The following is a 62,695-nucleotide window of genomic DNA, read 5'->3' on the forward strand; positions in this document are numbered from 1 at the left end:
TCCCACTTATGCGTACGGGTGTGTTGTTGTTCTGGCCTAGAACGTTGGCACAAATGGCAATTGGCAACACATTCCTCAATGTCGTTGTCCAGACCTGGCCACCACAAGTGACTCCTAGCCAACGCTTTCATCCGTACTATTCCTGGGTGTCCTTCATGTAATTCTAATAAAATAGCTGATCTGTGGATCCCAGGAATAACCACACGATTTCCCCACAGTAAGCAACCCAGATGAACTGATAGTTCATCTTTCCTTCTAAAATAGGGAATGTATTTTTCATCCGGGTTGGCATTTGGCCACCCGCTCAGGACCCAGGCCATTACTCTCTTTAAAGTGTGGTCATTATTTGTTGCCGCAGCTATGTCTTTAGCAGTTAGAGGCAAGTCAGGGATGTCCTGTAGGGACATTATTTGTCCCACTGGGGCAGGGTCACCCTCGGTGATGTTTAAGGGCAGTCTGCTAAGGGCATCTGCGTGCCCCATGTCCTTGCCCGGTCTGTATTGAAGAGAGAATGAGTATGCTGAGAGGAAAATGGACCATCTCAGCATCCGGGGTGACATGATTTGGGGAGTCTGTTTATCTGTGGTAAACAGTCCCAACAGGGGTTTGTGGTCTGTCAGTATGGTAAAGTTCCTACCATAAAGGTAGTCGTGGAACTTTTTAACTCCAGCCACGATTGCTAATGCTTCCCTGTCTATCTGAGCGTAGTTCCGCTCTGCCTTGGTTAGTGTCCTGGAATAATATGCTATTGGTCTTTGTATTCCTTGGTTGTCTAAATGGCTGATCACGGCCCCTACACCATAAGGTGAAGCATCGCACGCTAGGTAAATTGGTTTATTTTCTATGAAGTGGGTTACAGTTGATTGGCTGGAAAGAATGTCTTTTAACGTTTGGAAACTAATTCTATGTTTCTTCTGCCACTGCCAAGGAGTCTTTTTATCTAAGAGCCTATGGAGAGGTTCTGCAATGGCAGCCTTGTGGGGTACAAATGTATGGTAGAAGTTTACTAAGCCAAGGAAGGCTTGTAGTTCAGCCTTGTTCCTAGGCTCAGGAGCTAATTTAATTGCTTTTATTTTTTCAGGGGTTGGATGGACCCCATTTTTGTCTATCCTGAACCCCAAGAAATCAGTGGACTTAACCCCAATGCAACATTTTTCCCTTTTTAGTTTTAAACCAGCCCTTCTAAATCTTCCCAATACCTGTTCCAGCCGCTCCACTAGCATTTCTTCATTTTTTCCAGCTATCAAGACATCATCAAAGTAAGGGCATACACCTGGTATGCCCTTTAAGGTCCTCTCCATCACTTCTTGAAAGATGCCTGGAGCTGCTGCAATGCCAAATTGCAGTCTGTGGACTCGGAACGCCCCCTTGTGGGTAACTATTGTCTGTGCTTCTGCAGCCTCTTCAGAAACAGTCAACTGTAAGTACGCATGCGCCAAGTCTAGCTTGGCAAACATTCGCCTTCCTGGATCGTGGCGAGGACCTGCTTCACCGTCGGGACCGGGTAAGCGTGTTTTTTCATTCCAATGTTCAGGGTGGCCTTGTAGTCAGCGCAGATTCTCACATCCCCATTGGGTTTGAGGGGTGTGACAATCGGCGTTTCCCACAAACCACCCTCAACAGGTTCTAACACGCCTTGGCCTACAAGCCTCTCGAGCTCGGCCTCGATTTTTTCCTTCAGGGCGAAAGGCACCCTGCGGGCCTTAAGCCTGATAGGTTTTACTGAGGGGTCTAGATTGAATTTAATTGGGGGTCCTTTGTATTTACCGAGGGATCCGTCGAATACGTCTGCAAATTCATTGCAGACTGATTCGAGGGTCTTATTTTTAATTATTGAATTTATTCCCCCGATCCAAATGCCCAGGGCAGGGAACCAGTTAATGCCAATTAGGCTAGTCCTATGACCCTCAGTTACTATTAAATCTAAATTCCCCTTAAATCCCTTAAATTCTACGCGAAGACTAATTTTCCCTTTTATTTTAATTGGGCTTTTTTGGAAATCGGTTAATTGAATTTTTGTTGAACTAAGTGGAATTTTTCTTCCACTTATTTGTTCAATCCTATCAAGGGTTTCACTGGAAATTATTGATACTGAAGCCCCTGAGTCAATTTCCATTTTGCAAGGAACCCCTTGCAGATGGACTATGATTTTTAATTTTCCTTCTGGAAAATTGCCATTTTTCCCAATTCTCCTGCGGTTGACTCGAGCCACCTCCCCTAATTTTGGAATTTTTACCCAGGGTTTAAGGGACTCCTTGCCACTAACGTTAGGGGTTACCTTACCTTCGGGCCACACATCGACTTCGTGAAGGCGGTTGTCGCGAGCACGGCTCCTGCAGATGGCCTGGATGTGGCCGGTCTTCCCACACGCCCTGCACTTTGCGGTGCGGAATCGGCAAGATGCGCGGGGATGGTTGCCGCCGCAGCTGCCACACCGGTTCTGTGGTTCATTGTCGCGCGGTCTGGTTGCGGTGTCCCTCCATGGTCGTTGTGGCCCTGTCGCTTGTCTTTGCGGAGTTGCGGGTTGTTGACGTCGGTTAGGTTCGGGCCCTTCGCTTCTGGGTGGTCTTGGCGCCAATTTTCCGAATCGCCTGGAGACTTCGGCGATATCTTCTTCCCACTGCTGGTCCGCCTCCCCGCAGTCCACATAGCCCTCTTGGTTGATCTCGGACGATGCTGCCATGCTACTGCGGGGGGGGTCGCGATACCCGGTTGATTCGTACGTTAGAAGTTCGTCGATCACCTCCTGCAGATCGCCAGTGGGTTTGGATATAATTCTGTTTTGTAGCTGCTCGTCCCTCAAGCCCAGTACTACACGGTCACGAATTCTTATTTCAAGATTATCGTATTTACATCGTACTGCGGCTTCCCTGACGGCAGCGACAAATTTTTGTATGGACTCTCCCGGCCTCTGGTTTCTTTTCTCGAAGATGCGCCGCCAGAATAGTTCGGATCTCCTAGGTGTAAAGTGGACCTTTAGTTTGGCTAGGAGATCGGCATACGGCACGCTTGAGACCGGTTGCGGTTGACACAGACCGACAGCGACTCGATAGACCGGTGTGCCGCAAATCGTCAGTAATGCTGCCACTTTTTTCCGGTCGTCTGTGATTCCGTTCACTAGCAGGAACCCTTCGACCTGTCCGACGTATTCTTCCCAATCTTCGGGGAAGTTTGGGTCGAATTCCTTCAATGACCCAATCTGCGCCATTCGGAGAATTTTTCTTATTCTGCCGCGGCCGCTCGGTTGACTTTGACACGTATTCGAATTTGCCGCCTTTGCGCGACAATTCCGCCAATTCTCTGGTCTTCTGTCTATCCCACCTTCGTCGCCAATTGTTTGGTTCTGATAGACGAGGACTCAGAGTGGTTTAACAAGGAATGAGTTTATTGAATACACAAAGTCAACTGGCAACTGTCAAATGTTGCAACCTTTTTATAGTGGAACTGTTTGAACTGTAACCAATCGTTGGAGACTATTTTCCCGCTTCTTGTTTATGGCAACCAATGATTGCAACAGAATCTCCCGCTCAAACCCCACTACTTTTGCAATCTGCAATCTTCCCTGTTTGCAACTATTTACATACACAACAACACCTCTCTGAGATTATGAGACATGATGCAAAGTATAGTTGATCCAACTGTTCTAAAGGGCAAAAGAGAGAGAGAAAAATTCTACATGAAGTCCTATTGTTAAATATGGGTCATTCGATGAGAGCATAAACTTATCCTTTTATTCACAAAAAAAGCCATGGAACACCACACCCCTGAGATCGGACTGGTTTCCACCTTCAAGCTCTCCTCTCTTCTCCCACGCATTGGAATGAGATGAGGCTGAAGCCCACAGCTGCTGCTGTTATTGTTAGGAACTGCTGCTTAGAGCAGGGCTCTTCAAACTTGGCCCTTTTATGACTTGTGGACTTCATCCCCCAGAATTCCTCAGCCAACGTGCCTGGCTGAGGAATTCTGGGCGTTGAAGTCCACAAGTCATAAAAGGGCCAAGTTTGAAAAACCCTGCTTTAGGGCCTTTATTTTTTGAGATGCTGGGGCATGGGGCAATTGTTCCTTATTATTAACAAACTTAGTGTTATTGCTATCAGGTGCTCAGAGCTATGTCACACGGTGTAACTTACAGGGTATCTAAGATGGGCCACCATATACGTTTCTTACATAAATTTACAAAGTTAGAATTATTCATATCTATTCTCTGTACTCCAATTATGATTTCTGCAGATTTTTGCAGCTCAGATCTGGTAGCTCAATTTTAATGTCACAGGTTTTCTCCATGGAAACTTAAAATCTTCCCTTAGGTCACTGAAACCAAAGGGAAATTTTATTTTTACTGTATTTCTTTTTTTTTTTCTTTCCTAGTGCGAATTCCCCTTCATGGATTACTGCCTTGTCGTGGTGAAGGGGCTTGCGTAATTCAATGAAGCTATGAGCTATGCCGTGCAGGGCCACCCAAGACGGACAGGTCATAGCCGAGAGTTCTGACAAAACGTGATCCACTGGAGTAGGAAATGGCAACCCACTCCAGTATCTTTGCCATGAAAACCCTATGGACAGTACCAAAAGGCAAAACGATATGACGCTGGAAGATGAGCCCCTCAGGTCGGAAGGCTTCTAATATGCTACTGGGGAAGAGCAGAGGGCTAGTACTAGTAGTGCCAGAAAGAATGAAGCGACTGGGCCAAAGCCGAAAGGACGCTCAGCTGTGGATGTGTCTGGTGGTGAAAGGAAAGTCCGATGCTGTAAAGATTTTTTCTCCATAGGAACCTGGAATGTAAGATCCATGAATCAAGGAAAGCTGGACTTGGTCAAAAAAGAAATGACAAGACTGAACATCGACATCTTAGGTATCAGCGAACTAAAATGGACAGGAATGGGTGAATTTAATTCAGATGACCATCAGGTATACTATTGCGGGCAAGAATCCCTCAGAAGAAATGGAGTAGCCTTCATAGTCAATAAAAGAGTAGGAAAAGCAATACTGGGATACAATCCTCAAAATGACAGAATGATCTCAGTTCGAATCCAAGGCAAACCATTCAATATCACAGTAGTCCAAGTCTATGCCCCAACCACCAGTGCTGAAGAGGATGAAATTGACCGGTTCTATGAAGCCCTACAGCACCTTATAGAACTAACACCAAAAAATGATGTCCTTATCATCATGGGGGATTGGAATGCTAAAGTAGGAAGCCAAAAGATAACTGGAATAACAGGCAAGTTTGGCCTTGGAGTACAAAATGAAGCAGGGCACAGGCTGATAGAATTTTGTCAAGAGAATACGATGGTCATAGCAAACACTCTTTTCCAACAACCCAAGAGACGGCTCTACACATGGACATCACCAGACGGTCAACACAGAAATCAGATTGACTATATGCTCTGCAGCCAAAGATGGAGAAGCTCTATACAGTCAGTAAAAACAAGACCAGGAGCTGACTGTGGCTCAGACCATGAGCTTCTCCTTGCAAAGTTTAAGCTTAAACTGAAGAAAGTAGGGAAAAGCACTAGGCCACTCAGGTATGAATTAAATCATATCCCTGTTGAATATACAGTAGAGGTGACAAATAGATTTAAGGAATTAGATCTGATAGACAGAGTGCCTGAAGAACTATGGACAGAGGTTCGCGACATTGTACAACAGGTAGCAACCAAAACCATCCCAAAGAAAAAGAAATGCAAGAAAGCAAAATGGCTGTCTGAGGAAGCTTTGCAAATAGCTGAGGAAAGGAGGGAAGCGAAAGGCAAGGGAGAAAAACATACATATGCCCAATTGAATGCAGAATTCCAGAGAATAGCTAGAAGAGATAAGAATGCCTTCTTAAATGAACAGTGCAAAGAAATAAAAGAAAACAATAGAATAGGGAGGACCAGAGATCTTTTCAAGAAAATTGGACAGATGAAGGGAACATTTAATGCAAAAATGGGCATGATAAAGGACCAAAATGGCAGGGACCTAACAGAGGCAGAAGAGATTAAGAAGAGGTGACAAAATTACACAGAAGAACTATAAAAGAATGAGCTTAATGTCCCTGATAACCAAGATGAGGTGGTCACTGACCTCGAGCCAGACATCCTAGAATGTGAAGTGAAGTGGGCCTTAGAAAAGCTGAGCAACAACAAAGCTAGTGGAGGTGACAGTATTCCAGCTGAGCTATTCAAAATCTTAAAAGACAGTGCAGTAAAAGTGCTACACTCAATTTGCCAGCAAATTTGGAAAACTCAACAGTGGCCACAGGATTGGAAAAGATCAGTTTACATTCCAATCCCAAAGAAAGGCAGTGCCAAAGAATGTTCAAACTATCGCACCATTGCACTCATTTCTCATGCTAGTAAAGTCATGCTTAAAATCCTACAAGCTAGACTCCAGCAGTATGTGGATCGAGAACTACCAGAAGTACAGGCAGGATTTCGAAGAGGCAGAGGAACTAGAGATCAAATTGCCAACATACGCTGGATCATGGAGAAAGCTAGGGAGTTCCAGAAAAACATCTATTTCTGCTTCATTGACTATGCTAAAGCCTTTGATTGTGTGGATCATAACAAACTGTGGCAAGTTCTTAAAGAGATGGGAGTACCAGACCATCTTATTTGTCTCTTGAGAAACCTATATGCGGGTCAAGAAGCAACAGTGAGAACTGGACATGGAACCACTGATTGGTTCAAAATTGGGAAAGGAGTCCGGCAAGGCTGTATACTGTCGCCCTGCCTATTTAACTTATATGCAGAGCACATCATGAGAAAGGCAGGGCTAGATGAATCAAAAGTTGGAATTAAGATTGCCGGAAGAAATATCAACAACCTAAGATACGCAGATGATACCACTCTAATGGCAGAAGGTGAAGAAGAACTAAAGAGCCTCTTGTTGCGGGTGAAGAAGGAGAGTGCAAAAGTTGGGTTGAAACTTAACATTAAGAAAACCAAGATCATGGCATCTGGCCCTCTCAATTCCTGGCAAATAGATGGGGAAGAAATGGAGGTAGTGACAGATTTTATTTTCCTGGGCTCCAAGATCACTGCAGATGGGGACTGTAGCCAAGAAATTAAAAGACGCTTGCTCCTGGGGAGGAAAGCCATGGCAAATCTAGACAGCACACTAAAAAGCAGAGACATCACTCTGTCAACAAAAGTGTGTATAGTCAAGGCTATGGTCTTCCCAGTTGCAGTGTATGGCAGTGAAAGTTGGACCATAAGAAAGGCTGAGCGCCAAAGAATTGAGGCCTTTGAACTATGGTGCTGGAGAAGACTCCTGCAAGTCCCTTGGACTGCAAGGCGATCAAACCGGTCAGTCCTAGAGGAGATCAATCCTGACTGCTCTTTAGAAGGCCAGATCCTGAAGCTAAAACTCAAATACTCTGGCCACCTAATGAGAAGGAAGGACTCACTGGAGAAGAGCCTAATGCTGGGAAAGATCGAGGGCAATAGAAGAAGGGGACAACAGAGAATGAGGTGGCTGGATGGAGTCACTGAAGCAGTAGGTGTGAGCTTAAATGGACTCCAGAAGATGGTAGAGGACAGGAAGGCCTGGAGGAATGTTGTCCATAGGGTCGCGATGGGTCGGACACGACTTCGCAGCTAACAACAACAACAACAAGTGTGAATTGCCATAAGCATCTCGTCTAGATGGGCTGTGGTTTCATGACTACGATACATATCCTGCATCTAGTACTATTTTTGAACAAAATGCTACCTGCTTGCTAACTACACAAAGTGATAGAAAATTGACCTATAGACATTTTTGATTACATTTGTTTGTTTGTTTTTTGTTTCCCAACTTGGTTATTTTTATAAATGAGTCAAGCCTACAACAACAGCCCTGTGAAGTGAGTTGGCTGAGAGAAAGTGACCAGCCCAAAGTCATCCAGCTGGCTTTCAGGTGTAAAGTGGGAGCAGAATTTCCTGATTTCTAGGACTTCCATATCTCCCAGAGTCATTGGGTGGAATATAAATTTTAAAAAATGATCATAATCATCTGTGTTGTAAAAACTCAGACCGCTAGACTGCAGGAAAGAGATATACAGAAAAGTTTAATTCTTTGTTGCCATCCTGTAATGAAACATTACCAGTCTGTTTAAAATGGCTTTCTTCTTTTTTTTCTCTTAAAAGCCTTTCTCGGAAATAATTTTTAGTGATATTTAATGCTTATCCAAGTTCCAGTCTCCTTTGGCCTTGTTGCCATCTAAGATTGCCTAGAATCCTATCACATGATCCTGTAGGAATTATATAATATTTAGCATACAAGTCACTGAATGCCTGGATCTTCCATTCACAACCAGCTCTTAATTGTTAAGTAAGTAAGGATAATGAAAATGTTTTTTTTCTCAAAAAGAGTTTTGAAATTGTGGAGTCCCTGGTGCTCTCTGAGCTCGGTTGTTTGCAGATGTTTCATTACTCAACTAGGCAACGTCATCAGTGTGGGTAAGTGTGGAGTTTGTTCCCTATTTGTATACTGTACCTTGCTCTGCCAGTATTGGTGGGGGGTATATTTTATTTTCTGGTAGTTCCTTGATTAAAATACTGGGGGGGAGTTGTTTCTTTGTTTGCTTGATTATCTGTTTGTTTTGTCTCTTTTGGTACTTTATTGATTAGGATATTGTTTTCTGCTTTGTTTTCTGCTTTGTTAATCCCTGCTTATTTGACTGCAGGCTCCTGCAGAGGATGTGTTCTGGTCTTTTTATTTGCTTCTTAGCTTTTTGTTATTGCCTTGGGTTTTTATTGTATGTTAATTGTGTTTACATGTGGTTCATTTTGCTTTGTGTCTATTGATGGCTACTGCTTCCAAGTGCCAAACTTCTAGGAATGCTCTAAACGTTTGGATTTAGCTCAGTCCAGGATGCTCACAGTTTCCCAGCTGAAACTATGGCTATGTCTGTTCACGTGTTGTGAGATTAAGGAGTTTTGAAATTCCTAACAGTGAGGATAATTAACCAGTGGAACAGCTTGTCATCAGAAGTTGTGAGTGCTTCCACTGGAGTTTTTAAGAAGAAATTGGACAACCATTTGTCTGAAATGGTATAGGGTCTCCTGCTTGAGCAGAGGGTTGGAATAGAAGACCTCCAAGATCGCTTCCAGATCTATTCTGATTGAGATTGAGATTGCCCTTAGTCCTTTAGAATATGTCTCCACCAAATCTTTTAGTCTTGTTTCCCCAACTCTTTTTTCCCCCCCGAAGGATTTTCCAAAATAGGGCAGCAACAGGTGATGCATATATCTTCCATCTCACATTCTTATTCAGAGTATGTCAGTATGGTGACATGTGTTCAAGGGAATACCAATGTTTTCATTATACTTTTCTCCTTTAACTGTCATATTCTGGATTTTGGATTTAACATTTGCGAATTGGTCTGAAAGTGCGCTCCTACTGTGAGAAGAAACTGCCATCACATTGAATTGGCTCCATTGTCACTTTCAGGCAATTGTAGATGCTTTGGATAATTTAAACCATTATTTCCAGAAGTATATCTTCCTTTTGAAGTTATCTAAATCTTTTTTCTCTGATAACTTTTCTCCATCTGGTAGCAGTGTTTACATGGCTGAGGAGGAACTTGAATCTGCATTTCATTGGTCCTTAGCCATTACATTATTCTTTGGAAGTCATAGAATTCAACAGAAACCATAATAGTCATACAAGTGAGAATGCCATCATTCACATAAATCTATTCAAATCAGATCCCTAAGCAGTTCATGAAAGATCTCTGTGATCACAATACCAACAGGAAACCCCCAAGTTCTACTAGGACCAATATCTGAGAGTACAAGTCTATCCTCTTTAAACCAATCTCCTTTCTCAAAGGAGATAGAGCTTAAAACGTCATGTACACCCATAAAAATTTCTGTTTAATATCTCTTAGGTTCATTGCTGAAGTAGTGTTGCAAATTCCCTGTATCCAGTTGATTCTCTCTGTCCTGGTTTGGTAGTAGATTGACAGTACATAGCCTTTGGTTTAGGATTTGCCATCGTGAAGTGAGATATTTGTAAGACACGATGTCATGTGATTGCATCACTTAACAATACTGTAACCATCCCAGCAATCCCTGTTGTTGTCATAACCCCAAGATATGACAGTCACTAACTGGAAAGTGGAAGGTATCCCAATTAAGATGCACAGGGATGCTGCAAGTATGCCATTGATGTATGGGAAACAAGAGAGGCTGGTGATTGGCCTGGGCGGGCCTGTGCATATTGCATGTGAGTTGGGAAAGGCTGGAAGAGGCTTGGGAGGCCCAGTACAGGATACGCAGAAGTGCAAGAAGGCACAGGGGATTTAATGGAATGACTTGCAATCTTCCTTACCAAGTTTGCCTGTGGGAAACAGGCAGGGAAGGTAACGAGTAGCAGTAATATTACTGTGGGATACCGCAACCACCATAAGTGTGAAACAGCTGCCAAGCATCTGAATTGTGATCATATGACTGTGGGATCTGAGACAGCCAAAACATAAGTATCATTTGTTCAGTGTTGTCACTACTTCAAATTGGTATAGAACAAGTGCTCAGTAAGCAAGGACTATCCGTAGTCCTGACTATCTTCAAATCAGAGAGTATTTCCTCTAAGCTTTGCCAGAATCTCTAGATTGGTACAAGGTAAAACATTCATAGCTAATTCTTCTCTATAGATACTACTCCACTTACAGCCATAATTGGACCCAGAATCTTAGTCATTGAGTGAAGTAGACATTAAGCAAGATGCCACATGACCACTGTGCTCGGTGCCCCTGTTCCAAGGCCGTAACGACTGCAAATGGTAGTTAAACAATCAGTCATACATCAAGGACAACTTGTACTAAGTGTCTACATAAAACAGGGTTTACAGTTGTTCTTTGTGAATAAGGTTATTTAGATACAAAAGTCTACAGTAGTATGGCTTTGTAGATTGGATTGATAGATCCATACTTTGCCCATGTAGCTTTTTACCACCTATTAAACTTCTTTATTTAGACTGTTAAAACATGGATTTTTAAAATATGGACAACCTCAAAGATGTAGTCAAGCCGACATTGGTGAAAAGATCTCATAAACCAAAAATCCATCTGTTTCAAAAATTGTGCATGGTAACTAAATGTTTATTCTTGTTTTATTTTAATGTCCATTACCAATAATAATGACATGGAAGGATGAAGGGAAAGGTTAAAAGACAGCAGCAATAGTTTGAGCATTTTCTTTTAAGACCAGAAAGGAAAGCATGCAATATCCTTTAAATAATACATTTATAAAATACTTTGAGAATGTACAAGGGTGAAGAAGGGAGTCATATCTTTCTTTTTTTAATTTCTTTTTCTTTCTTTTTCTCTCTCTCTCATCTCTTTTCCATGGTCTTCCTTCTTGGGAAAGATTTAAATCTCAAGTTGATAAAAGGCATTAGAAAAGGGGCATCTGGAACAAAACGTAGCTCTGTTGAGTAATTCTGGGCAGAATCTGAATTAGGCAGTCATACACTCCTCTGGATACTCCATTTGCCCAGGAAATGAATGTGATAATATTCTGCTGAAAATACTCAATGGCTTCAAAAAGGGTGGGAGAAAAAAATCCCTGGTAAGAATTATTTGTCTTCCAATCTTCGACAATAATGTTATGCAATTGTCTAGGAAACATGTTCACCCACTTCCTATTGCCTACCAAATTCTTAAATTGTCTTATTCCAATTCCTCCTAGATTTCTGTCTCTTCTTTCCCCTGAAAATGGAGGGAAAAAATGAGGTTTTTCTCTCTCTTTGTCTCTTTACACTGCCTTCAGAGACACCTCAGAAACCGGCCACTCTAACTATTTTTCACTTACAATTTTCCCCTGACATTTATTAAAAAGCTATTTCTCCATTTACCAATTATTTGATTAGACATTTTCTTCCCTTTTTTTCTCTTTCTTGCTTCAACCTCTTCTCTGTAGTTTAAAATAAATTGCTTTCACATTTTGCCATGAGTGCTTCCCTTTCTTTTCTGCAAAAAGAATACATTATCTAAACATAGAATCTCAAAAACTTCATTCTACTTTTTCTTCTCTCTCTCTTCTTTTTTTAATTTCCTATACATCTTGTCTAAGTCAAGCTCTATGCAAATGATGGAAGACAAGATTGGGCAACCTTAATAACATCCACAAAACCTGTTCACGAATGTGCTCCTATTTTAGTTAAATCAAATATTCTTATTTAGCCTTCAAAAAATAATAAGCTCCAGTTTTCTTGTACTTCAAGTGCTATTCTGGAAGTTGCAAGCAGATAGTAAATACAATTAAAATTAAGAGAGTGGAAAATATTAATATTGCATCACGGGAGTATGGTAAAATGCCTTGCATGGAACAATTCTACAAACACAACCAGAAGAAATAAAGAATATACAGTATGTACTGGTGGTTTTGCATAGTTTCCTAGCAGAGAATGAAGACATTAAAAAAAAATCTTGTATCTGCATGTCCCTGAGTCGATATCTGGAAGTATTATCATTGACTTTCAGAAAGAAAAAGAGAAGACAATTTGTGATGTTGCATCAGCCTTCAAAGTAAGCAGACTAGGACACCCAATTCATGAAAGTTAACTTCTTCTTTTTATTGTAAGATCATAGTACCAGTATCTTGCAAGTCTGAATGTGCTCCCCTGCCTTTTTATTTTCATGAGATGCTCACTTGTCTGAGATGCTCACTCAGATTATAGTTTCCTTCTGGATTCAGATTTTCCTCAATCCTGGTAGCTGTTCAAGTATGTGTGTTGTGAAGCATCTGCGCGTGGTATGTGTTCTCTGGGAAAATCAGGGCAGGGGGACAAACGCTTTCTTCCAGGTCACATGACTAGAAGTTTGAAGGGAGGGAGACTTAGAAGGGAGCAGTTGACAGCATTCAGCTGCCCAATTGCCTTTCTCATAGGGATCCATTGAATGATTTTTATTATTTAGCTGGTGTTTTTCATTGCACCTCCAATCAAATCTAAGCTGCTGTTGAAGTACTTTATATTTGATTTGCCAGCTTCTTCCACTGTACCAAATTTGGTTCCATTCCCTTCTGGTTTTAGAGGGTTATCCTGCTAATGGATAGATGGAAAGTTTTAGAGCCACAGGCCTGTTTACATATTTTTGTTCCAGAATTCCATCAAGCTGGAAAGAATCGGAAAGGAGGGGAGGTCAGATAGTAAGTAAGTGACAGGATGTAGCACTTTTTATTAGACTAGAGGTTCAAGGTGTGCATACCATTTTGTTGACCACTGAGACAATCTTGGGAGACTCTCATGAATCCTTAGACCATACTTGATAAACAGTGGCCTATCTCATATATCTGTTTGTTGTATATTAAGAGCTGTGATGGCGCAGTGGTTATAATGCAGTATTGCAGGCTAACACTGCTCACAACTACCAGGAGATCGATCCTGATCAGCTCAAGGTTGACTCAGCCTTCCATCCTTCCAAGGTCAATAAAATGAGGACCCAGATTGTTGGGGGCAATAATACAAACTTTGTAAACTGCTTAGAGAGTGCTGTAAAGCACTATGGAGAGGTATATAAGTGCTATTGCTGTCTGTCTGTTATATATAATATAGCTGACATAATAATGAAGTCTAAGCAAAAGGGATGAGTAACAGGAAGGATATAACATGAGCAACACACACACACACATAAACATTTTGTTCTACATATTGTTTACAATATTTATAAATATGAAGCCCAAAAAAAAGAGAAAAAAGAAGGCAGGTTACAGAATAATCTTTGCCTCCTACATTAGAGGGAGCAAAAAGTATTTGAGCAGTACAGTGCTTTGGAGATGATCTTCAAAAAGTACTTTTTGAAGTACTTTTTGCAGGAGCACGAACGGAACATTTGACTGCAACACCCCAAAACAGCTGCACCTTTTCCCAGAAAATTGCTATGTAAAGCTGGGGAAAGCTGCTTTATAATGTTGCCCCTGAACGCTAAATTCACATTATGAGGCACCATTTGGTGATAAATCCAAACCATCACACAGCCTTAATAAGCAGTACTTGAAAATAAAGTCTCTCTTCTGAATAAAACAATCCTTTCTCTGCAATAATAGGCAGTAGTTCAAAATAAAATTTCCATCTAAATCAGAAAAACCCTGCCCTGTGTAATAAGTGATACTTCAAAATAAATTTTCTATTACCAGTCAGAGAAACCCCCACACTTCCTGGTCCAGAAGTGGACTAATAAGCAGTTTAAGGTCTTTGACTTCAGAAGTAAACCTGCCAAGCATCTCCTAAAAGCCAGACCAAACGTTGCCTTCACCTACACATAATAGAATCACTGTTGTTTTTGCAACTGAGGGACCCTTGTGAAAAAAAGGATATTGGACATATAGAGACATTTGGTCATAGAGAGAGAATTTTTGTTTCTTCCTAGTGAAAGTGAGAAAGGAACACATTTAATAGAAAGGTTAAACATTTCACAGGATCTAACCTTCTTAACATATAAAAATAAATGCATTTCGCTTCTCATCCAAGAAGCTTCTTCAGCTCTGACCAGATGGTGGGGAATGGAAGGATTTATATTCCTTGCAGACAGGATATATAAATACAATACAATACAATACAATACAATACAATACAATACAATACAATACAATACAATACAATACAATACAATACAATACAGTACAGTACAGTACAGTACAGTACAGTACAATACAATAGAATACAATACCATACCATACCATACCATACCATACCATACCATACCATACCATACCATACCATACATACCATACCATACCGTACCATCTGGTCAGAGCTGAAGAAGCTTCTTGGATGACAAGGAAAACATCTTCAAAGTCCCGTTACCTTCTGAAAAAGCACCTTCTGGACAACCATGACCTGGATGACCGAGAATCTCCATGGACATTCCTCTAGTGGTGGATAAATTGAAAGAAGATCCTTGTGTAACTTGCCTTGAGTTCTTGGAGAAAAGGTGAACTGTAACTCTAACAATAAATATGATACCATCTTTCTTGGTATGGCATTTTGCTGATTAAGAAATATGTCATGGTAGCTGTATTTCTGGTAACAGCTCTGCACACAGAGAGGGCACAGTTTGTTCTGGGACATCTATGGTATTTGTGATAAAGATTCTAATTGTTTCCTGTTTCCTAGTTGTACAGCTCATTACAGTTCAGGTTCGGATATTACAAAATCAGCCACTAGTTAAATTAATGCTACGTATTGATGCACACAACTCATTGAAAGCAATATTTTGGATATTGACATGTGAACAAGTGATACACCTGAAGAATTTAACAATTTTATCAAATGAAGGAATGATCAGCGCAATGAGGTGATGCAAGCCTTGTTGGTTTGATACCAGAGCGGTTTACATTGCAACAATGCAGTGCTGAGGTTGACACTCCCCTTTCTGGCATAGCATTCCAGGAAAAAGGCCAGACAGGAAAAGTGACAAACATAACCTCATGGAAGGATCAGCATAGGATTGGTAGATTTCATCTAGTGCAACCCTGAACTAGGGCATAATATACAATATTTAATAAGGAGGTCACGTACAAAAATGTCAGCAGTGTCCTAGCATTTATGGTACATTGTGTCACTTTCAGCAGGCCACAACATAGAACAGGGGCAATGAAATGACACAGTGGATCAGGATTGCTCAAGAAACAGCTTTGGGAACATCACATAAAGCACATCTCTTCAAGGCATTTCAAAGCAAATGATGTATGAAAATTAATGAATATTCTTTCTTGAGGTCTGTTCTCTACATTGTAGCCAACATGCGCAGTGCATTGTTAATCTAAGAAAGTAGCCCAGAGCACCTTTTTCTAGCTGAATCCATTATGTTCAGTTTCCTCTGCCTGTAGGAAAACAGTTGCACATACTACAGGGTTACCTGACTTTTATACCATTGACATTACACTCATACATTTCACCTCTGTGACTCACACAAGTTTCACCCATGAGGTCATAAACTGCAAGATTCAACCTCCATGTGACCAGAATCAATGCAGCACAATCATGGCTGGAGAGAGGAATTTGCACTAGCTTACCTTTTCTTTCTACAAAGCAGCAGGGGTACAACATGAGAAAAATAGGTCTAACAATTATTTGAAGCTAACTTGAAATAAAGCCCTTGTTCTTGAAGGCAATATACCTTGAGAAGTATAGAAACAATACTCTTTCTGCATAAGCCGCTTGGAAGCTTCTGAAAACAAACTGTCTAGTGACAACAATTACGGACAGAATATTAGGCTAATTTAATATAGAAGGCATGTTTTTAAACACCACTAAGCCAGTGGTTCTTAAATTGTTTGAGTTTAATTACCCCATTTCTCAGTCTTCAGTAAAGTCATTACACATGTATATATAGAAAAATCAGACTGTTGTTTTGCACAAGCCTCTTGGTAACAGCAGGCTGAAATTGTCAACTCATAAACAAGCAATTAAAAATTGCTGTTACCCCAGGATATGGCCAAATTATCCTCTTGGGGGGAATTATCCCAGTTTAAAAACTACTGCTTTAGACTGTGTGTCAATACCCCTGCACAGTAACACCACGAATCCTGGGATGTGATGACCAGCACTAGTAAGGGGAATCTGGTAAAAGACAGGATGAGCTAAACCAGAGGTCCCCAACCCTTTTGGCACCAGGGACCAGATCCGTGGAAAAAGGTTTTTCCACGAACCAGAGAGTGTGTGGTTTTGTGTGCTGCCTGCATCCTGCAGATTGGGCTTTGCTTGTTTGTGCGGACCAGTTGCTGGCATGCTGCGGCCCACTACTGGTCCATGGATTGGGGGTTAGGGACCCCTGAGCTAAACTAAAGCATGGATAATGTTGATGGTTTGGGTGCCATAATTCCACTTCCTGACCTTCCTGAGGGCCCAATAATCCTTTCTTTTGTTGTCTGACACACAACAGGAAACTAAATGAAAGAAACAAATCTAGTTGGTACTAGTAGATTCCATGAAAATTGACTTTCCTCAGAAGAGACGAAAAAGGATGATACAGGAAGACAGGGCAAGAAAGAAAGAATTCAGAAAAAAAATAGTTTAGGAAACAGCACAGAAGCATTTGAAAGAGAACAGGAACATTTTTAGATGAAAAGGATGAATATCAGAGCTAGGAATGGTAAAAGATGTCTATTCAGGGACAATAATAGATGTTTAGTTCAATTTCTGCTGAGGGAAACCTTGGCTAGAATTTTAGGAGTTGTCCATCACATCCAGTGCAGTCACTGGATTGGGAGAAGCCTACTTAAATTTCTCTGTCGGAAACGTTCTAAAGGACTTCGTAAGACTTTCACAAAACTTTGTTGACAGAGGACAACGGTGGTATTGGGCAGGAAAAATAACTAAGTACGTTAAATTACCTTCCTGGTAGAAAAGGGGGGAAAGGGAAAAAGAAACCTGAGATTGGTTAATTGACCATGATGCTTAAAGAGTTGACCACTTTGTCCAAGGCTGTGACTTCAGTATTAAGCAGACCCAAATTGTTTTTTTAGTACTATTTGATATGCATTGAAAAGTAAAGGTATCAACATCCGTAATAGAAATTCTGTGTCATTAGACAAAAGCAGAATAAACTCAGTAGGTGATGCCTAATGACATCTTACTAAATGTAAATTCAGAGATGGAAATACACCCAGTAAAAGGGGAGGGGGAATCATTGGAGCTGAAAAAGGTCAGGTTAAAGGCATGTATGCCAAAGTGAAGGATTCTGTTTTCATCTTGTTTCTATTTTTCTGCTGAGGAACAGGTTGGACATGAAGAATATAAAAGATATACTTTAAGTTGGGCAGATAGAGAGCAAGATTGTGAAAGGTGTCAGTGTGATCATTGTGTGTTGATATATGTTTCACAACTGAAGCTCTTTTTTGATATTCAGTGACCTGTCATCTGGTTTGTGATGTCAAAGAAATGAAAGCCATGGGGCCTGACAATGAGGAAGGAAAATATTGCTTCTGTGTAGCTTACATTTTTCCTAGCTGTTTGCTTTCTTTTTAAGGAGCAAGTCCTGACCTTGAACAGGTGTAGCCCTGATTACTCTGTACAACTTTCACTTTAGCCAGTGAACAGGACTAGAGATGGTGCTGCTAGCCTTCGTTTGTCATGTGAGAAGTAAAACCCACCAAAGCACACAGAAAAGGTATAAAGCCTGCTATAGAACTGAAAAATTGCATCCCCTTTCTGCGTCAGTCCTTCTAACATTAAAAGTTCAATGGGAAAGAGGCCAACTGATTACAATATACAAATAAATATACTGGAGCCTGTTTGCTTAATTCAAGTCTTTGACTACCCTCCAGTGGTCCCTATCAGAATAGCATAGGACAGTTTCCCTGTAAGAAAAACAAAATTAAAAAGAATGTATATATTTATTTATGTTTTTAAAAAAACAACCAGCCAGAAAGCAATTTATATAATAAAGCATGTTATTCACGCAATGGTCTGAATTAATAACCAAAATATAAAGGACATTTTCAGGCTAATAGCCAATGTCACCGAATTGCAATCTGTGGAAAACATGGCAAAAGATACGAATGAGAATGAAAGCAAAAGAAACTCAGTAGGAGCATTAAAAAGGGCCAGTAGTAGCAGGCTGCTGGCCTTCAGGAGGTTTCAAGCTTTGCAGCAGGGACTTTTGCAGGCCTCTGAGGATGAGCACAGGAATGTGAGCACAGCGAGGCCAGGTAGAGAGGGAGGTTGGATAGTCAATGTCATTGAATTTCCTTAACACCCACTAAATGGTGTGGTGTGACACAAGCATAAGAAGGCTGGAGGGGTGGATAGAATGGTTTGGTGTGAATGCGGGAAGTTTGGGGCATGGATGGTGCCGCAGAGCGCAAGTATAGAAGGTTAGGGGAAATGACCAGAGAAACGTGTGGCTTTCCTTGCCAGCTTCCTCACTGATTTTCCTTGTGGGAAGCGAGTAGTGAAGGTTGCAAATGGTGGTCAAAGGAGTCTGGGGCTCTGTTATGTACATAAGCTGAGGTAATTCACAGACAGCTCCATAACAGCTGAGTTTGACAGCTGGGCTGGCAGCAACAGCAGGGGAGCGCGTGATTGGTCGGCTGCGTACGGCGGGAAAATTCCTCTGTTAGGATTGGGTGTTGGGCCGGCAGCCATAGTATATAAGGAGCTCTGGCACTCACTTTCTTTGTCCTGTCCCAGCTAAATAAAGCCTGTTCTTGGATATCTGTGTCAGCTGTTCCTTCAGTCCGAGCGCCCGACATTACAGGCTCCTCAGTCTTCATTCGTGCAAACTGGTTGCCAAGCACTTGAATCGTGATGACGTGACAGCAGGGGTGCTTCCAACGGCCAGAACTTTGAGGACTGGTCACATGTACCATTCATGCAGCAGCATCCAACTTCAAATGATTGCTGAAGGAGTGGTCAGTAGGCAAGGACTTACCTGTAGCCTTAAATATAGCATTTAAAAATTCACCCACCCTTAAAAATGGTCCTATCCGATCACCATGACACTTCTGCATTACAGATTGGCCAAAAATGTCCCTTGTCCAGCAATGTTTAGAATAAGTCACTTGCCCTTCTTTAAGAGATGCAAAGTCACATGCCGTGAGTAGAAATAGATGCTTGAGGCTTCCCAAGAAACATCTCAGCCCTGGATGCTGGCAAAGTGAAGAAGCTGTGTACACAGTCAAGGGCACAGAAAATCAGGATGTCTTGAAATCAACCATGTCAAGGCTTGCAGAAGATGTGACTGCTGTAGCAGCTCATGAGAAGGAGTTTCACCTGAGTCAGCATGCTTTGCAAAAGACCACCTCGGATGCTTTGTGAGTCCTATTACTCTGTTTTATCTTTTATCCTAAGCTAGAAATGGAAAATCCACGATAGAAGAAGGCCTCCAGTTAACAATGCTTCTCTGAAGGAAAGGGCATCTCCGTCCAGGCCTTCACCCACACAAAACTTCCATACTAGATGCCAATTTGAACCTGCCCAACACCCTGGTATTTTCTCTTCTGTTTATGCCTCCTTCCATTGTCCTTTTTAGTTGAGACAGTTATGAACCATAGTCACGAAAAGGAGGAAGAAGGAGCAAAAATAAGGAAGCTAACCCTTTTAACTGTTTACTAACTCAAGGAATTTTATTAAATTAAAAGGCAAGTTAGGGAAGGTAGGCAAAGCAGGTCTTCTGGAATTCTTTCCAACTGCTTCTCGGCAAAGGTCATTGGATATGAATTGTGTTCTGTGTAATCAAGTAGTTATCATGTATGAACACATGGGTACTTGCTCTCCAGGATGCGTGCATGTGTTGCCTCTGTGTACCTGAGAGAGTTTGGATGCATGTGTTGTATCTGTTTGTTTGTTTCTAGCTGTGGGTGTCCACTGGGAAGCATAGGGCAGACAGCATCTGCTCTATTCTGGGTCATATCACCAGGAAGGAAGAAGGGTGACTCAGAATGGAAGAGCTGTAGCATTCCAAGCTTCTCCCCAATTATGCCACCCACATGGGGAAGCATTGGTGAAACGTTTGCTCTTTAGGCCTCGACCAGATCTGGCCTATTTGTCTAACCTGAACTTTCTTTTTTTATTTTTTAATCCCATTTATATCCCGCCCTTCTCCAAAGACTCAGGGCGGCTTACAATTTAAGCACAAACCAATGTGCTTAGCAATAGCCTTCATTCTATGTATATTTTTAACTGGGGTTTTAATTTTAGGGATGATTTAATCTTTTTTTAATTTGTTTTTAACTTTTGTACTGGTTGTTTTAAATACCCTGTAAACCGCCCTGAGTCCTTCGGGAAAGGGCGGTATATAAATTTAATAAAATAAATAAAATAAATAAAATGTATATGCCTGCTTATTAGGGCTTTCGCCCCCCCCAAGCGGCATTATTACAAAGTCAGCTTATTGCCCCCAACAATCTGGGTCCTCATTTTACCTACCTCGGAAGGATGGAAGGCTGAGTCAACCTTGAGCCTGGTGGGACTCGAACCTGCACTAATTGCAGGCAGCTGGTGTTACTTAAGGAGGCATTAGCCCACTGCTCCACCAAGGCTCCTCTTCTGGCATAACAAATTTGGTACCATTCTGCTCTGGCTTGGGACAATTATCCTGCTAGCAAATGGGTAGGCAAAGAGTCCCTAAAATAATTCCTTCCAAATTCTGTTGGATTGGGGGGAAAATAACAAGTTAGGGAAATCATGCAGAGTATGGCTTCTGGAATTCCTTCCAACACCGTGACCAGCAGTGTTTATAAGCGATGGTAATGTTTTCTTCTGTGTAACAAAGTGACTTGTTATGCCTGCGTGTTTCCGCTCTCACCTTGTACAGTGTCTATGAATGCTTCTATCTATGTACACACTGGAAAGCATGGGGCAGTTTACATACCCTCTGCTCTAAATCACATGACCAAGATGGAGCGGGAACGGAGGGCATTGAATAGAGAAGATGACAAGGTGCCCAGAGTTATCCTGTGGTAAGATGGGTGGCCAATACATTTTACAAGCAAACAAACAAACAAATAGAATTTCTGGCCTACGGCCTCTTCCATAGAAGTGTATTGTGTGTGGGGGGGGGGTTTCCTAGGATATTTTTCTGCACAGCCCCAGATTAGATCCAAATCACTTTTTGATCACTTTTTTTATCTTTCTTTTACCAGATTCTCCTCCTTTTTACCAAAGTTGGTGCTTTTCAGTTCACTTTTCACAAAGGTATCCTAGTGAGTGATAGACAGGCAGACAAACTGATAGAGTCCCAAGTCACTTCATGCAATTTCTTTCCAATATTTTACTGAGTTGACAAAGAATTAAAAAGAGCCAGATTAGTTTCTTTCTGCATATTTGGATCAAATTTACCATGAAGAAGGAAGGAACTGTAGAACTCTTCAGATTATATACTTGGACAACCTTTTTTATAATCATCCAGTCTTGAGGTGATTGCAGTAATTATAACTATATTGTTGTTTTTATACAGACAGATTTTTCTAAACTTAAAATGGTGTGCTCTGAAATTCTGGTCAGTTGGAAGGTCAGTGTATAGTGTGTGCATTGGGGGGGAGGAAAGGAAAGGAAAGGAAAGGAAAGGAAAGGAAAGGAAAGGAAAGGAAAGGAAAGGAAAGGAAAGGAAAGGAAAGGAAAGGAAAGGAAAGGAAAGGAGGGAGGGAGGGAGGGAGGGAGGAAGGAAGGAAGGAAGGAAGGAAGGAAGGAAGGAAGGAAGGAAGGAAGGAAGGAAGGAAGGAAGGAAGGAAGGAAGGAAGGAAAGAGATACAGATATGCACATAAATTCACCCAGAGAGAAATATTTGAATGATACATATTTGAATATGTATCCAGTATCCACAATCCAGATTTATATGAATCTTTGCTGGTCTGGGTGGAAGATGGGACACAAATTGATAACAAATGACAGTGCCACCACAGACGTCATGCTATTTGGTATCAATTTCCTTTTATTTTTTTTACTACCATAGAGATAATTTAGATTTCCTGTGCTTTAAATGTATCTTAAATATATATTTATTTTTCCTTTTAATTCCTCAAAATGTTTTCTGGCAAAAACAACTGACACTTCAAGTTTATCCGCATGGACATGTTGAGAAATGACATTACAATTATCTTTGGCTGAAATAAGGGCACACTGAGAGTTGGCAGTAGGGTTCAGCAATACTTGTACCTGTAAGCAAACAGAAATTTGAAGTCCATGGAGTAGGGATGAGAATATGTTACAGTTCCTTAAACCAAACACATTTCCCCTAAGATCTTGCAGCAACTGTTGGAGGCAGCCATGAAATCCTAGGAGGGCGGTGGGAATTGCTTTAAGGAAACAAGCGATATGGCCACACCTCGAATGCTCTAAGGAGCATTCTCTCCTTGCATCCAATATGGCATCACAGTCAAATATTATCTTTATGAGAATACTACAGATCTCAAACCAAGAGAGATCATACCCTTCCAATATTTCTACGATTCTCAGTATGGCACCTACAGGCATTTACATTCTACGGGCACCTCAGTTAGCCCCTGCCAGACTCTGTCCCAAATGATTAAAAAAATTAAGATGAATTTACAATTAGAAGCTGAGATGCACCAGATCTCAGCATTATTTTTATTATCAATTATATAATACCAGTGCTTCCTTTGAAGGCATGGCCGTCATCAAAGAGTTCTGAGGAAGCTGCTAAATATTTTCACCACTTTGTCTTCTAATAAATATGTGTATTATGACTAACCATATTCAGCATCACTACCATTTTGTGAAAACACCCACAACCTAGTCTTTGACTTTTTCCATTGCAAACATTAATGTACAGTACTGGGTAAGGGAGGGAGAGAGAGAGGGGAGGGATGGGCAGAACAATTTGTTCTGCCTGAGGCTCTAATACATCTAAGTTAATCAGAAGAGTATTTAAATGTATATACTTTCACCTTAAACAAGGAATAGGAGACATGGATATGTCAGAGCTATCAAAGAGACAGACGTCACTGTCTCAGAGGAGGGATGTGTTAATGTAAGACCAATAAACCAATCACTTTGGCTTTTTTGTTCAATAAAACATAATGAGCTCTAACAAAAGCTCTTCAGATTTTACTCATGTAAATTACATTAAAACCCTGAAACTGAAAATACTGTACACTGAGCCTATAAGTACACTTTTGATTTTCTGATTTGATAGTTTTTACTTTCACTGCATAACATCACAGGATTAGAAAATGTCATTTTACACCATCAGATATAAATCCCTGGTCAGTGCAGGTACTCTATCCAGATTAAGCATTCTGGCAGATGGCTAAGTAGCCTCTCTTGGACATGTCTGATGGAGAAGAGAGATAAATTAACATATGACATATGATGTGATGAAAGAAAGAAAGAAAGAAAGAAAGAAAGAAAGAAAGAAAGAAAGAAAGAAAGAAAGAAAGAAAGAAAGAAAAAGAAAGAAGACGTAAGATTTTGTAAGTTGTGCAACCTTCTATTTCTCAATAGTTGAGACAAGAAGAAAAACATGACAAACAACATTTTGGATAGCTATTCATTATAATTTACACTTCAACTACATATGCATTGAAGCCAAATATACAGAATTCCACATATATGTATATGTATGTACACACACACATTAATCAACAGAGTGCACAATTTAAAAGTATGTCATACTCAAGTGCACAAGTTTAAACATGGCTTTAAAAACTAGTAGTTATAACAGTGCTAGAATAATGAATGCCTCATGTAACAATCCACAGCACTGGTTTGTCGCATACCAATGTGTGATTGGTAGTTTTACACATAATGCTGATAGTTTTAGTAAAACAATGTTGGCTTCTCTTTTCATACCAGCTATGTGCATTGCATTCTTTCCACCATCACAATGACCCTGTCATTTTTTTAAAGTTCCTAAAATTGAAATCATGAACAAGTTATTGGGACAATAAATTCAGAAAAGTCATGAGAGAGAACACTCAGGAAAAAAAGAACAGTGCAACAGCATAAATTCCTGCATTCTTTAGTGAGGTTTAAGCAATAGCACCAAAATCATAGCAGTCAAAATCCCGGTTATTTTGTAATACAGGCATCCCATTCAATGGTTTGACCAATGAACATAATACACTTTTGAAATGAAGGATGTTTTATCACTAATTCATCAAAGCATTGTTGAAGTGGATGTAAGATCCATTTTATATGGGAGCCAATGTGGTGTAGCAGTTGTTTGACTAAGAATGAGAACATCCAGCTTCTAGTCTATCCCCTGGCACAGACGCTCACCAGATAACTTTAATTAGTCTCTTTTTTAACCCAACAATCACTATGTTACAGGGAAAAAGGGAACAGAGAATTGCATTTACATTGCTTTAAGGTCCTGAAGGAAAGGCAAGATATAAATTTAGCAAACAAACAACAGCAATTATGGTATTTGGATAGGATACACGTAACTGAATTTACACATAATTACTAATTTAATTTTTTGATCTTGAAATGAACCCTTACGTAACTTGTAGGGAACTTTTCTTTAACTATACATATTGTGCAGCACAAATGGTGACATCAGCTTCTCAGGCAGTTGATGTGATCATTTATACCATGGAAAGATATTTCATGTTAGCATATCTTAATCAATATGTGTAACTAAATTTTCATCTGTACATATTTCCATTTGCTAAATTTATATTTAATTCTATATTTAAGGGCATTATGAACATAATTTCATGAGAACAAATATAAATATATCAAGCAAATGAGAAAGATTTTTAAGGAGGCTTCCATTAACACACACACAGTATAAAGAAAATTCCAATTTACGGTGATGCTTTCCTGTTGAAATTCATTCCAACAGGAAATTTCATTCATTCATTCCTATTGGGTGAAAGGGCCAACAGCTAGTGTGATGTATATTGAGCAGCTATGTTATCAACCTACTGTATACCATAGCTCCTGCTCCATACAAAATTCCATTATATTCTACATGTCAAATGAAAAATCCAAAGAGATTTAATCTTGGACAGCAAGAAGAACAAAAGAACAAACAGAAAGCCTGGACCTATTTTGCCAAGCTACTGCTAAATTTAGGTTAACACTTATTAGTAAAGATACAGCATGCATTCTCTTAGGTTTGCGGACCCAAAACTGCTTCTTTAGTATTAGTTTGGTAAAAGAAAAGTACTATTGAAATGGTCATATATTTACCAGAAATTGGATTTACAGTGCAAAATTAAATTATGATGTTGAGTGCTTTGTAGGGAACCTGATAAGGAACTAGTCAACTTCCCCATCATTGATTATGGATGACAAGGAGAAAGTTGAAAGAGAGAAAAGAATGGTTATAATAGGATTTATTGACAAATTATCTTAATCAAACTTCCTTATCCGTTTGATTTTCTTTGAAAAAAATATTATTATTTACTTGGACAGATGTTATATTGGATTTTTCCCCCCCTCAGATTTGACTTCCATCCTTAAGAATCACTTTTGACAGAAAGGTGGTGTATAAATTCAATAAACAACTAGTGGAATGTCAAATGAGAGGACTGTTTCCAGTTCCTCAGTGGATTAACTTGCAGTATTTTATTAGGCTATATTTAAAATATTTTCAGATTTAAAAAAACTAAATTATTTTGCTTTATTATTTACGGGGGGGAGGAGTTACAGGGTTTTTTGTCTGGCTGAACCAATCTAATTTATCCAAATGATAACATTGGAAGTTTTTAAGAAGAGACTGGACAGCCATTTGTCTGAAATGGGATAGTGTTTCCTGCCTGAGCAGGGGGTTGGACGAGATGAACTCCAAAGTTCCTTCCAACTTCATTATTATTATTAACCAGATTAAATCATGTCTACCAAAACGTATAGGAAGTTCTGATTCTTAAAGACTTTATAATCAAATCTGAAGCATTCTTTAAGAACTACATTTCTTAAATAATTCTCCAACTATATTTTAGAATAAATGTAGGTGATATATTGTCATGTACCTTCAACTTCCATGTTGTACTATTTAAATTTGAGTTATTAACTTGGGATAATGGGAGGAAAATAACTTTTTCTAATTCCTTCATAATAACAAGTTTTCCAAAGTTTTCCAAAGAAATGGAAAAAAACCAGGCAGCTAAAAATGTTAACGACTAGAAAGATCTGTGGCAAAAAAAAAATCATGTTATTTTTTCAGAGAAGGGGGAAGAGGAGAAAAAGGAAGAAGACCACTAGGCTTTAAGGCACCAAGATCCCAATTAAATACTTAATTTTTCAGATTCTGGGGCTAGAAAAAATTACTGTTGAAGTCAGGATGAGCCAAACACCAAAGGGTTTAGGTAGGATCACCTGCTCTAGACTGGATCATACTTCTTTAAAGGAATATTAATCTAGCTGTATAGCAGGTGCGATAGAACTCAATAAAATATATGCACCAGTATTGTTCTAATTTAACTAGCACAATAGGGCATTATTTATACAGAGATATGAAGAAACTTGAAGGAAAATGATGGTATTTGTTTATTAATAAAGAAGTATGCAAAGAAGGCAATGCATCGAATAATCTGCAGTGAGTGTGTGGTGCTATACAGTCTTTCTGCAGTTCCTGTATAAAAACATGTATATGTGTGTGTGTGTGTGTATTCATGTAGGTTTCTGCATTAATTCTCCTCCCCAAATTTAACTTCTCCTATAACTATATATTTTAAAACACATTTTGATACAGCTATCCTGGATTTTCATTTCCTCTGGAGCCGTCCTTCAGTATAGAAAAGAACCCAATAAAGGAAATGACGCTCACTTAGCCTACATAAAATCTAAAGAGCCATTAGCCCAACTAATGGTCTACATTAGCAATTACGTAAATGGGAATCAGTGAGGAAATTATCTCAGAAATTCTAAGATTCTCCGCATTTCTGTCTGTTTGGAATGCATTGGAAGCTTCCTTGAAAGACATTCGCTTTAAGGGAGTGCTCCTTGATCCTCAGCTCTGGCGAGACTTGCAAGTAGGACTGCTGTGACAAGGAACACTTTTGCAAAATGTTGTCTACTACAGCAGCTGTTTCCTTTCCTGAGCTGGTGAGATTTCCACCATGTCTTAGATATATATCCCTTTTGACTATCGCAATATCCTCTATATGAGGCTACCCGTGATAAGCATCTGAAAGACGCAGCTAGTTGATATACGATACAGGGACCATATGACAGATTGCTGCCCAATATCTGTGGGCCGTAGGGGTGAAAAGGTGAGCTGGCATCTACAAAAATGAAATATGAAAATAAATGAGTTGTCCTGTACTGAAAGAATTGAAGTGGTTGCCAACTGCTTACAAGGCACAACTTTAAAGGTTGGAAATAACGTTTAAAGTCCTAAGTAGCTTAGGGTCTGATTATAAGCGATCCCCAGGCAGGACAAGAAGCAACGGAGGGAAACTAATCAAGGAGAGAAACAACCTAGAACTAAGAAGAAATTTCCTGACAGTTAGAACAACTAACCAGTGGAACAACCTGCCTCCAAAAATTGTGAATGCTCCAACACTGGAAGTTTTTAAGAAGAGACTGGACAACCATTAGTCTGAAATGGTATAGGGTTTCCTGCCTGAGCAGGGGGTTGGACTAGACGATCTCCAAGGTCCCTTCCAACTCTGTTATTCTATTCTACTCAAAGCAATAAATTGCTTAGCAGTTGACTAATTCAAGCTCTTTCATCTCTGAGCTAAACCTCTCTTGGATATTCAGATCTGCTCCAGAGGCCCTTTGCCGGATCTGACAAGAGTGGAGTAATTCCCAGACCAGGTTCTCTAAAAACTAGCTTCATAACTGTGCTATGTCTTGTCTTGATTACAGGTAGTCCTTGGCTTATGACCATTCATTTAAAGAACATTCAAAGTTACAACAGCACTGAAAAAGTCACTCGTGACCAGTTCTTGCACTTACATTCATTGCAGCCTCCCCATAGTCATGTGACCAAAACGTGGGCAACCAGCATGTATTTACAATGATTGCAGCAACCTGGGATCTTGTGGGCACCATTCGTGGTCTTCCCAGCAAGCTTCCAAATGAGCAAAGTCAACAAGGGAAGCCAGAGTCACTTAACCATTAACAATCATGGCAAAAATGGTTGTAAAATCAAGTGTGACTCACTTAATGACTGTTTCGCTTAGCAACATAAGTTCTGGTCCCAATTGTGGTAGTATATTGAGGACTATATGCTTTTTAAAACCTGAGACTTACAGTACCTAGAATCACATGTCTAAGTTATACCATATACCAAGTTTTACAACCCATTGAATTCATGCACTATGCTAAGCCAAAACCAAACAAACTACCTTGTGTCTCAATGTGTTGTGTCAGACATGTCAAACACAAGGCCCGGGGGCCGGATCCGGCCCGTGAAGTGGTTTCATGTGGCCCACGACGCCATCTTGGAAACAGTGAGGGAACGGCCCCCACTGCCTTGGCCCTGGCCCAGAGACCCTGCTTCTGCCAGAGACCCTCAGATCTGTCCCACTCCTGCCCAGGCCCCCATAGGCACCCTTGATGCCAACGGTGTAGAGCTGGCCACGCCCACCCAGTAGGCCATACGCACTCTAGCCATGCCCACCCAGTAGGCCACGCCCACCCTGGCCATACCCACCCGGCCCCCTGAGGGCAACCGCAATGCTGATGCGGCCCTCAATGAAATTGAGTTTGACACCCCTGTGTTATGTGATTTAATTTCTGCTATCTTTTCAGTAAGTTGGAACTTTCTTTCTCTCAGATTTCATTTGGTATAAAAATTTCTTTGGATTAGGTCGATGCTATGCGTCACATTTATTCATCTGCGTATTCATTCACATGATATTTATATGAATTGGAAGGCTGACTGGAAATAGGGTCATTTTATTTAAAGAGTAGGACATTGGTAAAATAAAGATATTCTGCGTATCAATGGCCTTTGCAACGAAGCAGTATTTCAGAGGAAGGAAACAAAATTCCTCCCCTCACAAGGCTTAAGGCTTCAGTTGGAGCCATCTCCAAATAATAAGACCATAGACAAGGCACGAGGGATTGAATGCAACAACCTTTCAGTTCTTTCAGGTGTATCTGAAACCAACAAAAGGAGAACATGAGAGGGAAGGAAGGTGAAGGAGTTAACTTCACTGAAAATTCCAGAATGTTGTTATCTTATTAGAGTTGCTCACCCAGTCAGCCAGAAGTTTAGACTGGATTTGGCATTTTTATCCACCCGAGTCCTTCTTGAGGACATGGGATAGGCAACTGTTGTTATTATTATTATTCCAAATTTCAAAATTGAACAAAAGCAACAAAATATCTATGGAACTCTAAGATCAGCTATTATCCACATTCTATACTTTTAAATGACATATGGATTATTCAGGGCTTAAAAAAATCAACTGACAGTATAATGAAGCAGAAAAGGCATTGCTCGCTATGTCAATGGCTTTTGCTTCAAACTAAATGGGGGGGGGAATGTGTCCCTCTTGTGCCTATTAAGATTCTTCATTGGTGTTCAGTATCACCATCAACCATACTATTCTTCTGGACCATTTGCAGGAATTGGGGTCACTATTTTACAGTGGTTCTGCTCCTACATCAGTGGACAGTTTCAGCAGTCAGGGCCTGCCCTTGAGCTTCAGGAACTCCAACAAAGGTTCTTCAGGACTCCATGTCCTTACCCATTTTCTTTAACATCTCCTGATGGGGTGGAAATGAAAGAGGAAGTCAATCAGCATTTGGGGGGGTGAGGTGTCATCAGTATACATTGCCACCTTAGCCCAAGCCCTAAAAGTCCCGAACTAGATGCTGAAGACTGTGAGGATCTGGATGGAGGTTTCACCCAATACGTCCTTGGGTTGGGTTTCACCTAGACCAGGGGTCTTCAAACTTGGCCCTTTTATGACTTGTGGACTTCAACTCCCAGAATTCCTCAGCCAGGCACGAATTCTGGGAGTTGAAGTCCACAAGTCATAAAAGGGCCAAGTTTGAAGACTCCTGACCTAAACTCTTCCCTTCTGCTAACACAGCAAATAGTAAACTTCGCCCAGGTTCGTCTGGTGCGCCAGTTGCGACCCTATCTGGATCTGGATGCCTTGTGTACAGTCACTCATGCCCTTGTGACCTCGTCTAGACTACTGCAATGCTCTTTACATGGGGCTGCCCTTGAGATCCACTCAGAAGCTTCAGCTGGTACAGAATGCAGCTGCGCGAGTTCTTTTGGGGGTCTCCCGATACTCCCATGTTACACCTCTGCTCCGTGAGCTGCATTGGCTTCTAATTTCCTTCCGGGTGAAATTCAAGGTGCTGGTGATGACATACAAAGCCCTACATGGCATGGGTCCGGATTACCTACGGGAGCACCTACTGCCGGCGTCAACCTCCCTCCATCCTATAGGTTCCCACAGAGAGGGCCTCCTCAGGGTACCACCGGTCAGAGAATGTCGGCTGGTGACCCCCAGGGGGAGAGCATTCTTGGTGGGTGCACCAATCCTTTGGAACCGCTTACCGGCTGAACTCCGGATGGCCCCCAACCTTCGCTCCTTCTGGCGTGATCTAAAAACTTACCTATTCGAACAAGCCGGCCTGGCCTGATGGGTTTGGGTTTTAACATTATTTTAACTAACCTACTACATTGGGCACAATCATTTAACTTTAAATCTTGTATCCTGTATTCTTATTTTTGTTGCCCTGTACACCGCCCTGAGTCCTTCGGGAGAAGGGCGGTATATAAATCAAATAAATAAATAAATAAATAAATAAATAAATAAACAAACAAACAAACAAACAAACTGTGATCAGAGTGGTCTTTGCTCATCTCCATCTGGAGAACCTACTGTGACTCTACTTGGGCAAACATGCCTGGTAATGATAACCCATGCCTTGATCACCACATGATGGTAGAAGGATTATAACCGTCCTTCAACCATAGAGACATGCTCTACGTTCTCTACATTACAGAAGTTACAACTGGTATAAAATGCAGCAGCTGGACTCCTGATGGGAAGTCACTACACAGGTTGCCAGAAGGGTTTCAAGCTCACTTCAAAATGCTGTTACCCGAAAAGGTTTTTTTCCCTTTTGAACTCTGAATTTTTGAAGACCATGCTTTATTAGAATTAAACCTGCCTCTACAGTCCAATCATCATGAGTGGGTCTGATGTAGATTTCCCCCCCCCCCCACCTCAAGAGGTACGTGGAGCTTCCTTCCACCCAAAGAGTGGATGGTCTCAAACCTGCTGGCATTTAGTAAACAGACTAAAATACTTTAATTGCAGCATGCACTCAGCCCATTGATTAGATTAGTCAAGGGCATGCTTACTATTGTTTTTTTAATGATATTATTTTAACAGCTTACACTGAGCTTTTATTTTTGCGTTTCTCTTTTGTTCTTGGTTTTGTTGCACCCCATCCAGAATCTATTGGGATTAGGATGGGTTATACATATTGATAAAAATAAATAAATAAGCACTGATCTCAGGACCGCATGCAACATGTACACAGGGGCCATGACAAACAAAATCCACTAAGTGGAAGCGACAGCATCTATGTCTGATGAAAGGCAGTAGCTCGTTTTAGGAAAAATGAGGGGGGGGGATCTTACAGTAAAGCTTAACAGATAACAAAGCCTCTTGAAAACTGTTTTGGGTTCAAAAAATAGAGTATGGATGTCAATATCAGTATAATCAAATAAACTCCAAAATCAGTCTCCACAAAACAAAGCCATGTGCTTTGCAATGAGAGATATAATAAATAGGATCCTACAGTTAAACAAGTATCTATTGTTTCCCTTAAATAACTGTAAACACACCTACCAGATAAAGACCCAAGGAGCAGAAGTTACACCTCCTTGCAGCATTTCTTCTTCCCCAAATTAAGCCCTCCACAGTTACCGTATATAGTAACATTGATAGATTTTGCAAATGTTTTAGAAACTTCTTTACACAGTGGACCAAAGAACTAAAAACAAAATGCAGGTAGCCCTCGACTTAACGACCGCAACTGAGCTCAAAATTTCTGTTACTAAGTGAGATACTTATTAAGTGAATTTTGCCCCGTTTTATGACCTTTCTTGCCACATTTGTTAAGTGAATCACTTGCAACTGTTAAGTTAGTAGCAGGGTTGCTAATTGAATCCGGCTTCCCCATTAACTTTGCTTGTCAGAAGGTTGCAAAAAGTGGACACGTGACCCCAGGATACTTCCAACTGTCATAAATTTGAGTCAATTGTGTCAAGCATCTGAATTTTGATCAGATGATCCTGGAGATGCTGCAACAGACGTAAGTGTGAAAAAAATTGGTCACAAGCCCCTTTTTCCAATGTCCTAACTCTGAAGGGTCACTAAATGAACTGTTGTAAGTCGAGAACTACCTGTATTTGACATATACAATTGTTATACTACATCCCAAAATATATAGCAGATGTTTACAATATGCATCTAGCCAAACCTGATTGTCCAGGTGATTGGCCCTGAGCAAAAATCTTGCTATGATTATAATCAACAGGTGTTGCATGAAAAGGCATTCATGGACTGGAATGCTATCAGTGGAAAGATCCAAGTCTGTCGCAAGATTTTACTAAGTAAGAGGCTCCTTGTGTAAGTGGAAAGGCAGGGCATTAATCCAAGGCAGAAATAAATGTATGCAATACATACATCTCAATGAGAGAAAGTAAAAGTTGATAACTGCTCTTGGGTAAAGACTGCTTCTGCTTCTGCTTTCTGGTGGCTAACGAGAATCAAGTCTGCTTCAATATGCCCAACCAATTCTTCACCCTCATTGCTTGATCTTACAATCTTTTGGTATAATTATTATATTCTAGTCTGAATAATTATGGCAGCAGAATTGGTACAAAGGAACAAACCAAGGAGGATGCATTTTCTCCTTCGAAAATGTGGAGGCTATCAAAATAAATTAAAAATAAAAGGACATTTCATCAGAGAGGAGCAATAAATGATTGGGTTTCAATGTAAAAACAAAACGGTCACTTTTTACTTTTGTGAACATTTCCTCGAGACCACTTCTTTGGAGAACCTGTTTTACCATCTGTGCAAGGGGTTCAGCTGGCACACCCAAAGTGGAAAGATGTTACCGTTCCTCATTGTACTGATTTCACTCCATCGTATCCTGAGGACAGGAAGTCCACCGAGGAGAAGGTTAGAACACCAGAATGAGCTTTTTTCCCCACTTCTTGGCTTCTCTACATCATCCCGGGAAGATCTGCATACTTATATGTTTTAACACGAATCCTCCTTCCCCACCTCCATTACCTTCCTTGTCATCTTTTCAATTTCATAGTGACGGTGATTAAAACCGGCTGGCCTAGGATCCGCTGGAAGTCTTTTCTAAGATGAGAAAAAGGTGAAAGGGTCCAAAGGACATATGAAGATAGCGTTACGCATAATGGTCTCTTCCCAACCGACAGTGGGCTCTTTGAAACCTGAGCCAGGTTGCCTGAGTCCCGAGAAGTACGGAGGCTTCTGACACAAAATGGGATGTCATATTTCAGACCCATCACTTGCATGGCTCATGATCTGTGCAGTCATCCATATCCACGTCAGAATCAAAGAGGGAGTGCCCTGTGTAATCGGTGTCAGGTGTTCGGGAAAAGCTGTTTTCAGGTCCTTCATCGTCAAACGTTTCTGTCCTTGAATAAAAACTGAAGTCCTGCAGTGGGTGACTTTTACTCGCTTCGCTGCTTTCTTCCGATTCATACAACGTGTTGTCTTCATCGTAATGCCACTCGGGCCAGAATTTCCTCCTTATTCTCTCACAGTACATAGCGAGGTTAATCAGTTCTCCTGGGAAAACACCAAGAGGGGGAGGAGAATAGGGTTACCACAGTGCGAATCTTCAAACTACCATACAGGTAATCCTTGACTTACAACGGTTCGTTTAGTGACCGTTGGAAGTTACCAAGGCACTGAAAAAAAGTGACTTATGACCATTTTTCACACTTAACGGCCATTTCAGCATCCCCATGGTCATGTGATTCACCTTCGGATGCTTGACAACGGGTTCAAATTTATGACGATTACAGTGTCCCAGGATCAGGTGGTCCCCCCTTTGGCAACCTTCTGACAAGCAAAGTAAAGGGGAAGCCAGATTCGCTTAACAACTGCAGTGGTTCACTTAACAAACATGGTGAAAAAAAGTTGTAAAATGGGGCAAAACTCACGTAACAAATTTCTCACTTAGCCACATAAATTTGGGGCTCTGTTGTGATCGTAAGTTGAGGACTACCTGTATTTATATTCTCAAAAAGAGTAGAGAATACATTGGTAATATGTTTGAACCACCAGATGGCAGCATTATTTGAAAAATTCCATCACACACACACACACACAGAGAGAGAGAGAGAGAGAGAGAGAGAGAGAGAGAGAGAGAGAGAGAGAGAGAGAGATCCTCCATTGTCCATTCTTCTCCAGAATTTCTAAGAACATGAGAGAAGGGCATAGAAATAGAGGAGAGGAGTAGAAAGGAATAACTACAGAAATTTCTCTCAGAACAGCGGGATACTTTGCATATGAACATCATTTATGCATTGCTTGTCACAGTATGAACTGTCTTATTGCTATGAGCCTAAAATTACAGCTTTAGTTTTATGCATAATGTTTTTTTTTGGGGGGGGGGAATGTAGCATGAGCATCTATGGTGGAGGGCCATGGGCAATGGGTACTTCCCTCCTACTCCTCATAAGCCATAAATCCAAAGTGTCCCTCTTTTCATTTTTAAAAAGAGCTAGCCTGTGGGAATATAAAAGAAAACATATAATCAATCTTCTGATGATTTTGGAAGCTTTTCAACATCTTTAGCTCCCGAATGAAGAGTCCTAGCAATGATTCACACAGAGCTGATCTAAAGAAGGGTTTTAATCTTCCTGGTAGGCAGAAATTGCTTCTTCCTGCAAAACAATTCAGAGAGCCAGGGCTTGGCATTGCTGTGATAACTCAGTAATGTGTCTAGCAGAGTCAAAGACAGAAGAATTCATCTTTTTAGCTTGAACCTTTTAAAAAAAAAGCCAATGATTATTTTTTCTGAATTTCTAAACACGCACAGAGTTGCATTCCAATGCCTGTAGAGAAAATCTATAAATGTAATTATTCTTGTTGCAAAAAGCAGGATGGCAAGAGATTATGATAGTCCTGCAAGCTAATCCAATATAGTAAAGACCATCTTCAAGAATGGAGGGTGGGGAACTGAGTATGAGGATTCTGCACAACAATCCTCTAGTATTTGTGATTTAGTCTCCTGGTATATTGGGATTTGGAGGGGGAGGAGGGATACTATGAAGTTTACTTATTTATTTATGCATTTTCTGTTGCTTTCTAATTAATAACAAAAAGAAGACGCAAAAGAGCAAAACATAAAAATGATAGTGATAGTGATACATCCATTATTAAAAAGAAGGGGAGGGAAAGAACGCATAAAAAGTGATTAACAGAAAGTGAAAAAAAATACAACAAAAATCCCCGCAGTGTATGTCATTATAACAATAAACAATTGCAATTCCATATACACTTCTCTAATGCGAATATTGTTCAAGAATGTGTATCTTTCTAATACAGTGATATGACTATCTTTTCTTTTCACCTACTATGTCCTGTATAAATGAGTTCCATATTCCATTATACATGGTCGTACAAAGTCTACATCTATGTATAGAAATATGGGAGTCATTTGCACAGTGAAGTTGATCATAGCAGCAATGGGGGAGGGAGGGTTGTTTTGAGCAGAATTAAACATCATTTTTTTCTCTCTCTCACTCACCTCCTGACCAAGGACTTTGCTCCTCTTTGGTGCTAAGGTGAGTTTAACTCATAAATTAATCTCTTTTCCTACCTCGAGCTGTCCTTGGATGATTTGAAGTTTTGGTCAGTGTTTGAATGGGAGATCAGCAGAAAATTCCAGAATCAAGCCTACGCTGGGAAGTGATGACGAAATCCGAGGACAAAGCCAAAGGATCGCTCTTCCGTGTTGTTGTTTTGGTGTCACCACAATGATAAGAGCTCGGCCTGAGGAACTCTTTTCTGTGTCCCTCTAGATAGGACACAACTTTTTGTGGAGACGTCTAATTTTTACAAGAGAACAAAACTTAATGATAGGCAGTGAGCCATATCAAGTGCTAACAGCTGAAGGAGACAGCTGGAAAAAGGCTTTTATTTAAGTATCAGTTCTATATTTCTTTCTCTTCACAATGGCATAAAGTGACCATTTGCCTCACCTGTGTTAGGTATTATTATTGTTTTCCTTTATCCACTCCAAGACAAGTATTATGTATTGTGTTTGGAGCTGGATAGCTTTCTCTGATTTCAACCATTATAATTTTTAGCTGCAACATGTCTAGATGCCAGATTTGCTAGTGAAAAAGAAGAGAGGACCTAACAGACCAATGTCGCAAGATCAGAGTTATTTATCTTCGTAGGCTTGTTACTCAGCCTCCTAGATCACGGAACCACTATAAATCATTGCAGTTCTTTAACCATATCAGGTTTCTTTTTCCACTCTTTATAAAATGTTCTTTCCAAGATAAAGTAAACAATTGTACTCAGTAGCAGATCTCTTACAGAAAAGCTCTGGATCTTATCAGCGGTGGGATTCAAATATGGGAACAACTGGTTCTCTGTGCGGATGCCGCTTCCAGAAGTCCATTCTGGGCCTGGGTAACAAAAAATTAGCTACCAGTTCTGCCGAAGTGGTGCGAACTGGCTGAATCCCACCACTGGATCTTATCCAAAAACTTCATGGTCTGATGCCAGGCCAGGCCAGGCGATTTCCAGAATAGGGCAAGTTATTTATGACTTCCATGTTCTTATTCTAGAACATAGACTTTTTAATGGCAAATTACTCAAGTATTCAATTCAATTCAATTCAAATAGATTTGTGGGCATTTATGAAATAAGTGATGTTGAAATCCTGTTGCTAAAAATAACCAGCACTCATATAAAAAGAAAAGAGCCTTGGTGGAGCAGTGGGCTAATGCCTCCTTAAGTAACACCAGCTGCCTGCAATTAGTGCAGGTTTGCATCCCACCAGGCTCAAGGTTGACTCAGCCTTCCATCCTTCCGAGGTAGGTAAAATGAGGACCCAGATTGTTGGGGGCAATAAGCTGACTTTGTAATGATGCCGTTTGGTGTGTGTGTGTGAAAGCCCTAATAAGCAGGCATATACATAGAATGAAGGCTACTGCTAAAGCTTGTAAGCCGCCCTGAGTCTTCGGAGAAGGGCGGGATATAAATGGAATTTTAAAAAAAATAAAAAATAAAATGAACATAAAAATCACAAACATATTCAACTTTGGGGGGGAACAGGATAAAGGGTGGATGCCTGTGATGCACATTCTTCAAGAGCTGTTACATTTCCCCATACTGTATGACTCAGTTTCACTTTAGAGCATGGGTGAATCGATCGTGTCACGTGACATATCATGACGTATCGTGACTTTTTTTGCTTTTGTGGAGCCGAGGTGCACGTGGCTTGCGTGTGATGCCTCCGGCCCTCAGGCTGCCAGTTTGACACGCCTGCTTTAGAGCAATAGTAACATGCATTTTATGTGTAGTCTGTGCACGATGGCTCAGATCTACTGCAAACATTTGTTGCTAGGATTATCAAAGGCACCTGTCAAATTTTAATAGAAAAAAATGGGGTATATGCTTTCAGAATAAATAAATGAATTGGATACAAAATGAACTGCAACATCAGAACTATATCAAAAGCAGTGGTGATGCTTGTTCTCCATATTATGTCACACTTCTGTGAACAAATACTTGTCCTTGTGCAATGCTCCATTAACCAGTGAATTCATGGCCCATGGGACAGGTTAGTGAGAAGTCTTGTCATACGGGCTTCCACACATTATTTGTGAGGATCACCCTAACATTATTTTTATAAATTAACTTTCTACAACATTGTTGCCTTTAGGTTTGTTGAATTACAAGTCCCAGGAAACTCCATTAGCATTGATCAGATAAACTGGGGCTTATGGAACTTGGACTCCAACATCAATCTGAAGAAAGTGGTCTAAATTATCTACGGCATTCTGGAAGGCTGTTAAAACAAAAACCTTGTAGAAAGCAGGAAATTCCAATGGAATTTTTTTGCAGACTAACACTATACCATCCATTATAACCACAGTTCGTAACCTATACATTTTTTACTGAATTAATAGATATTACTCTCATCTGAGGAATTCTGGATACATATTTTCTTAACCACAAAGCACTGTGCTGGCTAAAACAATCAGATTATCTAAAATAATCTAGATAAAATTATGGTGGAAACGTCCTTCCTCTTGAAGCAGCTTTAAACTCTGAAGAAGCCGTCAGATATCATTGACAATGATTTAACTTATGTATTCTTAGGCCTCTCTGAGGCACTGCACTTTAGCAACTAAACCACTAAATTTGGTTTTTAATCTCACAACACCTCTGTATCCCTGGCTGGTAAACTTTAGTTACTCTGAGTCCAGATCTCAGTGTCACTGCAGTACAAAGGCAACTTCCATTTTAGTAGAAATGGACCTTCTACTAAGTTTAGAAACTTAAGATAGGCTTCTGTTCCACAGACATTGTCAAAATATTTGGAACAAATGCAAATTGTCCCTTTGAAAGTTATAGGCAGATTGGTGTCTCAGTGTGAAAGGCAGAGGAAAACAGAAAATTATAGCATTTTATTTTATACTTTCATTCTGCCTTTACTATTTTTATAAACAATTCAAGGCGGTAAACATACTAATACTTCTTCCTCCTCCAATTTTTCCACACAACAGTAACTCTGTGAGGTGTGTTGAGCTGAGAGAGAGTGACTGGCCCAAAGTCACCCAACTGTGTTTTATGCCTAAGGAGGTAGGACTAAAATTCACAGCCTCCTCGTTTCTAGCCTGGTGCCTTATACCATTAGATCAAACAAGCTGCTCACTAATAAAAACTTAAGGCATTTTGCCAAAGAACTAGTAGGTATTGAGCTTAGTAAAGCAAATAAAACTTTTAATTATCTTACTATTCTGCTTATAGCTATTCACTTTATTCCTAAACACAAAGAAGGAAACCCTCCATTTTAACTTTTATAACAAGAACTAGGAGAAGTTGGAGCACCTGTTACTTTCTCTGAGAGCCCAAATTACTCAGTGCTACCAGAAAGTGGTATTTACTATACTAAAAACTGCAATATACAACCCGCTTTAGACACACCTCTGTTTGATATCCTTTTATTTCCATGCTGGCCATGTACTTGTGTGCATATATGTATATATGCATGGGTATACATACATACCGGTACACATACATATTCTGGAATGATCAAGGACATCTGGCCATAGGATGCAGAAAATCAGAATTCATCATCCAGTTGTCAGACTCAATGGAAATGTTTCCCAAAAACAACAATAAGAAAATTATTAAGAAAATTCTTCCCTTCCACCAATGTCTGATACCTCACTCACGTATTTTCCTTCATCAATACTTTGGTCAACGTTTTCCGATGTCATTTTATGGCAGCTCTTCCTGAAGAGTATAAGAGCTTCTCTGTGACTCCCTGACAGCTTTCATTTTTAAAAGAACATTCTTACGCTCCCATTATAAGTTTGAAAGCATCTGGCGGAAATCTGGCAGACTTTTCAATGACCGATATAAGTTGTTCGATTTAGAAGTGGCGCCTACATACTGTGGTCCTTTGTTTCTCTCATGACAAATAAAGTGAGATATGAAAAACGTCAAATGCTGAAAAAATAGGGCCATGCCTTCCAGCATCCTTCATAGCGTTCATCAGATCTGATCTGCTTCCCCCAGTTCCACCATAAGATTTAACCTATGAATTGCATCACCTCCCCCCACATAGTGTATGGCCCAGGACTGCCAATCAGCTGGCAAATCCTATCCAAGGGGCATCCTTCTGGACCATTTTCAACAAGCAGATGCTGGATGGGAAGGATGAGTATGGAGTCCAATCTCCTTATTCACACATTTTTTGTTAGTGCGTGAACAAGGTTTAAAGCTGACTCAGAACAGGAGCTGTCCTATGTTCTTCCTGGATTAAAGCATTCATACCTTTAATGAGGCGCTCGGGTCTAGTTCCTGGCAACGTCCACATTGCCTGAGCCAGATGACCAAACACCGTAGCATCTAAAGTGGAAAGCCTGGGTCCCATTATGTACTTTTTATCACCTAGAAAATAAATAGATGTCAAAAAAACATTTAAGCGGGTTGGGATATTTTATTTCATTTGTCTTTCTTTCTTTTTTTAAAAAAACAAGTTTGATAGGTTTTTCAGTTAAAAATCTACATATTTAGAAAGCATCACGATGACTGGGTAATCAGAGATTCAGTAACAGAGTTTTCAGTACATAATTCAGGTTACATTCTCAAAACATCCTTCTCAATTTCCCTTAACATTTCATACAACCAGTTTAAACTAGTAAATTTCTAGAAGTAGCATGGTCAGTTGAAAAATTTGTCAATTCAATTTCATTGAAATATATCTATGTCCTGTTATTAAAGTTTACCTAATTTTAATTTTAATTTTAATTATGTTATTCAAATTTAGCCTTTAACATCCCAAATAATGTTCACAACCCAAATTTCCCTTATTTCATTACAGCAAAAAGTATAGCATCTAACATGTACGCAGTGGCTGAGTAGCTATGTTCTACCTAATAAACATTGTCTGTTTCACATCCTAATAGATCACACGTTACTGACAGGACCATTTCATTTGTTTTTCTTAACACATATGCTATGTTTTAGTCTTATGTTGCTTGATGCTTGCTAATTCCTTCAAAAGAGTAAACGTAGTAGTTCAACACATGACGGTTTATACTGATACATACAATTATTCTGTAAAATGGAACTAGCTATTGTGATCTCTACTCCTTCATGGATTTTTCACTAATTAACCCATTAAAAAAAGTATGGAACATTCAGTATATGTTTGGCTATATCCGAAGCCTGTTGCTCTGAAGAATTTGATAGATTTGTGATGACACTTTTTTATCCACAGCCTAATTGGCTCCTATGTATATGTACATACATAAAAACACACATATACACACACTGTTGTATATGCATTGTTGCATTTGATAAGATTTGTGTAGAAGATGACCAGGCTCAGCCCGAGGGAGGGGTCAAAAGCGTCATCAGTCTTGAATCCCTTCATGCCCATAAGAGATCTAAGTCCAGCCCACCTTGAATTCCTTGACTCTCATCTACCGCCAATTTGCTTTGACAGTTAGTAGTTCAGATTCTTGTACAGAGCATGAGCTTGCAATAAATCTTTATATACATTTTAAACTGCCTTGACTTCCTGATTTTCCTCTGCTTGACAATATGTTTCCCAAATGCGGACGACTCAGTTATGGCAAAATCATAATTTTCAAACAACGTTCTATTTAGCCAGTAAGCAGTAGTCTTTCCAGGTGATTAGGCAAAATGCAGGTGATGATGCCTGATCCCAGGAACATACCATTTCCTCACAGTCCCAAATATGGAAGAGCTTATGCAATATAAGATGCTTGGGCAATCCAATACCTCGCTATGTACTTCCTGTCCAGCGAAATTCCTTTGTGTAGTTTTTGCAGTGGAGGTGATATCACTCCAAACAGACTCTCGGTCCATAAATGGAATAGCAAACCCTTGACTACTGTTGGAATGGAACTGAATTCAGCGACCTCGCTGATAAAAATGGAGAGATGTATCTTTAAGGAGCACCTCGTGTGACTCAACTCAGCCCTGAAGCTTCTCCAGAAGGGCTTCAATAGGCACAGAACATTTAGGTGACTCAAAGGGCCTTTTATTTTTAATGAGAGGGGAGATTTACAGTATAATAACTCATTATACTTTCTGGAAAACAATCTGAATCCTGGAATTCTGATTCGGGTCTCCGGTAACCTCTAATTTGCTGTCTCTTTCATCAGAAAGTTACCTTGCAAAGGTATGATCCGGATTTAAGAGACAACACTGTACTGAATTGGATTGGATTGGATTGGATTGGACTGAATACCTTATTTGGCCAAGTGTGACACACAAGAAATTTGTCTCTAGTGCAGAAGCTCTTGGTGTACATGCAAAGCAACAGAATAATGACAATCACAATAATAATAATAATAATAATAATAATAATAATAATAATAATAATAATAATAATAATAATACCAATAACAGGGGGTAGTAAAGATAATAAGAAGAATAAATAGTCATACTACATGGGCAAATATACATAAAGATTAGACAGCACTGAGAATTAGGTGTTCAACAAAGTGATGGCACAAGAATTAAAAATTGTCCCTGTATTTTATTTTGGCATGCAATGTCCTATAGCCGTAGTGGTGAACCTATGGCACGCGTGCCACAGGTGGCACGCAGAGGCCTCTGTATTGGCACGTGTGCCGCCACCCCAGTCCTAGGCGTTCAGCTGGATTTTATAAAACCTTTTCGCTTTAGGCCTCCGCTGCTGTGTGCAAAAAAAAAAAAGTTCAATCAATCAATTTCAACTTCTCATGGGGAAAAAAAATCTCACAAAGTTGGAATTGATTGATTGAACTTTTTAGTCCCACCCAGTCTGCAGTTACCACCGCAGCCATGCCTATCCAATGGGCCACACCCACCCAATGGGCCATGCCTACCTGGCACCTGATGATAGAGTATATAAGTGGGTTTTGGGTTGCAGTTTGGGCACTCGGTCTCTAAAAGGTTCACCATCACTGCCCTATAGCAACATTCTGAGGGGAGGAGTTGAAACAGTTTACATCCAGGATGTGAAGGGTCTGCTGATATGTTCTCAGGACTCCTTCTGACTCACACAATATAGGCAGGGTTGTTGCAATTAGTTTTTCTGCAGTCCTAACTATCCACTGGAGTCTTTACCTGTCCTGTTTGGTTGCTATACCAAGCCAGACAGCTATAGAAATACGAATGAGTGCAAATCTTTCCAAACGTTGTACAATTAAATAAGTTGAATGCTTCTTATAATACCTCCTAATACACCCAAATATGCTAAGCTGAAACTGTGCATTATAGTATTGGTGAACATATGCCATAATTGATAAGCCTGGAGCCTTCACATCCTTTCAAGAAATTAAGAGGTTTCTGGGATGGGATTTGATAGCTTCTGACTTGGGCCAACTCTTCGTTCTAAGTTAGAACTTTCAAGTTTCAATGAATTTGTGCATTTCAACTCATTCCATTTCAATGCATTGTAGTACTGTAAGATACAAGGAGGTGTATAAAGAATATGAGTTTCAAACTATTTGGGTAGGTGAGTAAAACTACTTCTTGTGGAGAATTAAATATTAAATGTTTGACCAAGCATGTATAACAGAAATACTGGGTTAACAGAAGCTTTAGTTAGTACTGTTCACAGTGGAACAGGAAAACGTGAGTTGTACTATAATATAGGTAGTCCTCAACATAGGCCCCTAATGGAGCCTGCCCATTATGGTCTTATAAAATGGGCCAGTCACATGCAGTGGTGGGATTTAAATATGTGAACAACTGGTTCTCTGTGTGGATGCTGTTTCCGGAAGCCCATTCTGGGCCTGGGCAACAAAAAATTAGCTACGGTTCTGCCGAAGTGGTGCAAACCGGCAGAATCCCACCACTGGTCACATGGCCTGTTTGATTTTACAACCTTTTTTGTGGCAGCAGTAAGTCGAGGACACTCTGTACTTCATACTAGTTTAACTGAATGGGTCATTAGTCATGCAGGCCCATGTAAACTCAAAAACGTCAAGACAGTCACATGACCAGCTAAAAGTAATACTGAAGTTTAAACAAATACCAGAAATTGCAAAGGAAGAAAGATGCCTATAGAATGTAATGAAATGTACTATTCATTACCCAGAAGACTGGCCAACGAGCGCATATCTTTCTCCATCAGCGTGTATATTTCTTCCTCAGAGAAGCGGCCAATGCCATGTCCGTACATTTCCCGCTTCACAATTCCTTGGGTGATGTGGCACAGAATCCACTTCAGTAGGTCACTAAAGGGCCCACCAAGGGAAAGCATCTTCTGGGTCTCATGGAGATTGTCCACCCATTGGCAATAGGCTAAGGTCCTAAACATTGAAGACAACCACAACATTGATTTCCAGCAGTGCTATAACTGCAGTAAAGAGATAGAGAATATGAGAAGACAGCAGCTTCCCCACCGTTGACCTTACTGTACTAGATGGGAAAAGCACTTCACAGAAGAAGCTACTGGGCAATACCGACCTGTCTTTGAGCCCAGGGACAAACTTTATGGGAAAAGTAGTCAAACTCTTATGGAGAATACCAGATTAGAAAAGAATGGACTACAATGTCTTACTGTTGGATACACTTACAAAAAAAAAAAAGGAGAGGGAGAACTGGGTGATTGAATTATTTATTAAATTATTTGCTGTGATAAAATTTGCAACATTTTCTTAAAAGACTGAGGTTTGTCTGCACCTCAAATAAGAAGGGTTTTCTTATTTGAAGTGGAAATGGTTTAACTGGCTAGTGTTGCTTCCTCCAAACTAATGTCCTGTTGATACTTTGGACTTCTCTATAACCCATAGTCAAAAAAGGTGAACCATCCATAGAGGTGGAGTCCAAAACAACTGGAAGAGAGCAGGTTGGAGAAGTCACGGTTGTAATTCTCGTGAAAGGGTTTTATATGCACACATTACAATGTTTGCCCTTGGTCACTTTTTGGAGCCATCTAGTGGAGGAGTGTCAAACTGCTGACCCGCGGGCCGGATGCATCATAGCGAAACCTGCAATGGCAAAAAAGTCGCGATACATCCCAACACGTCATGTGACATGGCGAGTTTGACACCCCTGATCTAATGCTACTTGCCAGCTCACTTTCTCTTTCAACTTTAAGGATTGATGCTCCCATTTTATGTATTCCTTTCCCCCTTTCTTCCCAATCCCTTTCCCCCTTTCTTCCCAATCCCATTTTTCCTTTTGAAAAATCATATTGTTTAGATTGCTGGCTTGTAGACATCAAGTATCTTGTGTTTATTACTGAAGGTGAGCCTTCTAGGTGATTTCTTTTTTTTTTTTCTTTTTTTTTGGGGGGGGGGAATGGAAGAGCAGGATGAAGCTGCGTGATGTAAAACAAATATTCTAGCTGTGGAAAACTGATGGAAGTACAACCTCTGTTGTAAAAGCGAGTGGGTCCCTTTTTTGCTCTTCCAATGTCAGCAGCCGCAAATGAATGACTAGGAAAAAGTTGTGAAGCAAAGGAATTGTCGTGTAGATTGACAAAAACAGATGGCCCAAATATTTGAGGGTGAAAATTATGTTGCGTGGGATTATTAGTTCTCCTTCACAGCAGTAGCCTCACACAGCCCTCTCTTGAATATGTCACAGGACTATTTGGAAAGCAGAATAAACCCCAGCTTCAAAAGGAGCGGGAGAGATTGCCCAGAAAACAAGCCCAGTAGTTTCCCAGCAATATGCAGGATGAAATATTTATAAAGCCCAGAGTATTTTCTAAATGGGATCAGGTCAGGTCACATCCTGACAGAGCTTATCTACTACCTCTCCCATTGCTCACAACTTTTGAATCAAGTTAAATCATGTCAGATAATATTAGGGAACTTGGCTACAAAGTGAGTACAAGGGAATGCAGACTATCAGGTGACTGGTATGGCTGATGATAGGCCCTTCTCATCGTACATGCTTTACGTAACCTGAGTACTGATTGTCCTCGACTTATGACAACAACTGAGCCCAACATTTCCGTTGCTAAACAAGACATTTATTAAGCGAGCCTTGCTCCCTTTTACGACCTGTCTTGCCACAGCTGTTAAGTGACCCACTGCAGGTGCTAAGTTACAAACACGGTTGTTAGGTCAACCTGGCTTCCCCATTGACTTTGCGGGTCAGAAGGTCGCAAGAGGTGGTCACATGAACCCCAAGACACTGCAACGCTCATCAACATGAACCAGTTGCCAAGCGTCCACATTTTGATCGTACGACCGTGGGGATGGTGCAACAGCCGTAAGTGTGCAAAACAATCGGAAGTCACTTTTTTCAGTGCAACTGTAACTTTAAATGGTCACTAAACACACTGCTGTAAGTCAAGGACTCGGTGTAACACCAAATACACCTATCAGGCATGCCCGCCAGGTGATTTTGAGAACTCTTGAAAAGCTTGATTATTGAGAGCCCAGTAGTTTAATTGGTGGTGGCAGAAGTCGTTCCGGAATAGCTACAAAATGACACCAGTTCAGTTATTTCCCTGTTGTTGTGTTTTGTTAAAAATGAGCAAATGCCTAGGGGTGGGAGGGGGTTCATCCAGGATAGAGCACACTGACCCATACAAACTGGGGCTGCTGAGAGCTTGGAGGGAAGAGAGAAAAACACCAGGAGAATGAGCGGATGCTTCGCTGCAGAGTCTGTGGATCTATGCCTCTTAATTATTTATGAAGAGGAGCATCTCATTTAAATGGAAGGGAAAAAACATACATCAATAGAGGCAGATACAAAGCTGATAACAAGGGGGTGATCTGTCCTTTGCTCCTGTGTCCTGAGCCTCTGCAGCTGAGCAAGAAGGCTTAAGAAAGGCACCAAAGACGTAAAAGTATTTTATATTTGACCTGCGCTGATGTGTTTTCCTTAAAGTTACCAGAAACTTACCAATTGCATTTCTAAGCAGGTATTTTGGTTCCTTCTTGTTTTCTTCCCTACAGTGTTTGACTCGTTTTTTTTCTTTTCCCTTATTCACTTTATATACATGTGGCACAAGGGCCCTCAGGATCCTAGAAAATGATTCTAAAACTGCTCCAACCGCTTTTGTAAAAAAAAAAAGCCATCCTTTCAAACAAACCAAGAGAAAGACAGTCCTCTGGGTTTGCCTGCAGACATATTGCAAAAGGTGCAAGTTGAATTGTGTCCTTCAACGTGCATCCGCTAGTTTTGTTAAAGACAAACGTGCACCCACTATCTCAAACCCTGGATTATATATTCTGGAAGCAAACCTCCCTTCTGCAGAGTATTTTGTGTTTTCATCTTCTCCTTCTACCCCATCAATTAATTGATGCATTAGCTTATTTTGGGAAACCTTTCCTTCCTTGGTGGGAAGGAAAATTAAATCCACATAACACAAGGTATTTTTAGGAACATGAAACTCCTCTGCGGTGCTTTACTTATTTCATTATCAATCCTCCACATCAGGAAGAAGAAAACATTTAGTTGGCTCAATGAGAATTAATAAAATAATAATAATTTATTATCTTTTCCCCTAATCATAATTACTGTGTTCCTTTGTAGCCCATTAAATAAACTAAATGGATATAAACTTAGGAAATGGCACAATGGTTGGAAAGTCACTGCAAAATCTAAAAAGTGATAGGTATGTGTGTTTATGCACATTTGCACTCACTTCTCCTTTAAAATAAGGGTGAGCAATTATTTTAATTTCTTCACTTTGGTTTTATTCCTCATTTATCCCACTTTTTTATTATGTCCCTGTCCACTACAGCTACAAAAAGATTGCTAATTTGTGCCAGTAGGCCCAGGCATCGCCATGCAGAGTTACAAGGGTTAAATTAGAAAGATGGGTGACTTCTTCTTTTAGAAGTGGGTAAAACTTTCAAACGGGGTTGGAGAGTCTTACAACAGAGAACTCCCAACTGTGCATTAAGTGTATTCAAGTACTTTGAAGTAAGTCTTCCTTAAGGCAGGGGTCCCCAACCCCTGGTCTGTGGACCGGCACTGGCCTATAACATGCCAGAAACTAGGCCATGCAAACAAGTGAAGCCCCATCTGCGGGATGTGAAATCACACCGCCTCCGGTCTGCAGAAAATCCTCTCTCCCATCTGTGGGATACAAAACCACACCCCCTCCGATCTGCAGAAAAACCTCTCTCCACGGAACCAGTCCCTGGTACCCAAAAGGTCGGGGCCACTGCCTTAAGGTCTTGCCATACAGGTAGCTAAAAGGAGAAACACATTGGCAGCAGGCCCACTGCACACACTGCATACAGTCCTGTGCTCCTTACAAAAATGATGTTGTCCATTGTAAATGTTTCATAGGGCCATTAAATGCAGCTGCATCCTTTAATTCTTTCAAGAGCACTCCTATTCCTATGTCAACTTACCAGTAGAAGTGCTCCTCCACCATTTTTGTTACTGCTCTAGAAACAGCTCTCTCATGTGGGCCAAGGTGTTTGTTTAAATTCACTCCAAGTTTCTCTTCCAAAAAATCAATAATGAACTCTGTGCCGGATACCTTTTTGCGATTGTATTCGATCCATGGCATTTTCCCTTGGGGAGAAAGCTTTCCATCAAAGTAGTTCTGTGAAGCAAAACAACAAAACAAAAATAAAACAATCACATGGAAGCTAAATCAGGTCCAGCTCTTGCAATGAATTCAATTTCACTCCTCCATAAAGCTGGCATGATCACCTAATGGCATCTCAGACTTGTTTGCTTATTAAATCAGGTTTTCTCTGGCATAACTGTCAAGAGAAGATGTTCCAAATCTCTCTTTCTTTCTTTCTCTCTCTCCTAGAGTTTTGATATTGAAGTTACAAAATCCAAAAAATTACAGAAAATACTGATTCATTGGTGTCATGTAGTGGTCATCTGGATTTTCATAGCCCAGATATAACAGCCATACCCCCCTAAAGATTGAGGTAGGTTTTTATCATGAAATATAGGGAAGCAATTTATAGCAAAGCAATCTAGTTCGAATCACATCTGTGAGGTAGGATTAGTTCAATAAGTCTTAAGACAAAAGGACTTGGGCTCTGCTGCACTCTCTTCAACATCTTGGGAAGACAATCCTTAACAAAAAAAAGTTAAGGATTGGGAGAAATATAGGAGAAGGAAGGAGTACTGGTATGTTCATCACCTTGAGTTGTATATGAAAAGAACAGCAGGATAAATATCTTTTTAAAACGTGATCTTATTTGGGGTTTTGTATTATGACAACTTCTCTATAAATATTTTAAATAAATATACTTCTCATGCAGTTGCTCTGAAGAGAGAGGGAATAAACCATCAAGGACTTTTTAAGAAATAAGATCTCGCCAGAGAATTGGTAAATTGTATCACTGCCACTGTTATTACTATTGCTACTACTATTACGACAAATAGTAATAATAATACACGAGTGAAGGTGAATATACGTGTCCCAGGATAATGTTGCAGGATCCAATCTGGGTCGGTTAACCAGGAACAGAGGCTTTGTCTTCCAAGCTTTGGACTTGTGCTGGAACCCATCCTCAGGGAACTTCTCTCTGGAGTTAAGGTACATACATACCGTGTTTTCCCGAAAGTAAGACCTACTCCAACAATAAGCCCTAGCTTGATTTTTGAGGTAGGCCTAATGAAAGCCCTATCCCAAAAATAAGCCCTAGTTTTGGGGCAAGGCACACACCTAAAATCAAGCTAGGGTGGGGGTGAGGGTGTGGAGCTGCCCCACCCACCCCGCATCCACTTACCTTACAGCCAGGCCTCTCCTCGCCAGCCCACTTCTTCTGAGTGCTCTTCTGCATCCAGGCCTGCATTTTACAGTCACAGGGCTTTCGGGAAGGCCTGTGCAACCAAGAACCAAGCTATGGATTCAATCTATCGCTTGGTTCTGCAAGACCTCAGCAGCCGAGCACCAAGCTATGGATTCAATCTATAGCTAGGTACTCGGTTGCTTAGGCCTTCTGGAAAGGCCTGACTGCAAAATGCAGGTCCGAATGCAGCTGCAGAACTTTGGCCCCAGAAGAAGTGGACTGGCTGGGTGGGGCTATTAGTACCAGAGATGAGGTAAGACCTACCCAAAAATAAGACCTGGTGCCTCTTTTGAATGATTGATTGATCAATAGATAGATAAATAAAATAAAATAAAATAAATAATAAAATAATAAAATAAAATAAATAAAATAAAATAAAATAAAATAAAATAAAATAAAATAAAATAATAAAATAAAATAAAATAAAATAAAATAATAAAATAAAATAAAATAAAATAAAATAAAATAAAATAAAATAAAATAAAATAAAATAAAATAAAATAAAATAAAATAAAATAAAATAAAATAAAATAAATAAAATAAAATAAAATAAAATAAAATAAAATAATAAAATAAAATAAAATAATAAAATAAAATAAAAAAGACCCAGTCTTATTTTTGGGCAAAGACAGATATATACTTCTCTCTAGAATTAGGGCTAGAGAGAAGTTCCCTGAAGATGGGCTCCAGCATGAATCTGAAACTCAGAAGACAAAACCTTTGGTCCGGGTGACTGACCTAGATTAGATCCTGCCATAATAAAACAGGAACCCTGAAAAGTGTACATAATACGCAGATATTTCCATATGATAGTTCATGTTTAATTTTATTTCATTTATATAATTATAAGATACAAATAATGTAATTTTCTACCATATGCAGCAGCTGTTGGATGAGGATGTCAAAGTTAGCAAACAAAGAGTTGGGATGGAATTCCCACTCTTTTTGTCCCTCTGTAATGTCACATGGACAGTCAAAAAAAGGGAATGGAGCTTGCACCACAATCCTCCATCTTCAATCTTTGCTAGTTTCGATACCCTCACACTTCAGATGGGCTGCTCCTGATTATATCTTTAGAACCAAAAAGAACATTAAATTACATCTATTTAGGGAAGCCCAATAATTCTGGTCTAAAGTTCAAGAAGCACCAAGTTACCTGGTAAGGCAAATCAGCCATCCTCAAGTAAGTCTCCATTTTCAAGCAGAAGGGAGATAAACTGGGAATGCCATTATTTGGCCTTGAGAACTGATGTAGGATGATGGCATCTTTTGAATCGACTTCTTGTTCTTTCCTAGACAAAAAATAATCAAGAAGGTTGACAAAGCAGAAGACATCACATCTTGGAGAGGATCAAAGTACAGAACACACCCAAACTACAATGCAGCTAGTTGCTCAGATAGGAACTCTGTCTTGTCTTATTATTGGCATTGTTATTCATCATTTCTGAAGTTTCTAAGAGGCACTTAGCAATAGCAAAGTAAGCCAACAAGCCAAACTGAATTTGTACTGGAAATAGCTACAAGCCTTTCCACGTTTCATTGAAATATATAGTATATGATGATGATGTGCATTATGATTACAATAACATCACATATAATAACAATGTTCTCTAGGTATGGCTTACGTTGTAGGTTCAAGTCTTGATTCCATTTAGTTGGTATCACATAGCAAACATCAGGCTATAGTAATTTAAAAGCATATGAATATTAAAGTTAACTGAAAAGAATACATACTTTTTTTTTAATTCCATTTATATCACACCCTTCTCCGAAGACTCAGGACGGCTTACAAGCTTAGCAGTAGCCTTCATTCTATGTATATGCCTGCTTATTAGGGCTTTCGCCCCCCCCCCAAGCGGCATTATTACAAAGTCAGCTTATTGCCCCCAACAATCTGGGTCCTCATTTTACCTACCTCGGACGGATGGAAGGCTGAGTCAACCTTGAGCCTGGTGGGACTCGAACCTGCACTAATTGCAGGCAGCTGGTGTTACTTAAGGAGGCATTAGCCCACTGCTCCACCAAGGCTCCACCAAGGCTCCACCAATACTCGTAGTGGACAAAGCAATTTGCAACTCTAATCCTAAACTACTCAGCCTAATTTTAAATGGGGTTTTATTTCTACTTTATTTCTTTCAAATAAGCCATTCAACCTTGTGGTATTAGATGAATTCACTTTATGTGCTTTCATGATTTTAGTCAACGGAATTAGCACTGTACCATAACTAATCCAATTCTTTCAAGTTAGTGGGAAATGGTTTCAAAATAAATTTTAACTAGGGCTGCAATCTTGCTGGGGGCAAATTTGTTATTTGGACTTCACAACACAGAAATCAGCAGATTGATCTATAATTAGTATCATTAACTGTTTAGTTTTACTGTTGTACTGTAGATGATTTAATTAGCCAGATATAAAATAATTATTTATTCTTACTATTCATTTTATTTCTGTTCTGTCCTTTGCCCCCAAAGCCCATGCCACTAGATAATAAAGACAAGTTAAAGCAAGCAGCTTTAATAACTTTAAAAATAAAAGTACAAACAAAAAGCACAGTATAATTATTATGCTGCATATATTCCCGGATAAAAGAGGCAGAAATAAGTTGAACTATGGATAAATAGAGACATCACCCTGCATAAGTCATTAGAATACTGTACATTGTTTCACTTGGTGTGATACCAAGACAGATGTCTTCATGAACTAGAACAGCGTTTCCCAACCTTAGGAACTTGAAGATGCGTGGACTTCAGCTCCCAGAATTCCCCAGCCAGCATAGCTGGCTGGGGAATTCTGGGAGTTGAAGTCCACGCATCTAAAAGTTCCTAAGGTTGGGAAACGCTGAACTAGAAGATCATTTCAATGAGAATTATAGACCTTTGTTCCCCTACTGCCAGTACTGCCTTTGATGTTATTGTTGGATTCACACACTATGCGATGACATACAAAAAGTCCTTAACTTACGGCAGAAGTTAGGACCAGAATTTCCATTGCTACGCAAGGCAGTTGTTAAATAAGTCAACCCAATGTTATGATCTTTTTGCCACAGTGGTTAAGCAAATCCGTCCTCTTCCATTGACTTTGTTTCTTGGGAGCCCAGCTGAGGTGGCGGCAAATGGTGATCACGTGACCCTGGGACACTGCAATTGTGGTTAAAATTTCCGGTTGCTAAGCAGCTGAATTTTGATTGCATGACCATGGGAATGCTGTGCTGGTCATTAAGTGCAAAGATTGGTGGTAAAGTCACTTTTTTTAGTACCATTATAACTTTGAATGGTTGCTAAACAAATAGCTGTAGGTCAAGGGCTACCTGCTTCTCTTTTGACTTAGTACAAGGATGCACAATCCATGGCTTAAGGTAGGGGTCTTCAAACTTGGGCCTTTTATGACTTGTGGACCTCAACTCCCAGAATTCCTCAGCCAGCGTGCCTGGTTGAGGAATTCTGGGAGTTGAAGTCCACAATCATAAAAGGGCCAAGTTTGAAGACCCCTGGCCTAAGGGCTATTGAAATTCAATGGACAAATGATGGCCCTTTTTATTTGTGCCCAAATAATGCAAAATAACCATGCAAAAGCCTCAGGATTGCTTAATTATCCTAGTCTTCAGTTTAAATCCTTGCCCAACTAGAAAAAGGCAAAATCTATCATGACTTGACATCGTATATGAACACTTCATCATTACAATCAGTAGCATTATTTACAAACATCCATACGCATGATTCTGCATTTCAACCACAGCATCCTTGTCATTACATGCCTTAATTCTTGAGTCCCTTTGCCTCCCTCCTCTCAGCACTTAGGGAAAATCTTCTTCCAGCAGAATAGGCTAATAATGCATTATCTCAGTTTCAGAATTTGACGTGGATATGTTCCAGCCAACTTCCAGGAGACTGGACCAAAATTTAGCTTCAATTCCAGAAAATAAACATTACATCAATACGAACAGACTTGAGAGCAGACATGGGCTTTTAGGCTCAAATATAAATTATTTAAAAAAGCCACAAAGAGGACAAGACTAGTGAAAGTGAAGGAAAGCAATCATTGGGTTTCTTTCCTATTCACCCATCTCTCATCTTACATGTTTTGTCATTCCAACTTGTAGATTCTTCAACTTTCTCTGAGGCAGACAAAACAAAAATGGCCTGTTCTAGATACTCCTGTGGGACTATTTCCTTGCTGCAAGCTATTGGGAAAAATTATAAGACTCATATTTTATGGGGCAATCTTGATGCTTTGTAGAGTCCATCTCTTATAACATTCCCATCTTTCTTTCACCTGGTCAAGTGCTTTTATTTAATGGCTCAAAGAGCCTCTGAGAGCTAGATTTTTATTTTTATTTTGCACTTTGGGGAGGGATGAGTAGGGGCTTGTTCAGTAAACATGTCTGACAACCCTACAGAGGTTTAATGAACCTATCTTATGGCTTCATTTGTTAATAACAATAAAGAGAGGAGAAAATATGGCATCAAATGTTGGCAATGCAAGCTTGAAAATTCTTGGGACACCTTGTGATCCACAGGCTTCTGAGCCCTGCTTTGCAACAGAATATTAATTGAGGCTGAGTACACAGTCTCTCTCTGTTTAGAAACTGGGATCCAGTGAACACAACCCTCCACCAGGTTCTCCATCTGGTTGGTGGATTCTGGCAAGAAGCAAAAAAGGCTTTTGTGTTCTTATCTGTGCTGCTCATGTTGGATAGGCAATTCATGAGGGCTCTTGCAGTATTCGTATCTAAACTGTAAGTGACTACGTCAGTGGCTTTATTGCTATGTTTCTACTTTCAAACACACGCTGTAGCTAATGACATTTTGAAACACTGACTGATTGTTGTTACAAGAATATGCTTTTATGATGACTCAGGCCAATACAAATCATATCTCAGGATCAATCCATCTTACTAACTCTACAAACTTGTGGAAAATATAGCATAAAGACATGTTTTCACTACTTTGAGTTAGCCAATTATAATTATTTATCTATTTTTATTTATTTATTGGGGCTTAAATGTCACTCCAATCCAACAATCCAATTCCCTTCTTCAGTTAGAACTATATAATAAAATAACAGAATTCCCACAGCAGAAGACTAATGCTATGAAAAAGCACAACCCAGGGTGTGGGATTCCCATCAATAATCCATAATAGCTGATAACTCATTTAGTGTTATCTGTACTGCGACCCTGATTTGTCTTTATTTTGCATAGATGGACAAAGCTTTTAGATGTAACAGATAGCTGCTTTATCCAACTTATCAGAATAATGACTCTTTTACCTAGCAGAATTAATCTGTCAGAACAGGCTCCAGGATCATCCCACTCCCATTAATCAATATGTTTACCTGTAGATTGTGGCACCAGATTTGAGGCCATGGTTCTCAAATAGCAACTTTCTCTGATATAGAGCTGTCCTGAAATAATGGGATTCCCAGTATTCCCACCCAACATAACTAATGGTCACGGAACTCATGAATTCTTTCTGCAACTGTCCCCATTTATCTATAGAACTCTGAATAGGTGAATGCTAGTGAGCAGCAATAATAAAACTATTATGCCTTATGGAGATCTTTTAATTATATTCATAATTAATTCAGCGCTCCTTAACAGCCGGGGAGCGCGCACGTGCGCAGGACTGCCCTGCCGGCTCCCGCCCGACGCCGGACGGCTCCACCGATGCTGCCTCAAGAGGGAAGAGCGTGAGGCATCTGCCATGGCTCCCCGAGGACTCCTTAGGAGCCGGGGAGTGCGCGCGTGCGCAGGACTGCCCTGCCGGCTCCCGCCAGATGCTAGCCTGCCCTGCTTCCTCCACAGTGAGAGGGGAGGGCGTGCCTTCCCGGGCTCACTGATTTTCCGGCGTATAAGACAAAAAATCTTGAAAATCATCTCAAAAGTTGGGGGGTCGTCTTATACGCCTAGTCGTCTTATACGCTGGAAAATACGGTAATCTGATTTAAAACAATCTTTATAATCTTTTACGTTTGTAATTTAGTTATTGTAAAACAATTAATTAATCAAATATGTAAAAATTTATGCTTCAATGTCTCCACTAACAATTTGTGAAAGTTTTGACATTGTATTAAGATAATTTTATAACAAGATCAAGAGAATATAAAGCAATTCACATTTAGGCATTAACCTCATTAAATTAATATCAACTTCCTTCTATCATACTGGGGAGGTAATTTAGTAGTTATGCAGTTGTTATAGTCACTAATCTTACTTTGCAATGTATCATTGTTGCGCATTCAAGACCTGATTGGCCAACTTTTAACATCAAAACAACCACAAATATATTATTCGGAATGTACTATGTGAAGCAATACTAATATAGATTAGATCTGGATAGACCCAGCTTTGAACCCCTGCTCAGCTATATAATCCTCTTTAATTCCTTTTAGGGCAATTATTATCTACCAGTCTACCCTACCGCACAGAGTTCATTGTGAAAATAAAATTGAAAAGGGGAAAATGCGGGACAAGTACAATATAAACAAAACAAAACAAATATATCTCTAATCAGCTCCAAATAAACTGATCCTCAGATTTACCATGAGTTTAAAACTATCAATTCTTTAAACCTTGGAAGATCAAAAGATGGAAGAGCTAGGCTTTGGTAATTCTAGGAATCCTCTTTCTCGAAGCACCCTACAAATCCACAAGTCATGTATCTACTTATCTGGTACTATGCTGCCTTGAACTTAGAGGCACTTTCTTCTGAAGAGATATGAATTAGTGCTGCTTCCGTTAAAATGACGAAAGTGACATTGTGGCATTGTGCCACAACTCCAACCCTTTTGTGCATGCATGAGATGTTGTGGTGCTCAAAGGAAAGGTGTGCCATTTGGGCTACAAGTAAACAGTGCCAAGCGTTTTACATGTTATGGGCACAGAAGGGCAATTAAATCTGTCAGCTGTCTCTAGAGATGTGTTTTTCAGCACAGTGCAATAGTTGGTCCCGCAAGATGTATAAATAACTATCTCCAAATTCAGAAGGACATTAACTCTAGCATTTTTTTTTTAATATAATCAGATGGAAATTTGTTCTTGAAGGGAAATTAAGAGGGCAAATCATGTATATTAAGACTGTGGCCTGGTAGAGAATTTGAAAATATGAAAAATATTTTGTTGCACGGCTATATTTTAAAACTTCCTTTTCTACATTTTGAAGTCATTCGGATCTATTCCATGCATAGCTGCTGTTCACTGACTCAATTTCACTGAATGTGGCCAAATATGATTTTACCGTTTGTAAAAGTTGCCATGACCTCATCATATTGATCATACAATTATTTCTATTTTTTCTTCACTTTATGTTGTATTTTTAAATTTTTATATTGCTTTTAGCAAAACACTGGGTCACAATAAAGTCTGAATTGTGACAGAAAACAGGCAGTTTCCTTTTACTACTGTAGCTTCATCCTCCCTGCAGACTTTGATGGATAGTCTTTCAGTGCCTCTCCAAAAGTTTCCAAAAAGTTGTCAATTTTAATGGGATTGAAAGACAAAAGTATTAAAAACATAGGAAGTCACCATTAATTTTACTGAAATAAACGCAAGTTTAATTAAAGAAAATTTAATTTTTGTCTGGCTGCATCTATTTGCCCTGGCCCTGCCTATTTTTGGAATCTGATTCCGAGCAGGTCACTCCAAACTCAAATATGACTCTTGGTCTGAAAAAAAGTTGATTTTTTTTTCCAATGAGGTATCATCTCCAACATTTGCAACTTATGGGTGTGGGGGGGGGGAACTACCTTAGTTAGTGAAAACTATTATCAAGAGAAATCTGAATTTTAAAACATTGTGATTTGTGATCAATAACTGAACTGATACTGGATATAAAGTAATTATGTGGCTGAGCTCCTGGTCTCCGCTTTTGCAATGTATTTTAAAAGTTGCAATTATTCATACTGGTTGATCCAGAGTTGAGAGTGGCAAAACCCACAATAACAAACTTTTATCAGCACCCATAAAACAATCACAACATAGGAAGAAAGGTTTCAACATTGTCCAGAATTTCTTCCTTTTTTCAAGAGGGATGCTAAACCCTTGGAGAAAGAGGCAGGTCACAATCGAGTTTTAAACAGTTTCCCTATTAAGGTTAGCAATTCTCACACAAACAAAGAGAAAACAGGCTTCCCCAGTACAGTGCTGACTTTTGATGAGTGGGTGTGTAGACTAGCATATTTGGTGGTCTTTAAAATGAGGAAAGTCTGATTATCCCAAAATTTGCAAAGCCGCGTACAACAGCTGAAAAACTATGAACTTTCGTCTTCTATTTCCACCACCATCCCACTTTTTTCCCCATTCTATTCATTCATTTATCAAATTCAGATATCACGCAGCTCACTCTATTTTAAAGAAACTAGAAACAGCTATTGTTAAATATCATCACATATCTCTTATTTACTGAATACAATTCGACATAAATATTACTTGCTTAGTATGAAAGTCTGCATAAATCAGATTGCCATAGTTCTGTTCAACTGTTGTTGTGGTGTTTCTGTTAAATCAGTGAAGATTGTGGGAAACCTTGTAGTTGACGTGTTTCCATATTCTAACCAATATGGCAGCTAAACAGGTTTAGGCCTGAATACTATGTTGCATGGGAGACATTAAGGAATACAATAGGCGTTGCCTCGACTGAGGAACTAAAAAACATGTTCATTATTGTCAGAGAAAGCTGCAAAGACGTGTCCTTCCGAAGTGCTGGTTGACTGGAATATTTCATTTTGTGTACAAAGTATTCAGAACTCCATCACCAAAACTGGTCCTCTAAACTAGTTCATAACTGAACGTTGACTCCTAATGTTTTATGGTGATAGGATTTCTTTTACCCTTGAAAAATATGCAGGCTATATAAGAAATCTTCCTTCTAATCAAAGTAAATGGGCATTCTCAGTTTGATGAGGGTAATAGCTCAAGAGATTGTGGCAGTCTGCAAATCAGTTTGCCATTCAATCCCAGAATGCATTTGCCCATCACTAGAAAAACACTCTGCCTATGTTCAGAGGCCCTGCACACAACGCTGACATCCAAAGTAGATTTTGGAGTACAGAACAGAACCTCCACTTAAATTAAGGCCTGCATTCTTAAAACCCGATTACCTGTATCCTATCCGGGTCGGCTAATATCCCTGCCCTCCCCTTCCCGGCCCACCTCAAAGAAACCTCGCTCTAATGCAAAAAAAAAAACACAATCCTGCTGTGTCCTTCCCGCTGTGTTATCGGCATCTACGACTTCCTTCCAAACCCCCGGGTCTCTCGCTCACCTAATAGCCAGGAGTTCGTGGAAGAGATAGGCGGCAGCGGCGAGCAGGGCCCCCCCAGTCAAATAAAGGCTTTTCTTCCACCACGAATCAGATCCCAGCCCTGTCATGATCCCGCCGTAATCCTGCAGTGGGAAAGCAACGATTTCCCCATAAAGGGGAAAGCGATCGTCGGAACCCGCGCACCAAAGGCTCTGATTTCGGCTTAGGTCCACCACGCACGACCTGGATGAGGCGAAGCCAACCCCCCAGCAGGGCATGCTGCGCGACGCGGGCGTTGCTAGCTCCCGTTTGCCCGCCGATGGACGCCAGGGCCGTCTGCATGAGGGAGAACCCGGGCGGCGTCCAGGCGCTGACGGCAGGGGCGAGCCGGGAGTCCGACAGAGGAAGAGGAAGAGGAAGAGGAAAGGGAGAGAGCGGCGGCAGCGAAGGCTCGGCCGAGGGGGGTCCTTGGCGAGCTCTGCAACCTCAGCACCACCATCACCGGCAGCGGCGGTGCTTTTTTTCCTGGCGGCTACCTCTCGTCTTTACGGCTTCGCCCGGAGGAGGGAGGGAGGGAGGTGATGTCATGGCTTTCAATCTGCCTTACAAACCCGAGAGCGAGTCCGTGGGAAATTTAAACACCAGGGGTCTTCCAACTCGGCCCTTTTATGACTCAGGGACTTCAACTCCCAGAATTCCTCAGCCAGGCATGCCTGGCTGAGGCATTCTGGGAGTTGAAGTCCATGAGTCATAAAAGGGCCGAGTTGGAAGACCCCGCTGGCTGAGGCATTCTGGGAGTTGAAGTCCCTGAGTCATAAAAGGGCCGAGTTGGAAGACCCCGCTGGCTGAGGCATTCTGGGAGTTGAAGTCCCTGAGTCATAAAAGGGCCGAGTTGGAAGACCCCGCTGGCTGAGGCATTCTGGGAGTTGAAGTCCCTGAGTCATAAAAGGGCCGAGTTGGAAGACCCCGCTGGCTGAGGAATTCTGGGAGTTGAAGTCCATGAGTCATAAAAGGGCCGAGTTGGAAGACCCCGCTGGCTGAGGCATTCTGGGAGTTGAAGTCCCTGAGTCATAAAAGGGCCGAGTTGGAAGACCCCTGTTAAAACACCAAAGCAGCTAGACTAGCGGCGAGGAAGACGGAGATCGCTCGTTAAGCGAAGGGCAGGATTTTAGGGGTGGGGGGAGGTAGACGCGCCCCCCTCCCCGCCGCCCCGGCAAGGGAGGCAGAGCGAGGGACGGTTGGGAGATGCGCTTGTGCAGCGTTTCCCAACCTTAGGAACTTGAAGATGCGTGGACTTCAACTCCCAGAATTCCCAGAATTCCCCAGCCAGCTGGGAGTTGAAGTCCACGCATCTTCAAGTTCCTAAGGTTGGGAAACGCTGAGCTTGTGTACCGTTCCGGGGAAGCGGAGTTCTCTTCTATTGGTTCATTTCGTCGTCGTCGTCGTCGTCGTTGTTGTTGTTTGATGCTGTTGTGTCCCGCATCTTTCGTGGCGTCAGCCAGGATTGTGTCACGTGGCCTCCACTTCAAGCGGCGAGCTGCATCTTCCCAGCCAAAAAATGAAGCCGCTTCCGTTTGGTCCACCGACCTTTGCGTTTTAGCCTCTGCGCGTTTCCGCGTTTTACACGACCCCCCCCCCGCCCCCCCGTATCCCTCTTATTTCTCTCCCTTTTAAGTTTTTGATCACTGCTTTCATCGGTAGAGATTTGACGTTTCCATTCTGCAGGCTTTATCTTGGTCGAACACGATGTCATCATGGTGGATTGGGGAAATCCAAGGTCAGGGTGCCTGGAAGTTAGCAAGCAGGTGGTTTTGAAAATAAATCTCTTACCGAAAGGAAATGTTGTAAAGGGGATGATAAAAGCCATTCGCCCCCGGTTCCTTTTCTTCTGCAAACCGAATATCGGGACTCCTTGCAGCCATTTCTCTCTTACGAATGCAATTGGCCTTTTCTATAATCAATTTTTATTTATTTATTTTAATTCCATTTATATCCCGCCCTTCTCCGAAGACTCAGGGCGGCTTACAAGCTTAGCAGTAGCCTTCATTCTATGTATATGCCTGCTTATTAGGGCTTTCACACACACACACACCCAAGCGGCATTATTACAAAGTCAGCTTAATTGCCCCCAACAATCTGGGTCCTCATTTTACCTACCTCGGAAGGATGGAGGGCTGAGTCAACCTTGAGCCTGGTGGGACTCGAACCTGCACTGATTGCAGGCAACTGGTGTTACTTAAGGAGGCATTAGCCCACTGCTCCACCAAGTTTCACCATGTTTCCCTATTTTTACTTAAGAAATAATTCTTCTACATAAAAGAATTGGTTCCAGAAAGTATCCATCCCCATCCATAATTCTTTGCAGGGTCTTTGCACATAGACAAACCTTATTACATACAACTGAATGTAGGCATTGACTTTTTCTTACAGAAATTAGCCAAATTTGGATGAGACAAAGAATTGAGTATCTGAACTGCAAGATTGCCAGAGACAAACCCAAGAACACTGGCTCTGCTTCTCTTGCCTCTCGTGAGTTATAGCAGGATCCCCACTTGTCACTTAAAGCAGGGGTCCCCAACGCCTGGGCCACAACTCACTACCAGGCTGTGGCCTATTCAGAATTGGGCCACCCTCACACAACCCAGTATCCCTCTCTCCCCCAGCCGGGCCACCAAACCACAAAGGTTGGGGACCACTGACCTAAAGAATTTTCAAATATCATTCAGCCATATTACTGAGATGACAAAAATAAATGGTGTAGGGTCTCCTGGTTGGGCAGGGGCTTGGACTAGATGACCTGAAAGATCCCTTCCAACTCTTGTTATTCTAAGCAAATGTTCTGTTCTAATATCGTACCTCATTATTTCAGCACAACCATAGGTTGTACAAGAAGCTATACATTAATAAGGGGCCTGCCTCTGCTAGCACATCTTTGCGCCAGCTTAAGTGCTCTAAACAAAATAATAGGAAGGAGTGGAGGATCTTTCTTTACCTAGTAAATGCATACAGTATTTAATATTCTGTAGTGACATCTTAGTAAGGTATCTTCTCTCAACCTTTTACTCTAAAGATAAATAGCTTGGTTTAATTCTTTGGGTTACCAAGATGGATTTTACTTTGGTTTCTAAAATAATCCAGTGAAATAATCACCAGCTTTCAGGTACCTTTGAGACACTTTATTGTTTATCCCAACCAGGAAGAGATTAAATAGTTGAAACCATTTCTAAGACTGCTTCTGTGCCAAATTCAAGTTAAGAATAGTACAGCACTCCTGTGATACCCCATTGCTCCTTGCTCTTGAGAACTAGGCAAAATTTATAGCAGAACTACCAATATGCAGAAGTAGTTCTTCCTCACATACATAAATTCTAAAAGCTAATCTATTTAGGGAAAAAGCAGAAAGGGCTGTGTCTGCTCACTCCCTCGACCGCTAATGTTTAAATATTGATAATGATGATGACGACGACGACAATGATGGTGGGTGGTGATGATGATGATGATGATGTTATCCATTAAGTCATGTCTGACTCTTGGCGATTCTACAGGCCAGGTCACTCCATGAGTTCCGATCTTGCACTACTTTTTTGAGTTGTTCTATGCTCTGGCTTGTGTCATCTTTGATGGTGTTCAGCCA

General features: G+C 40.5%; 1 protein-coding gene across 3 annotated transcripts; it reads right to left on the reverse strand.

Annotated features, from left to right (window-relative positions):
- Nucleotides 1-29,742: 29,742 nt before the first annotated feature.
- FAXC (failed axon connections homolog, metaxin like GST domain containing) lies at nucleotides 29,743-59,214 on the reverse strand. Of its 3 annotated transcripts, XR_014490678.1 has the most exons (7): nucleotides 59,083-59,214; nucleotides 50,978-51,113; nucleotides 48,412-48,608; nucleotides 44,177-44,394; nucleotides 40,394-40,510; nucleotides 33,620-34,150; nucleotides 29,743-30,050 (listed from the first exon to the last, which is right to left on the reverse strand). XR_014490678.1 is itself a non-coding variant. In XM_083348382.1 (6 exons), exons 1-6 carry the CDS (start codon nucleotides 59,187-59,189, stop codon nucleotides 33,864-33,866), a joined length of 1,062 nt encoding a protein of 353 aa, XP_083204508.1. In that variant the 5' UTR covers nucleotides 59,190-59,214; the 3' UTR covers nucleotides 31,709-33,863. The 3 variants fall into 3 exon arrangements, 2 of the variants coding, with proteins under 2 accessions (XP_083204508.1, XP_083204509.1); XM_083348382.1 differs by lacking the exon at nucleotides 29,743-30,050 and having other exon boundaries at nucleotides 31,709-34,150; XM_083348383.1 differs by lacking the exons at nucleotides 29,743-30,050; nucleotides 59,083-59,214 and adding an exon at nucleotides 52,256-52,319 and having other exon boundaries at nucleotides 31,709-34,150.
- Between the last annotated feature and the right edge of the window lie 3,481 nt (nucleotides 59,215-62,695).

The sequence above is a fragment of the Vipera ursinii genome, assembly GCF_947247035.1.
Source record: "Vipera ursinii genome assembly, chromosome: 1".
NCBI lineage: Eukaryota > Metazoa > Chordata > Lepidosauria > Squamata > Viperidae > Vipera > Vipera ursinii.

Coding starts and splice junctions, on each gene's coding strand:
- FAXC (XM_083348382.1), bottom strand. CDS start 59,189: ATGACAGGGCTGGGATCTGATTCGTGGTGGAAGAAAAGCCTTTATTTG. Junction 51,114..59,082: donor CACGAACTCCTGGCTATTAG/GTGAGCGAGAGA, acceptor TTTTTTGTCTAG/GAAAGAACAAGAAGTCGATT. Junction 34,151..40,393: donor ACCCGAGCGCCTCATTAAAG/GTATGAATGCTT, acceptor GTGTTTTCCCAG/GAGAACTGATTAACCTCGCT.